General features: G+C 40.9%; 2 protein-coding genes and 2 pseudogenes across 5 annotated transcripts; 3 read left to right on the top strand and 1 right to left on the bottom strand.

Annotated features, from left to right (window-relative positions):
• Positions 1-16,016: 16,016 nt before the first annotated feature.
• On the top strand, positions 16,017-38,765 carry LOC145815366 (alanine--tRNA ligase, chloroplastic/mitochondrial-like). Of its 2 annotated transcripts, none has more exons than XM_082911983.1 (13): positions 16,017-16,314; positions 17,464-17,544; positions 17,651-17,859; positions 32,360-32,538; positions 33,252-33,330; positions 33,701-33,832; positions 33,970-34,119; positions 34,353-34,463; positions 34,568-35,473; positions 35,634-35,906; positions 36,066-36,275; positions 36,362-36,519; positions 38,117-38,765. In XM_082911983.1, exons 1-13 carry the CDS (start codon positions 16,191-16,193, stop codon positions 38,451-38,453), a joined length of 2,949 nt encoding a protein of 982 aa, XP_082768109.1. In that variant the 5' UTR covers positions 16,017-16,190; the 3' UTR covers positions 38,454-38,765. The 2 variants fall into 2 exon arrangements, with proteins under 2 accessions (XP_082768109.1, XP_082768108.1); XM_082911982.1 differs by having other exon boundaries at positions 33,701-33,835.
• Positions 24,765-26,277, top strand: LOC145815369 (vesicle-associated membrane protein 721 pseudogene; annotated as a pseudogene). The gene has a single exon (XR_014358306.1). The product of XR_014358306.1 is annotated as a vesicle-associated membrane protein 721 pseudogene (transcript).
• Positions 30,728-31,778, bottom strand: LOC145815368 (uncharacterized; annotated as a pseudogene).
• Positions 38,766-40,775: 2,010 nt separating the features above from the next.
• Positions 40,776-42,576, top strand: LOC145815367 (expansin-like A2). Of its 2 annotated transcripts, none has more exons than XM_082911984.1 (5): positions 40,776-41,012; positions 41,177-41,286; positions 41,380-41,558; positions 41,908-42,040; positions 42,131-42,576. In XM_082911984.1, the coding sequence occupies exons 1-5, from the start codon at positions 40,790-40,792 to the stop codon at positions 42,380-42,382; spliced, it is 897 nt and encodes a 298-aa protein (XP_082768110.1). In that variant the 5' UTR covers positions 40,776-40,789; the 3' UTR covers positions 42,383-42,576. The 2 variants fall into 2 exon arrangements, with proteins under 2 accessions (XP_082768110.1, XP_082768111.1); XM_082911985.1 differs by having other exon boundaries at positions 40,870-41,012; positions 41,210-41,286.
• Positions 42,577-72,089: the final 29,513 nt, after the last annotated feature.

Here is a 72,089-nt window from a genome sequence, read left to right as displayed (position 1 = left end):
GATCAATGACAAACTCACCCTCAAGCTCAAAGCATGTGAAAGCGAGAATGTCAAGCTAAAAAGAGAACTTGTAACAGCAAAGTAGAAACTGAATCCAGTGAAAATGGGGATAGTGTTTTCATGGTATTCTGGTCCACTTTCACTCAACCTCTTCCGAAGACAGTGGAATTTGCTCGTGGTTAGAATCTACACCGTGCTCCCACTTTTGATGGGAGTAATTACTTGTATTGGAAGATCAGAATAGGGGCGTTTCTGAGAGCTTTCAACCCGGAAGGCTGGCAAGCCATTGAAGAGTATGTTGAAAGTGCTAACAATCCAAGCAATTAGAGAGTTCTGATTACTATTCGTGAATCAATTTTTGATGAAGAACAACAACGGATTGCTCACTACACAAAGGGCAAAGATGCATGACACATTCTGAGCCAATTTCATGAAAAATGAGAGTCATCTTCACCACCATCGATCACCTTCTCTACCTTAGTTGCTCGACTGGATGAGGTTAAAGAGGAAGATGAGCAAAAAGAAGATGATGAACCATCAGAAGACGATGATGAGATTGATGGTGATGATCTACAATAAGCTTACGAAAAGGTTTACGATGAATCTCTGAATTTGTCCAAGATCAATGAAAAACTCACCCTCAAGCTCAAAGCATGTGAAAACGAGAATGTCAAGCTAAAAGGAGAACTTATAACAGCAAAGCAGAATGTCATCAAGATCTCTAATGACAGGCAAGACCTATGTAGGAAACTTCTATCTTGTGAAACTGAAAGGAATGAACTCCTAAAAGTATATTCCACATATGAAGAGAAGAGTGAAAGCCTTGAGATGTCATAAGCTACATTGGAAGAGATGGTTTGTCATAAAGATAAAGAACTTAGAATTGCTAAAGCCACAATTTCCATGTGGAACAAAGGTTTCAAATCATTAGAAGACATCCTCGGGTCTCAACAAATGGGTTGTGACAAAAGTGGGCTAGGCTATGGTATTGCGACAGCTCACAAGGGACATGCCTCTACATCTCATGACCTAAAGACTCAAGCAAAGGGAAAACTGAAGGTGCACCAGGGTGATCCCTCTCTTCATCTCCCTAACGGGGGTAAGATCAACAAAAGAGAGGTAAAACCTGTTTTTATTTGTTATCATTGTGGTAGGTATGGCTACATTCGTCCTTATTGTTTTGAATTATTTGGTAAGGTGTCTCAAAAGGATAGAAATTCTAATACTTTTTGGATTAGGAGACAACCTTACATGTCTAGGCAGAACACCAAGATTCATGAGGGTGTTCTCAACGCTAAGACATTTACCAAGACCGTCAGTCCTGATTTTGTTAAGACCAAAAAGATATGGATGAGAAAAGATGACTTGACTTTTTTAGTTGTTCACATTACTCTAAAAGCATATGACTCACACATGTGGTATCTTGATAGTGGGTGCTCTCGTCACATGTCAGGTGACAAATCCTACTTCACCTCCCTTGAAAAATATGAAGGTGAAATTGTTACCTTTGGAGATGGTGGCATTTCTAGAGTCATTGGTAAGGGCTCTATAAGTGTGGCTGGTCTTCCCAAGCTTGAAAATGCTTTACTTGTTGATGGCCTTAAAGCAAATCTTTTGAGTATCAGTCAAATGTGTGATTCCCACCATGAAGTGTTATTTTCAAAAAATAAATGTGAAATTTTGGATAAAAAGGGAAATACTGTCATGTATGGGGTTCGCACATCTGATAACTGCTACGGATTGTTACTACTAATAATATCACTTACCACTCAGCCATCATAAGTAACATTAATATGTGGCATCAAAGGTTAGGTCCCATGAATTTCAAAGACCTAACTAAGATAGCCAACAAAGAGCTTGTAAGAGGCGTACCTAAGCTGGGTAAGAATTTGAACCATGTGTGTGGACCATGTCAACTTGGAAAGCAAACCCGTGCCCCTCATAAAAAGGTGAACATCTTTACAACCAAACGTCCTCTTGAATTGGTTCACATGGATTTAATGGGACCCACTCACACTGAAAGCATTGGAGGTAAAAGATATATTTTTTTAACTGTTGATGATTTTACTTATTTTTCATAGGTAAATTTTTTAAGAAAAAAATCTGATACGTTTGATACTTTCCAGGTTTTAGTCCTTAAAATCCAAAATAAACAAGGTGTTTCCATTGAGCGTATCATAAGAATCCGAACTGATCATGGTCGTGAGTTTGAAAATAGTTCGTTTTCGAATTTTTGTGATATGCATGGAATTAAGCATGAATTTTCTGCACCTATTACTCCATAACAAAATGGAGTTGTTGAGAGGAAGAACAAGGTTGTTTAAGAGATGGCTAGGGTTATGCTTCTTAGCAAGAAAGTTCCTCCAAAGTTTTGGGCTGAAGCCCTAAATACTGTTGTTTATGTCATAAATCGTGTGTATTTAAGGCCCGGCACTTTACAAACTCCATATGAATTGTGGAACGGATTGAAACCTAATGTAAAATACTTCAAAACTTTTGGGAGCAAGTGTTACATTTTCAAAGATAGGGAGCCTTTGGGCAAGTTTGACTCCCGAAGTGATGAAGGTATTTTTCTAGGGTATTCAACCGCTGGTAGGGCTTTTCGAGTCTATAACCTGCAAACTTCATTTTTAATGGAATTGATCAATGTGGTTATAAATGACACAGGTTCTCTTACTTCAGCGAAAAATGAGGAAGAAAATGGTGAGTCTCCAATCTTGGATACAGAACCACAAAGTCAAAGTGAAATTGAGGTCCAAGCACAAGAAGTTGAGACAGCACCAACTTCTTAGGTAAGTCAGAGTCCAAAGAGTGCACAGAGAGACACCACTTCTGATGCTTCTGTCACCACAAGTCCTAAGTTCAAACCATCAGCAAGAGTGAAACTGAATCATCCAACTCAACAGGTGATTGGGAGTGTCTCAGATCGAATGAAAACCCGAAGACAAATTCGGGATGAGGTATCTCATATGTGTTATGTTTCGTTAATTGAACCTAAGAATATAAAAGAGGCCTTACTAGATGATAGTTGGGTCAATACTATGCATGAAGAATTAGGTCAATTTAAACATAACAATGTTTGGACTCTAGTTCCCAAACCTAGAGACATGAATGTGATAAGTACCAAGTGGATCTTTAAGAATAAATCTGAGGAGAATGGTACTGTGGTTAGAAATAAAGCTAGGTTGGTTGCTCAAGGCTACACAAAAGTAGAGGGTGTCGACTATGATGAGACGTTTGCCCTAGTTGCACGTCTCAAATATATTCGTATTTTACTTGGTGTTGCATGTTTTCTTGGTTTCAAATTGTATCAAATGGATGTGAAAAGTGCCTTTTTGAATGGGTACTTGAAAGAAGAGGCTTATGTTGATCAATCAAAAGGGTTTGAGGACCCTAAATGTCTAAACCATGTCTAAAAGTTAGACAAGGCTTTGTATGGGTTGAAACAAGTCCTTCGGGCTTGGTATGATAGACTTATTACCTTTCTTCTTGATAATGACTTTCAAAGGGGTAGCGTGGATAAGGCTTTATTTGTGAAACATACTGAGTCTCATGTTCTTGTTGCTCAGATTTATGTTGATGATATTGTGTTTGGATCCATTGCTGATCATCTTGTAAAATATTTTTCAGATTGCATGACACATGAGTTTGAGATGAGCATGATGGGAGAGTTGTCTTGTTTCTTGGGTCTTCAAATTAAACAGTCTCCTTCAGGTATGTTTGTTTCTCAGACTAAGTATGCCAAAAATCTTGTGTCAAAGTTTGGTCTTGAGTCTGCCAAATATGCACGCACACCCATGAGCACCAGTCTTCACATTTCTAAATATTCCTCTGGTACTGATGTTGATCCTACCCTTTATAGGAGTATGATAGGGAGTCTTCTTTACCTCATAGCCAGTCGTCCTGACATTGCATTTAGTGTAGGTGTCTATGCTCGTTACAACGCCAGTCCTAAAGAGTCTCATCTTCTTGCGGTCAAACGTATCATTAATTCTAATGCCGACTGGGCAGGGTGTACTGATGATAGGAAGAGTACATCCGAGGGTTGTTTTTACCTTGGAAATAATTTGGTTGCTTGGCATAGCAAAAAGCAAAATGCCGTCTCTCTTTCGACTACTGAGGCTGAGTATATTACCGTAGGAAGTTATTGTGCACAAATGCTGTAGATGAAGCAAATGCTTCATGATTATGGGATAGATCAGAACACTCTCACTATTTTCTGTGATAACACAAGTGCCATAAACATTTCAAAAAATCCTGTCCAACACTCTCACACCAAACACATTGATATTCGTCATCATTTTATTCGAGAGTTAGTGGAAGAGGGCCTTATTGTTCTTGAACATATACCCACTAAGCATCAAAAAATTGATATTTTTACAAAACCCCTTGATCTTTCTTCAATTTGAGTTCCTTAGAAAGACCTTGGGTGTAGTGCTCAGTCACTAGGGTGTTACCTGTTCCTTGAGTAGGTGTGAGTGTTTTGCTTTTTGTGTGCTTGGATGCTATAATCTCATTGTCATTGATTCCTGTCATCTTTGCATCTAAATTTATATGAACACTGCTCATGCTGCTTACAAGATCTCATTCTTCTTTGTTCATAGCTCATTCTGAATGCCCATACTCATTGACTTCATGGTCTCATTTCGTACACATCCTTGAGATAAACTATTGCAGGGGTTTCCGCACAAGTGATCAAAGTTCTCTATGGACCACTAACAGTGTTTCTTGTACTTTTTTAGAGGAATTGACCTATACTTGTATATCATGGGTGATGTTGAGTCTCTTAACCATCCACCATCGTTTTTTACTTCCGCGATTTCTCCCTCAGTTCATTGAAGTCCGGGCATTAGGAAAAGGCTACCTTAGAGGCACCAACCAGGCCATCCTTTTTTATTTCATACTTCTCTGGTTTGGTCTCTATACTCTTGAGCGTGCATCCCACCAGTGAGTGCCCACAAGAAAGAAAAGTTGAAAAAAAAAGACTCATTAATTGAGGGGGAGCCTCCGCGTTTACTCAACAAAAACCCTGTGATTCTTAGTGGTTTAACTTTTCTCTGTGATGTTTAGTTACTCTTGCTAGAGGTCCAGCCATTCGATCACTATGAGGATTAAATCTAGCACTGTGGCCTCTCAAGGTTTGTACACACACGCGCATTCATTTTGTGAGCTCTCATGTTAGTTTTTGAGTTGTGTAATCTCATGTAGCTTATGATCATTGATTAAATTTTATCTAATTTGCTCATGATTATATCCTTCATATTGTTATAATTGCAAGTTTGCAGGCATCATGGTTTGTAGATTATTTCATCTTAGTATCACCTTTTTGCTATTGTGCTCACCTACTTGTGTTTCACGTTCCACTTCATAGTGTGAGTATTGTGTTTCTGCTCAAAAAGCATTTTTTAGTTTTTTCTTCTTTGCTCAAGCGAGGGAGTGTACGCTCGAGCGTGCTTCTGCAGATGGCTTAGATTCTGAGAGCGTGCTTTGTAGGCTCGAGTGACAAGATCTTGGCTCGAGTGACAAGATCTTGGCTCGAGCGACCCCGTGCGCATAAGTGTCTTCGCTCGAACGAGAAAGTGTTCGCTCGAGCGACTTGTCATGGTTTAAATTCTAATGCTACGACCCTTCATTTCATTTTTTCCCTCTTACTTCGAGTTCTCTCTCTCACCTAGGGTTTTTTACGCTCCCATTGCCTTTCATCATCTGGTGGGCTTCACTCGATTTTTGGGGGCATCACTCCTTCATTCATCTTACATTGTCATTACTTGGTAAGTTTTCTTTTCTTTTCTCTATTTTTTTTCATGCTCGGTTTGTCTTTGTGTCTGCTCTGTTTCGACTATGGTGTCTAGAGTTCTTCATTATTGGTTTTGGTCTTTTCATTATGGTTTATTGTCTTTCGATTGCATGTTGGTTTGGTGATTTGGCACATTGTTACTAAGGTTCATTATGATGGTTTTTGTTCTTAGGGCTTGATTTTTTTTTCCTACCTTAGTTTTTGTCCTTTGTTTCTAATTCTACTTTATGGTGGCCTTAGTACGTTGTATGACTGTTGGTTTTTCATGCTCTACTGTCTCCATATCTATCACATTACTGCAATTGGTTTATGTTGGAACTTTACCCTAGCTTTGCTTTTATTATATTTTATCTCATGCTATGGTTTTGTGCCTGTTATTATGGTTTAATTCTGTTGGACTAATTGTTGTTTGCCGTACTCTTGTGTTTTCCTTTGGGGGTTCTTATCGGCTTTGGTTGTTTTCTGGTTCTGCCTTGATGGGTTGTGGTCTTGTGGGTGTCTTCTCTTTTTAATTGGTCAGTCATTGGTAAGCCTTCAAAACGTCGTAAATCCACTGTGTCCCGCTCAAATTACAACACTGAAAAATTTGAATCCAAGGAAAAATCCAAACTGTTTAGGGAGTTCTATGCCTCTAGGAAAGTTCACCTTGAACGGAATGTCCTTCCTAGTGCGTTTGAGTTGCTCCACATCCGTTCGTTGTTTGATTCTTTAGGGGGTGATCAAGTTTTGCTTTTCTCAGGGCCTCAAAATCTCAGTTTGGTTCGTGAATTTTATTGTAATATGCATTCTCTCCGCAAGGAAATTGCACCCTCTTTTAGCACCTGAGTTAGGAAGAAATCTTTGGTCATCACTGACGATGTTTTTCTGTTGTTTCTTGGTCTTTTGGAAGTTCAGAATTTTCATTTTCCTTTCCTTACTCGCAGTGGTGTTGATTTTGATCGTGTTGCCACTGAACTTTGTGGTACTCCCCGGTCTTGGATTGCTAGGGCGCTCATTCAGCAGAATGAGCTTCTTCCTCGTTTTTGACTTCTTAACATAATTATTTGTGCCAACATTCATTTGACTACTCATTCATCTCACATTACCCAAGATCAGAGGTATGTGTTATATTGTATTGACCATCGCCTTCTCATTGATCTGCCGATGATGATTTTCTTCAAAATGATTGTGGTTTTTGAGGGGCGCAAATCTTTGGGTCTTTCGTATAGGTGTTTTCTCACTCGTTTTCTTACTTTCCTTGGTTTTCCTACTTTTGATGATGATGAGTTTGCTTTTCCTATTAAACCCATCACCAAGTTGACGGTCTCTCAGAGTCAAGCACATGTCCGGGGGAGTGTGTCGGGAGTTGGGATGCATGGGGTGTCTGATACAAATGATGATCCACTTGCCAAGGACGCGGAGTTTGATGCAGCCACTGGTGCACCTGAGATGTATCCTCGTTTGTTTCGTGGCCAGCTACAGCAGTTTGAGCAATCGGTCTCGCATCGTCTTGATCAGTTGGATGCTCAACTGGATACACTTGATGGCCGTCTTGATTAGTAGGGCACGATACTTGTTCAGATCCTTTCCTTGCTCTAGATGCAGCAGCCACCTCCACCAGATTCATAGTTTTTTGTCAGTTTATGGACAATGTTTTTTTGGATAGTTTTTTATTTTCTTTTATTATGGTCTGTATATATTGTTTCTTTTGTTTCTCTCGGACCAAAAGAGGGAGTATTGGTTAATTTTTGAGGAGTATATATAGGATATATGTTGTTAAGTTTGCATACTCATTGTGGATTTTGCAGGCAGCCTAGACATACTACTGGACTAGTTTTTGCTTACATTATGATCTAGCTTCTGATGTGTTATGTCTTAATATGTTTTTTTTTTCTCAGAACCAGTATTCTCTATATTCTCTCATTCTTTTTCTTGGTGATGATTTTCTATTTTTGCAGATATTTGGTTCAGGTTGTTTTGTTAAGCTAGAATGGTTGTTTTCTTTAGCTCTTGTGTTGTCTAGGAAATTGTTAGAATGTTTTGTCCGGGAATTGAAAAAGGGGGAGATTGTTAGGTCCCCTAGTCTTGTCAATCCCGTGAAAAAACATGTTTTTATCGAGTTGTAATTTTTCTAAGTTTTTTTGTCTTGCTCGCTCAAGCGAAGAAGTTCTCGCTCGAGCGAAAGCTGCTTCTGTAAAAAACCTAAGAATGGTGATTGTACGCTCGAGCGCAGGTAGCGTGGCTCGAGCGAGGCCACTTAAGAAAAACACGTGTTTTTGGTTCCTCGCTCGAGCGAGAGAGTCTTCGTTCGAGAGAGCTTCGCTGCCCCAGTTTTCTATAAGTACTTGTTTTAGTCCAAAACTAGGATTACGTTTTAGAGATCTACTTTAAGGTTTTTGGGGTTTTCTTTGGATTTTTTTGTGAGTTTTCCTTGATGATTTGATTGAGTATTAAACTCATGTTTCGAGAAGCACACATCAAGGACGTTGATTGTTCATATTCAAGAGTGTTCTTCTTCAGTGGAATCCGGAGATTCGAGCGTGGAGTATCAAAGGAGTTTGATACTGTACGTGGTCGTTGATTCGACGATAGAAGTTCAACTTCAATCTAATCAATTCCGAGACGAAGGTTACAGTGAGAGATATACAGAAGATTTGAAGACAAATTGGAAGCATTTGGGTAATTTGTTTGTTATCTTTGTAATCTTTCTTTCTTCAGTAGTGGATTGATTAGTGGTGTTTCCCCCGTGGTTTTTTTTATCACAATTGAAGGTGCTTCAATTGTGATTTTTCCACGTAAAAATCGTTTGTGTTGATTTATTGTTTTTCAAAAACAACAATCTAAATCACTCTCATAAGTGCTTGATGATTTAGATTGTGAGTTTTATTTGATTGGGAATTGGAATAATTAAATCTTGATCTAATCACGAATCGCTTAGGTTTTTCATATTGTTTTAGCATGGAGATATTTGAACATAATAATGGTATTTTTTTTTTTTGTCATTGAACATAATAATGGTGTCATTACAAAGAATTGTAAACATGCTTCAGATTGACAAGAAGAAATGTAAGTGTCCTTGTTATGTACTTTTTTCTTTATTTCCCTCTGCGTTGGCTATGGCGGGGAGTTAGTTAATATTACATATTGTAAAAGATTTATTGTAATTTGCTATTAATGGGTTCTGTTCTTTGTATCATTTAGATCAAATGGTTGTTTTTGTTAATAACTTAAACTCATCAACTGTGACTCATGGTTTATCATTGGTAATATATTCAATGAAACACATTAGATGCTTTTTGCTACTAAATCTTTTAGCTTTCTTTTTTGGGTCACCTTCTTCAAGATTATTTCTTTTTGTACCTTTCTTAAAAAGTATTTTGTTCTATGTTTCCCTAGTTTTTTAGATAGCAGATTGTGGATCTGTATACAAGATTCTTAATCTTGATAGGCTCTCTTATACATATCACTGTCACTTCATGCTCATGCTAAAGCATGATTCATGGAAGTCATTTTGTTTTTGTTTGCCAACAAATACAAGTGTTGCCAGTTCACTTGGAACATATTTCTTATCTCACATTTCACTTATCTTTTTGGACATGGTTAATGTATACAGGTATTATTTCGGATTACAATTTAGTCAATACTAATGATTAATTTTATTTTTTCAAATGGTTTTTGAAGTAGAAATGTGGATATGACTTTTTTTGACAAGTATGAAAGGGCATTGTTTTTATACCTCTGTCCTTATATATAATGGTTCGTGCAAATTACTTTTTTGGTGTGGTAAATATCTAAAATTTGGCTTCGTACAAATTAGTATTGGACGTGGTACAAATTAGTTTTAGGGTCAGTACAGATTAAATTCTTGGTGTGATACAAATTTCCTTTTGGATATTAAATTTGATTAACCCTCTATTATGTATGGAATTACATTATTGAGGTTTGATTGTACTTGGTTCGTATGGAATTTGTATTACATTTAGAATTGGGCGTTCAATATTAATTTTTGGTATGGTTGAAAGTGAAATGTGTGCACGTTGTCAAATAGTTGATAATAGATTGAGTATTGATGGATTATAATGTTTATACAGGGCACAGGTTGCACTAATAATGGATACAAGTGGTTCAGAAATTAAAAAAAAAATTAATATAGTATTTGGTGACTAAATATGTCGGTAGCTAAAAATGCAAGCAAATGTTTTGGTGGTAAAAACTATTGCCGACTAAATATAAATTTAATATAGTATTTGGTGACTAAATATGTTGGTAGCTAAAAATGTAAGCAAACTATTGCTGACTAAATATTTTAGTCACGAAAAACCTAGAATCCTTTGGCGACTAAAATGTTTGGTGGTAAAAACTAATGAAATGAAAATTAAGAGACTTTTGGCGACTAAAGTTCTTAGTCGGTAAAAGTAATGACCAAAAAATTTGGTCGCTAAATGTATGTATTATATTACCTGACTAAAATGTTTTGTCACAAATTGTATTATGGTAGGTTTTTGAGAACTTTTGGCGACTAATATTGTAGTCGCCAAAAGATAACCTTTGCTGACAACTAAAGTTTAGTAGCCAAACGTTCACTTTCGGCGACTAATGTTTTAGTCGGCCAAAATATAACCTTTGCCGACTAACCAAAGTTTAGTAGCCAAACGTTTACTTTTGGCGACCAAAAATAATTTAGTCGTCAATACTATTGCTGACAGGGTTTAAGTGACGACCTTGGCGACAAAAAAATTTAGTCGCTAATGCGTTTCAGCGACCAAAAATTGAGCTTTTGGCGACTAATTTTTTAGTCGCCAAAAGTGACATTTCTTGTAGTGAGGGAATAAAATATATATATATATATATATATATATTTTTTTTTGTCCCTTTTTATGTTTGGCTACTTTTTTGACTAATTTTATTTTTTTTCACTTTGACCCTTTGTGTTTTAAGTTTTTTTTTTTTTTTTTTTTTTTTTTTTTTTTTTTTTTTTTTTTTTTTTTTTCAGCTTCACTCCTAAAGCTAATTTATGTTGAAAATTAGACAAAAAAAGGTCACAATAACTATTACATAATATAAAAAATATATTATTATATTGGAGCTTGAATTTATGTTATAAGTGTGAATTATATATAATAAAATATTAGGGAGATTTGGTCAAAACCCCCTCATAATAAAATTTTAATGCATTAAGGATAAGTACAAAAAAATTTCCTCGAAAAGTCTGACAAATATTACTATTATCAAAATATTAAAATTTAAAATAATATAACTTTTGATGTAGATGTCAGTTTTTAATAAAATTAATACTTTTAGAGTTCTCTCATCAAGATCTATCTAATAAGATCTAGGGCTAAGCAAGTAATTCATGAAATCTGTAATCCGATCCAGTCTAGTCTAATCCGATAGGTTTGGATCGATTTTTTAAATCTGCGGTTTGGTTCCGGATTGAAGAATTAAAAATCCATAATCTACGGATTGGTTTCGGATTGAACCCCACGGTTCCAGATTGGAACCGATCCGGACCGTATATAAATAGTCTATATTTTTATTATACATCTTCCCCCATAGTATCCTCTCTTAATTCTATATAAAATCTAAACTCAAATCTAAAACCGTATAATATCTTCTTTTATTACTTTTGTTTGTTGGTTTTTAGTTTTAATTTGTAATGGTTTAAATACTTATAGTGAAACTAGTTTTCTTATGGTTGTTTAAATTTTAGAACAGTATGTCGCTATTATAGAAAAATATGTTGCTATTGTGGAACTAATATAGTGCTATGTTTATATTTTTATAAAATGAAAGTGTTATATATATATATATATATATATTTTTGTTATTTAATTATGTGAATCTGTAGTCCTAAACCGATCCAATCCGTATTTAAATGGATTGGTTCAGATTGGTTCCATGATTTAAACGGATTGGATTGGTTCCAATTTTTTAGGAACCGTAGATAACGGATTGGTCCTAATTTTATCTCAATCCGGTCCAATCCGGACCATGCTCACCCCTAATAAGATCCATGTTGACTATGAAATTTTTTTTAAAAAAAAATTTATTACCGTTGAAATTGATGTAAACAATAAAAGTAACATGTTAATCTGTTTGATAATTGCTCCACATGTTACTCTATTGGACAATTACTCTATTTGACAGTAACATGTTACTCTGGCAATATTTTCCAAGAAAAAAAAATAAAAAAAATATTTTACTTTGTCCTTACTCAATTATATATTTTCTTCTTAGGGGGTTTATGAAGAAAAATAAATTGGATTGTCGTTTTTAACAAATTAGGGTCCAGTGGATGGGGCTTTGACTCAATTTTCCAAAATAATTATTATGTCACGCGACTATCAATATATCATTTTATATTTAATTTTTTACAAACATTAGCTTTAGGAGTTAATTGAGAAACACTTAAAACATGAAAGGTCAAAATAGAGAGAGAGAAAAAAAAAAAAAAAAAAAACCTTTAAGGCCTCGTTTGTTTGGCGGATTAGGTTAGATGTGATTAAGAGTCCAGTGGAATTGAGTACGGAGATTATTAGTGTGGTGATATTAGGTTGGAGGTGTAAGATAAAATGTGTTTGTTTGTGCACTAGTGTGATGGTATTAGTTAGTTAGAATTAAATGTGCAAATTACGTAAAAACCCTTTTCACATAGAAGTTATTTTTGTTGATTTTGTAGAATGAGGGGCAAAATAGCCTTTTTGCTCCAATCCATGGGAGTGGAATTCTAATCCCACCCTTTCTATGGGAATGCTAATTCCACCGTGGGAGGGGATTGATAGTCCCATGGCCCCGTTTGTTTTCAGAGGTAGAATGGAGGGATTGATAGTGAGGGGATTTTTAATGAAAGGATTGATAATGAGGAGATTAGTAAAATTATGTTTATTTGATGGTAATTGTTAGTGTGGAGATTGTTAAATTATTTTTATATAAAATAATAAAACAAATAAAATTTTGATTTTTACTTAACCAAAAATACAAAAACATTAAACATTAGTGTTTTAAAAAAATGCCCAACAAGTGAAAAAAAAAAAATTACAGTTGATCGATTGACCAGCTGAACGTCCGGTAACACCCAATTCAAATGGGCTATTTTGCTAATACCCTCTCTCAGCCCAAATTGCTAATACCCCTCGCCAAGGCCAAGGCCTATCGTAATCCGAAGAGACTACGAATTTGGAACTCCAAAACCAAAATAAACATAAGTCATCTTCACTGTTCATCTATCACAGTTCGGAGTGGACTGTGATAGCAGAAAACAAATGGGGCCCATAGGATTAGCATTCCATGTCACTTCTTCACAAATAAACATACTATAGGTGGACCGCATAGATTACTAATCCAATCTTGTAACGCCCTCAAAATAATACATAAATCATTCATTTATAAGGTCCAAAATCATAAAAGAAACATTATATTTTCATTCATTAGAGTCCTTTTTACAAAAGATATTACATGTTAACAAACTAAATAAATGCCCTATGGGCTTACACTTTCCAAGTAGACACTTGGTTACAACAAAAGAGGGTCAAAAGCCCTTTACAATTTAAAGCCCTCGGCTTGAAAATAAAAGCATATAAACATAAAGTGAAACAATAAAACGGAGTCTTCAACTCCTAAACCTCCCAAGCTAAGATCTTGAAGGCGGCATATCACTGGCATCTGAAAAATGATGTCCCAAATAGGATGAACCAAAGCCCAATGGAGATATGCTAAACAGTATATGAGAGTTAACTAAAACATAGCATTTGATAAATGTTTAACACATACAACATAAGTACATCCTTTCCATAACCAATCAATATTTACACCATGATTAGTCCACTTTCCATTATTTATCCAAACCGTGTAAAATGAGACTACAACTCATATAATAGCACTTCATTAACAAACATCATTTAACATTTCCAATATCACGCCATTTTACGGAACTACGTCCGAGGGAACCAGCACTCATAAATAAATAAGCTTTTAGGACTTTCACCCAGGACACTCCGGCCAACTTAGTTATCAATGGAGTCCATCCCCTATCTCCTCTCAAACAAGTGGAGTACATCCCCTATCTCCTCTCACACAATATACATATACAATGTATTTAAACGTATTGTCATATACAATGACCTAACAATTCACATATTCAATGCGTTAATTCCATCGTCACATTCAATGATATAATCCGATTGATTAGTTTCAATTTCCCTAATCTTCATGCAATGTCTACAATAATCAAGACTATCCTCCATCGATAACTCAAAACAATTATTTCTAAACAGATATATAAATCTATCAAACAGATAAATTATTATAGTTTCCATCGGTGAGTGATTTATCAATCCAACTACACCGTTCAATCACAATTTCCTCCAATTTCAAGATTTTCAACCCAATTTCATATTTCCATAATTTACCAAATTAATTATTTAAATCCAATTAGGGCATTTCCCCCTATTCTCAAATATTGCCCCCAAGGCCAAATTTCTCCCACTACACCCAAACAATGCCATTTTCAAGACCTTATGGACACATGGAGCCTCAAAACATAAAACCCCTCATCAATAATTTCAATCTCAAAACCTTAACTTCAACAAATTTGCCAAACATCGCCATTTATACAAAGTGACTAAAATTAATGTTAACATTCATAATAAATAGTAGATTATCCCTACCTCAAATGAAGAAGCTTAAAAGAGAAGGAGGAGGAAACTCAAGATGCTCCAAAGTTCAACTTTTTCGAATCAAAACGTAGCCCATGCGAAGCTCAAGCTTTAATACAAAGGGACTTAGGTAGAAAACCTCTAGAACAAGGTGTATTTGTAGAGAGAGAGAGAACTTAGAGAGAGAGGCAGCCAAAACTAGGGTTTGGATGAAGAAGATAATGAAAAAGTGATGAATATCACGTTGTTGCCAACTGATATACTCAAGGCTCGCTCGAGCGAGCAGACACAAAAGAATCTCTCTCGAGTGCAAAAAGCGTCGCTCGAGCGAACAATGCGAAGCTTCAGGTCTGCAACCCAGAAGTACGCTCGAGCGCAAAAGTGCTCGCTCAAGCGAAGGAACTCAAAACATAAGGCTTGCTCGCTCGAGCGCAAGAAGCATTGCTCGAATGAAGAATACCAACCTTTAGGTCTAACAAGGATGCAGACGCACGCTCGAGCGAAAGTTGCGTCTGAAAAGAAACCTGAGGACTTCCAATCCTCGCTTGAGCGCAAGAACCTTCGCTCGAGCGAAGAAGCAAATACCCAGGCCTCGCTCGAGCGCAAAAAGCCTCGCTCGAGCGAAGAAGTCAAAACCTGGACAGCAACCATTTGCAACAACTCGCAACCAACCTGTTCCAAACTCACCCAACACATCCCAAAACTCAAATACAAAGAATAAAGGATGAAAATGAAGTATAAACAACAACATACAACCATGGGACCCGAATTCGGAATACAATAAATGAAGGGAAAAAACCGAGATCACTATAAATCTCTTCTCCCAAACTTTCAATCAAACATGACTTAAGAGTCAAAGTGATTAAGGTCTCGTTTGGCATGTGAATATTTTAGTTTAAAAGTCAAAATTTTATTAAAAAAACTAAAAAACTTATAACCTATACTAAAAAGTCAAAAATTTATTTTTCTCTCCACTTGTTATACATTTTTTTTGTAAAAAATCAAAAAATATTCTAAACATTCTAATTTTTTTACCTCATATTTTAACTAAAAATTTATCAAAATAATTTGTTTCCAAACGATACCCAAATAAAATGGGGGGAATAGTGTAATTTAAAACACCCCCTTCTATTTCCAAACGATACCCAAATAAAATGGGGGAATAGTGTAATTTAAACAATCCCCAAAAAAAAAAATTAAGAACAGAAAATCTCGTATTCCAATCTTTCTGGGGCTTTTTTTTTTTTGTGTGCGTCTAATCACGGACTAGAAATTCATTTGGGTGCAATGCAGCCAAGCAATCGCTTGAGTTGGGTACTCTGGATATGGACCTGGGTCAATCAGCCCCTTCATTTGTGGCCTGGACTTGGAAGTCCACTGGCCTCTCAGTTTTTATTTAGGAAGTGGGTTCACTTTTTTATTTTTTAATTATTCAAAAAATTTAATTTGAGAAGATTTTTTTGACTCCTTTTATAAAAGAAATATATATATATAATAATTATAAATTAAATATAATATTTTATTTATTATAATTTATTTTATATTTTATGATTATTTTAGTCACAAAATAACTTGTAATACACCTCACAACTGACCTTACAATTTTCAACTGCAAATTATGTGGATATCACATCGAAGCTTATCCCTCTATCTCCCTGTCTCTCTCCCGCCCTCCCTCACTCACTCTCTTTCTCTCTCTAAAAAATAACACCAATTCGAAATATAGAGAGAACCACAGAGAGAGAGAGAGATAAGCGGCCATGAAAGGCTTGAAGATGGAACTCTCTCTGCGCTGCATACATGGAGCGAAACCTCTGCTCCCATTTCTTACTTCAAGACCTTTTTCAAGATTTCAGCCAAGATGCCAACTTGCCCTCTCCATTGGTAATTTCTTTGCCTTGAATACATTTATTAAATCTTAAAATTTGTTTGAGTTCCTTGGGTTTAATTTACCTTTGCTTCTAGTGATGTTATGTTAGTTTAGCAAATTGGGTCTTTAATTTGTCTTTTAGGAAATTAAAAAATTGCTGTTACAGGAAGTGTATGTGAAAGGTTATGATCAAACTTTTTTAAGATGGTAGAATTAAGTTGTGTTTCTTTTAGGGCTAAAACATTCTTGAAGTGATTTTTCCTTATTACCCATATTGCAAATCTCTCTCTTTTCATCCGTGTTCTTATCTTAATTTTGATTAATAGATAAGTTAGATTTTGTTCTTTTATTGTATAGTTTAGTTTTTGTAGGCCTTTTTCTTATTTTTGGAAGCACTCATGGACTTAATAGTTGAAATGAGTTTTGCAGGGATAGTAATTTGTATACAAAGCTAGGGTGAGTTTTAAAAGATTTAAGAGCATGTGGTGGGGATTATTGATTTGTACTTCGTAATATTGGAGTTCTTATAAGTGGTGTAGTGTTTTTATGTGAATTCAAGAGTCCTCTTGCTCAATTGTGGTATACATATATATTGGTTGAAGATGACTTTTATTTCACTTGAAGCTACATGAATGTATGAATTGATTGAACAAATTCTAGTCTTTAAGCTTTAGTCTATTGCTTAAATTTGGAATAATTAGTTTAACTTCTTGTGCTTATTTTTTGAACTTTGGTTTTCTATTTGAAGGTCTCAATTCGTCCTTGTAATTTTAGAGTTTTCTTGATTATCAGATTCAAATCAAGAAAAACCAAATTTATTAACTTAGGGCAGGAGATATAATTATTTTTCTCGACTCTGGTAAATCCTTCAATTTCTTAAGTTCAATCGTGGTTTTGGATAGAAAAATAATCGAAACAAACTAACTGGACTCTTTTTCAAGTGTTTGATTGTATTGCCATGTATAAATTTCCAGACTCTTCAGGGCACAAAAATTACAGGTTTGGGGATTTGTGAGTGCAGTGTAGTGTATTCTTTTGGTTTTTCTCTGTGAACTTTGCTTTATCTAGATTTACCACGACATGAGTAGTCTTCTTTTTTTTTTGGGGGGGTGGGTTGCATTAAGTTCCCTTCTTGAGGCTGACACATTAGAACCTGCATACAGGTTGCAGGGATCATTTTCCCTCTAAACATTCCAAAATGAAGGGAGCGCGGAAAGTAAACTTCACCACAAGAATTACGTCAGGTAGAGAACTCTTGTTTGTTCACATTTTTTGTCATAGGAGCTTACAAATTCTTCAGCATCTGTCTTCCGAATGATATAAAAACCTTTTCTGGATATCTTCTTTCAGCCTCAATACAACCTATGACTGAGGAATTGGTTGAGGATAAATCCAAGGATGTCCCCACAAGTGGGGATTCCATTCGCCGGCGATTTCTTGATTTTTATGCTTCACGAGGTCACAAGGTCCTTCCAAGTGCTTCTCTTGTACCAGATGATCCAACAGTTCTGCTGACAATTGCTGGAATGCTTCAGTTCAAGCCCATATTCTTGGGAAAGGTATTTACATGTAGTTCAGAATTTTCTTACAAAGCCTGACTTGGGATCACTCTATTGAAAATAAAGACTAAACTTAGCATTCAGTTGATTATATTGGACATAGCATATAGAAATATATTACATTGAGATCATTGTGCACTGTGAATTATTTATTTTAGTATGCTACATTGAGATCATTGTGCACAGTGAATTATTTATTATATTAAAACTTGTAGGTATTTATGCCTCATTAGACACACCATGCTCTACTGTTGTTGGAATATCTCAATATTTAAGTTGTCATCCATACAATTGTAATGATTAAGGATAAAATTGCATCACATGAGGTAATGGATTTTTCTATACTACCATATTGAAATACTTCTCCATTCTCTCATCACATAATATTAGGGTCTTGTAAGTTGTATCTGAATATATACTATTTTTTTTTTTTTTGGATAAATAACCAAACTTTATAGATAAAGCATCAAGAAGATACAAAGAATACAAAAACGGCTTCAAAAGCCCAACGAAACTAACAAATCAAATTCTCCACAAAATCTGTAAAAGCCAACACATCTGAATCTACTAAACCTGTCACCCAACTATACAAAACAGTAAGAAGCCGCCTCTCTAACCAAGTGATGGAATGAGCCACCCTGTGAAACACCCACCTGTTACGCTCCAGTCAAATCAACCACAGTAAACAATGCAAGGCAAGAATCCAAGCCTTTCGACGCCTTTTCCCCACCCTCCCCCCTACCCAACTCTACAAAACTGCGAACAAAGAACCTGATTGAACCCAAACCATCCCAAAAATTATCACCACAAGCATCCAAAGACGAGAAGAGACCGAACAATGAATAAGCAAATGATCAACTGATTCCACTGCCTGACCGCACAAGCAACACCAATTCACCAAAATATGCCCACGACGAATCAAATTATCAATGGTCAAAATACGATCCAAACTCTCCGTCCACACAAAGAAGGCAACCTTGGGTGGCATGCCGGGCACCCAAACACTTTTCCATGGATAAACCAAGGTGCCATCAAAAACACACTTATCTTGAACAAGCGCCCCATGGAACGAGGACACTGTAAAAATACCTTTGGCCCTAGGACAATCCCAAACCAAGGCATCATTATCCGCCTGTCCAAGATGTAAACCATATAAAAAGCCAAGAAGGTCCACTAATTGATCTAGCTCCCAATCTTGGACATCACGACGCAACTGCATGTTCTACACCCTCAACTGCCCCTCCCTAACCCTCACAGCACCCACCAACACCTCAGAATTAGCAACAATAGCGAAGATCAAAGGAAATCGAAGCTCTAAAGACAAGTCTCCACACCACCTATCTCGCCAAAATTGAACTCTATCCCCCACACCAATTTTCAACCTCACTCGTTGCCAAAACACCTCCCGACCCAGCCAAATCCCTTTCCATAACCTATAACCATGAGAATGACCCACCCGTCCCGAGCACCACTCCCCCTCTACCCACACCAAACTTAGCAACCACCACTCGCCTCCAAAGCGGCTCCCTCTCCTCCACAAAACGCCACAGCCACTTCCCTAACAAGGCCAAATTAAACAAAACCAACCTCCGAACCCCCAATCCCCCTTGCTCCTTAGACATACAAATCCGATCCCAAGACACCAAGTGATAATGACCACCCTCACCCCCATCACCCCACAAAAAGTCCCTCTGCAGTTTCTCAATCTGCCTCACTATAGAGACCGGGATGACATGAACAGACATAAAATAAGTCGGAATACTTGACATAACACTTTTAATCAATGTAAGCCGTCCTCCCTTCGACAAATACTGTCGTTGCCACCTTGCCAACCGTCGTCGCACCCGATCCACCACCCATTCCCAAATCCCTGTAGCTTTGAAGGACGCCCCCAAAGGCAACCCCAAATATATGACAGGTAAAGAGACCACTTTGCACCCCAAAATGGCTGCCAGAACCGAAGACCTCACCACCTCCCCCACTGGAATCAATTCTGATTTTGCTAAATTCACCCGAAGGCCGGACACTGCCTCAAAACACAACAACACACATCTCAAATGCCCAATCTGGGCCTCCTCCGCATCACAAAAAATAAGCGTGTCATCTGCATAAAACAAATGACACACAAGGTTCTGAAAAGCGGTTGCGGTCGCCGTAACAGTGGTGGTGGCGCGGTTGCGGTTGCGGGGTGTAAAGGTCATAGCTTAACGGTTGCGGTAACCGGAACCGTGAATTTTTTTATTTTTTGCACAATTTGAAAAAAACTTACCGATACACACATTTTTTTTCCATGATCAATATTTGCTTCAATTTTTATAAATTTTTAAGTTTGATCCAATATATTTCATATTTTTAAATTACTATAAACTTAATTTTTTACATTTTATTTTAATAATTAATGATTTTATATTATACAAAAAAATCAATCACTAACTATTATATATAAGATAAACAATGACAAAAGTAAGAGAATAAATAAAAGCATAAATATATATATATATATATTAATCAAGCCAAATAGATAATGACCACACTTATTATTATTATTATTATTATTATTTTCAAACAATATATAGATAGACACACACAAACAAAATGGTTGAGTGCTAACAGCTGAATAGAATAGCATAGGTCTTACAATTTCAACAAATCAATAACATGTTCTTCATCTTCCCTCTTCTCTCTCTCTATCTCTTGTTCCTCCATCTTCCCTCTTCTCTCTATTTCTCTTCCCCTATTTTCAATTTTTTTTTTTTTTTTTTGTGTTTTTTCGAAAGAAGCAATTCGGAACCGTTACGTAACGGTGCGTAACAGGCCGTTGCGGCACCGTTACGACCGCTATAGCAACCGCTACGGCCGATACACCTGTGAATGTCAATCACACTGCAAAAGCGGCCGTAACGGGTGACGGTAACTACCACAACCGTTACGTAACGGTTGCGGTCGCTTTTTAAAACCTTGCTGACACACCATCGCATTCCTCGGAGCCACTCCTACCTCAAAACCATTCAACAAACCTGCTTGCACCACCTTAGCCAACAAATGCCTCAAAGCCTCTATAACCAGAATAAACAACAAAGGAGATAGAGGATCACCCTGCCGCATCCTGCGATGAGTCAGGAAAAACCCTGTCGGGGAACCATTAACCAAAACCGACATTCGCACAGCAGAAATGCAAAACAGAATCCAACGCCGCCACTTCTCCCCAAATCGCATCCTCTCCAGAAAACTCCCAATTCACATTATTGTAGGCCTTCTCAATATCTAATTTACAAATAATCCCCTCCTTCCCTTGACACAACCGCGAGTCCACACATTCATTCGCCACAAGCACCGCATCCAAGATTTGCCTACCCCACCACAAAAGCATTCTGGGATTCCAATACCACCCCTACCAACACACTGTGCAAACGATTCACCAAAACTTTAGCCAACACCTTATACACACTCCCTAGAAGTCTAATAGGCCGGAAATCTCTAATATCCTCCGCCCCCCCTTCTTCAGAATCAAGGCAATAAATGTAGCATTAGGGCTTTTCTCAAATTCACCTGACTAATGAAACTGCTCAAACATAGCCAACACCTCCGATTTTACCACCCCCAAACACTGTTGAAAAAATGAAATAGTAAACCCATCCGGACCAGGCTCCTTATCCCCAGGCATACTTTGCAATGCCTTAAACACCTCCTCTTCTGTAAATGGCCTTTGTAGTAAAATTCAATCTTCTTCAGAAATAACATCAAAACTTACCCCATCCAAACCCAGTCGCCACCCCTCCCCTACGAACCAAAACAAATGCTCATAAAAACCCACAATACTTGCCTTGACCTCTTCCGAGGACGAAAATTCCACCCCATTTACTCAAATACGACCAATCTGATTAACCTGCCGGTGAGCATTTGCCATACGATGGAAAAACTTTGTGTTACGATCACCATCCTTCAACCACAGACATCTAGACTTCTGGCGGAAACTAATCTCCTCCATGTGAGCAATGTGACCAAATTCCTACCGAACTTCCTCTCGGCGAGCCATATCAACCTCAGACAACACCGCGCCACCTTGTTTCTCCTCCAATGCCTGCAAAGCTACTAAGGTTCTTGCCTTCTGCCCCTCCAATTGCCCAAAAACCTCTCTATTCCATCTCTTCAAGTCTAACTTGAGGAGTTTCAATTCTGCGCTAACTGTGAACTAGGCAACCCTGCCACGTTGTAAGACACCCACCAGCCTTTAACGATCTCCACAAAGCCCTCAGATTGTAACCACATGTTCTCAAACCGAAAAGGCGTTAGCCCACTCCTGATACCCCCACTATCCAGCAAGATTGGCCAATGATCTGAAGTTGGACGTTGTAATCGCCGTTGAGTTGCCCAAAAGAAATGCTCCTCCAAATCCCCTGTGACCAGAAATCTATCAATTCGAGACATTGCTCCACCCTCGGACCAAATGAAACCACCACCCTGAAGCGGGAAATCAACTAATTCCATCTCATCAATGAATAAAGAAAAACGCCGCATTGGACCCCTCCCTGAGGAAGCCCCTAGTTTCTCCTCCAGACACCGAACCACATTGAAATCTCCACCCACACACCACGGAACCCCCCACCAATAAGCAATACTCTGTAGCTCCTCCCAAAAACTTGGCCTCTCTACTCCACAAATTGGGCCATAAACCCCTTGAAGGCCCATCTGAAATCATCCTCTACACACCGAAAGAGGCAAGACAATGAAAAACCTCTCAATTCTACATCCTCCTTTACCACCACTCATTGATCCCAACACAGAAGAACACCCCCAGCCACCCCTAGTGTAGGAAGGAAGTCCCAGTCCACAAATCAGCCACCCCAAAGATCCCGAACTATTGCCTCCTCAATACAGTCCATCTTTGTTTCCTAAAGGCATACCACATCTGCCTTTGCACTTCTAAGGACGAATTTCTCCAAAACCCTCTTCCCCTTGTCATTTAGTCCTCGCACATTCCAAGACAAAAATTTTAATCTCATGATAATAATGGCTGATCACGTCCTTTTCTGGTACCCCGCACTCCACCTCCCTTAGTCCGATCATAATTAATAGTACATTCCAACCTACGTAATTCCCTGGCACTCTTGACATTATGGCTAGCAGACTCCATCCCTTGCTGAAGAGGAACATCACCTCTCCATGATTCCTCTATTGCCGAAAATAGTCTCAATGCTTCCTCTTCATGGCCCTCAAAGGAGACCTCCAATAATTGGCTTACCTCATTAATTCGAGACAAAACCCAAGCAGAAACCTCCTCTGGCAGTGGTATATCATCATCTGACCCAACAGTATCTCTCTCAAGATCAACCTCCTCGTTTGCACCATTCTCCACAGCCACCTCATCGGAACCTGCCTCAGGCCTGACCACCATGCTCAACCCATCTGTCATATCAGTCCATCGACTTGCTTCACCTTCAAATTGCTACGGTCGTGATTCCAATAGGCCGGCTGTACTAGGCGGCTGCTCCGTCACCTCATCAATATGCTGCTCCACCCCTTCTAAATCTGAAGAAGCATCAACGACGACACCTGACGACGGCAGTGGACCAGTCGGCTACTTCTCGGCATTGCCCATCAAGTCGCACAACACCGGCGAAGACCGATCATTTGGTCTAGGGCCAAACCCAGCTTTTAGCGTGGAGAATATTCGACTGATAACTGGGTTTGCTTGGGCTTCCACTGATTAAACCCCCCCATCCCTCCTTGGGCTCAAAATGACAGCTTGAGATGGCCCACTTCGATGAACCCCTTGTTGTTTGGCCCACTTCTATTTGGGCACTACCACATTTCTCTTAGCTTGGACCTTAGCAAAGCCCAAATGACCCCCCTGTTTTCCCCAATTAAAATCCTAACCCAGGCCCATATGGGGTTGGCCCAAAAAAATTACCCCGTCTACCCATCCCCATTTGCTGCCCCAAATCTTTGCAGATAATCGTTGACCCCCAATTTCCGCCATTTCCTTCGATCTGATTGCAGCAAATCTCGCCCATCGTTATCCGTTCCACCTCCTCCACCGCCCACCATCTCCGGCACTGCTAGTTCCACCGAAGGTCCCTCCTCCACCCATACAGGTAAAGAAAACTGCCACAAACCCCATCAGACAACCACATGCGTCGGTGTGCTATGAGAACTTCTGATTCGTAGCCAAACATAGCCCAAATCCACTGATGACTCATCTGTTTCCACATAACCACCACACTAATCACCAATGGCACGGTAAACATCTTCCCCGCGAAGGTGGATGGGCACTCCCATCACCTGAATCCAAACACTCTTCGCTGTCAAGGTTGTAGCTTTCGAGGTATAGAGTGCTAAAGGTGACCACCATTCCAACACTAGATCCCTTCCATTAACAATCCACTGCCGTCGCAGCAACACCTCTGCCTCACGGCGATTTGGCAAAACAAAGAGGAACGCCTGGCCTCCTAACGGACGCACCTCCACCTTCCCCGTTGTTTTCCACCATTGATTTACCCAACCAGACATAGCGGCAAAACTCATCCCCTTGCCACCCATCTCCCCCACTCTACCAACAAGCGACCTGTCCAACAAACGGAACCATTCCACCTCTATTGCACTCCGTACTTCCTTAACCCCGTCAGTCACTCCCCCCATGGCTGATTGCGATGGACCAGGTTTGGACCCTTCCTTACCCTACATTGAACCACCATTATGCATCCCAAAACATTCAAGGACCAGGGCCACTCCTTCCCACCCATCCCCAAAATCCGACATAGGAATGAAGATTTGCTCTCGCCTCTTCCCTGCCGTCACCACTATTTGAAAGGACGAACCACCACTTTCCTCGCCACGAACCCATACTGCCACAATCCTACTACCCCTAGTGAGACGACCCAAAAACTGCAAGTTACCTGGGTCCTGCGAGGCCAACCGCATTCGCGCCACCATCCAACGCACATCATGACCATACACCACCACAGCCTGACGAAGCCCAAGCCCCCTCTCCACAATTGACACATCGCAGTGTCCAGGCGCTTCCAACGAAACCTCCTCAAACTCAAAAGATCGACCGCCAAGGAACAAAATCTGCTGTCAAGGACCGCGTTTGTTCAATGCCGGAAACATCAAGAAATGGCAAATCTAGTAATTAGCATGTGTGTTTTTCCATTATCAAGTTTTCAAAAACCAGCCACCTTGTTAAAATCCACCTACTCTCCACCTACTTCACCCACTTAAACCTACTCCACTAAACCTAACCCACTACACCACTACCACCTCCACTTCACCTACTCCTTACCTACTACACACTCACCCTCTTCTATATATAGGAATCATGAATCGTTGTAATTGATATCAATATACATCAATCAATAATACATCAATCAATACATATAATTTATTTTCTCTGTAATTTTCTCTCTATCAATTTATTTTTTACATGGTATCAGAGCAAGGTTAAAAATCTTAGTGTTCTTCGCCTTCCGGCGGGCGGCAACCTTGCCTTGACCGCTCGCCGGAGCTCAACCAATTCAAACCTCCCTCTCCCTCTCGGCACATCACTTTCTCTCTCTACAAATTTCTCCGTCCGTTTATCTCTCTACCCCTTTGTCTCTCTAAGTTTTAGGGTTTTGAGTGTGAGAGAGATGGGGCAACAGTCTTTGATCTACAGCTTCGTGGCTAGAGGAACAGTGGTTCTCGCCGAATTCACTGGAAATTTCACGAGCATCGCTTCTCAGTGCCTCCAGAAACTCCCTTCCTCCGACAACAAGTTCACCTACAACTGCGATGGCCACACCTTCAACTATCTCGTCGAAGACGGCTTCACTTATTGTGTCGTCGCTGTGGAATCTGCTGGCAGACAGATTCCAATGGCATTTCTTGAACGAGTTAAGGAGGATTTCACCAAGAGATATGGTGGTGGAAAAGCTGCAACTGCTGCTGCTAATAGCCTGAATAGGGAGTTTGGACCCAAACTTAAGGAGCAGATACAGTGCTGTGTGGATCATCCAGAGGAGATCAGCAAGCTTTCCAAAGTAAAGGCTCAGGTTTCAGAAGTCAAAGGAGTGATGATGGAAAATATTGAGAAGGTTTTGGATCGTGGAGAGAAGATTGAGCTTCTAGTGGATAAAACAGAGAACCTTCGCTCTCAGGCACAAGACTTCAGGACCCAGGGTACCCAAATGAGGAGGAAAATGTGGTTACAGAATATGAAGATAAAGCTTATAGTTCTTGGTATCCTCATTGCCTTAATTTTGATCATAGTTTAATTGTGCGTGGGCCAACCTTCTCCATTCATTTATTTTATTATTATTTTGTACAAATCCATACCCACTCTAATTCATACTTCCTCACTTTTTAAAACGCATGCTGATTCACGCTACCCCTACTTTACCCCACTTTACCTTTATTTATTTTATTTTATCTAAAAAAAAAAAAAAATACCAAACCCATTGCAGGTTTTCACCAAAACCGTGGGCCAAGAAACTCACATGAACCAATTTTTTTTTTCCCTCACTCTCTCGTTTTGATTTCACATATCTTCTTATCATTTCTTTCTTTTTTTCTTTTTCTTTCACTTTATTTTTTTCATCTTTTTTTTCCCCTTATTATTTTTTTTTTGCACAAAAAAAAAAGGGAAGAAGACGAACTGCACACCAAACTCATTTTATTCATGTCGGTGCTCACCCCGATCACCATTTTACACCCAAAAAAAAAAAAAAAAAAAAAAAAAAACACAAAACAAAACAAAACCAACACAAATCGGAACAGTGGCATTTTTCTTCTCTACTCTGCCGCCGGTCTCTTCTTCTTGCCTCCGTCTTGAGCGGCCCTTGATGGTGTTGCCTCCGTGTTTCCCACTCCACTGGGCACGATCACTACTCCCTGCTCCTCCACTGCAGCATATGGCGGCCCTCCAAATCGGAACATCACGGTGGCTTTCCGCTTCAGCTCCTTATTTTCCGCCTTTAGCACACTTAACTCTGCTCGCGCATCCTTATACATGCGTTGGAGCAGAGCCAGTTGGGCGTTTAACTGTTGCACCTCATTTGTCCCTACTCTGCAGCCGGTTCAACAAATTTGTAACCGCAGTCATGGTTTCCACACATGACTTCAATGTATACTGATTGGCCTCCACATCCGACTGCACTGCCATTCTTTGCTCCACAGACCGCATAGGAAAGTTCAACGGAGCAAACTCCGGGGTGCTTGGTTGAGGTTCCAGTGCCACCGCACCAGTTATCTCTCTTGTTGACTCGTTGAGGTCGGGAAAGAGAGTGAGCAGACCGCGGGAAGACGAAGCCATTTTTCTGGGCAACAGAGTGTTACAGAGTATCTTTCTCAGCAAAACGAAGAATTTTTCAGAGGTTTCTCTCAGTTTTTCTGTCTCAGCTTCTGCCTCAGCCTCAGCCTCCGTCTTGGTTAAATAGCCGAGGCAGCCACGCGTATCGCGCGCCACTTGACGCCAGACGACAAACGGGCGCGCCAGCCAAGGCACTCACGTGCCTCGCCATCATATCTGGCACGCCTTTTTATGGATTGGGCACGCCTTTTTATGGATTGGGCACGCCTTTTGATAGATTGGGCACGCCTTTTGAGGGTGCGACTTTTTAGGGGTCCGACAAGACTCTGTAAACTGTCCCGACATTGATTCCGGTTAGCTCCTTCATGGGTCCGACAAGACTCAGTAAACTGTCCCGACATTGATTCCGGTTAGCTCCTTCATGGGTCCGACAAGACTCTGTAAACTGTCCCGACATTGATTCCGGTTAGCTCCTTCATGGGTCCGACAAGACTCTGTAAACTGTCCCGACATTGATTCCGGTTAGTTTCTACAAGGGTCCGACAAGACTCTGTAAACTATCCCGACATTGATTCCGGTTAGTTTCTACAAGGGTCCAGCAAGACTCCGTAAACTGTCACAACAACTGTCACAACATTGTCTGTTACAACGGTCCGACATGACCCCATAAACTGTCTTCTACATCGGTCTGACACCGCCATCCAGTGTCCTCTACACCGTTATGACATCACCATACAGTGTCCTCTACAACGTTATGACACCACCATCCAGTGTCTTCACCAATGGTCTGACACGACCATACAGTGTCTCCTATCCTCTTTTATTTTTATGTATTTTCTTGTTTTGTTACTCTCTCCAAACTCAAGTTGGTTAGTTCCTATCCCCCTTGAGTTTGCGGGGGCCTGTTAAAATCCACCTACTCTCCACCTACTTCACCCACTTAAACCTACTCCACTAAACCTAACCCACTACACCACTACCACCTCCACTTCACCTACTCCTTACCTACTACACACTCACCCTCTTCTATATATAGGAATCATGAATCGTTGTAATTGATATCAATATACATCAATCAATAATACATCAATCAATACATATAATTTATTTTCTCTGTAATTCTCTCTCTATCAATTTATTTTTTACACACCTATATACTATTTTAAGCAAATGTAGATATGGAGTTATAAACACTTAGGCCTCGTTTGGGAACCCTCCTTTTTAGCCAAAAAGTCAAAAAGTTACTAAATTAGCCAAAAAGCCAACAATCTATATCAAAAAGTCAAAGATTCTCTTTTCTCTCTACTTTTTGCACATCTTTTCGTAAAAAGCCAAAAAGTCATCCCAAACATACTAGTTTTTTTTAGTTCATATTTTAGCCAAATGGCCAAAAAGTTACTAAATTAGCCTGTTCCCAAACGAGGCCTTACCTTGGATAAAAAATTTATTTTCAAAAGGCACTGGTGCACATCTCGTAATTGGGCTGGTTAACATATTGGCATGATGTCTGATGATTACCAAATGTATGATTCATTAATCTAGTAATTGACTGGTTTTTCATTAATGTGTGTCGTAGTTTCCTTCTTTTTTGCCCCCTTTGTTCGCCTTTTGATGGGTATGTGTCTCTTGGTTTTGGTCTACAAGCTCTGCTAATGGAATGCAATGATGCTGTCTTATTCATTTTGTTATTAATTGTAGAAATTTAATGTATAAAGAGAAATGATTGTATTATTAATTGATGTATGTTTATTGATATATATTACAATGATTCATGATTCCTATATATAGAAGAGGGTGAGTGTGTAGTAGGTAAGGAGTAGGTGAAGTGGAGGTGGTAGTGGTGTAGTGGGTTAAGTTTAGTGGAGTAGGTTTAAGTGGGTGAAGTAGGTGATAGGTTTTAACAGCCCCCCGCAAACTCAAGGGGGATAGGAACTAGCCAACTTGAGTTTGGAGAGAGTAACAAAACAAGAAAATAGACGAATACATAAAAGAAAAGAGGATAGGAGACACTGTATGGTCGTGTCAGACCGATGGTGAAGACACTGTATGGTGGTGTCATAACGTTGTAGAGGACACTGGATGGTTGTGTCAGACCGATGTAGAAGACAGTTTATGGGGTCATGTCGGACCGTTGTAGCAGACAATGTTGTGATAGTTATTGTGACAGTTTACGGAGTCTTGCTGGACCCTTGTAGAAACTAACCGAAATCAATGTCGGGACAGTTTACAGAGTCTTGTCGGACCCATGAAGGAGCTAACCGGAATCAATGTCGAGACAGTTTACAGAGTCTTGTCGGACCCATGAAGGAGCTAACCGGAATCAATGTCGGGACAGTTTACAGAGTCTTGTCGGACCCTTAAAAAGTCGCACCCTCAAAAGGTGTGCCCAATCTTTCAAAAGGCGTGCCATCAAAAGGCGTGCCCAATCCATAAAAAGGCGTGCCATCAAAAAGCGCGCCCAATCCATAAAAATGTGTGCCGGACATTATGGCGAGGCGCGTGACTACCTTGGCTGGCGCGCCCGTTTTGTCGTCTGGCGTCAAGTGGCGCGCGAGGCGCGTATCTGCCCTGGCTATTTAAACCAAGGTTGAGGCGGAGGCTGTGCAAACCAGGCTGAAACCGCTGAATATTGGCATTCTGAAACACTCTGTAAACACTCTGTAACCAACCCGTCTCTAAAACACTCAGCAACCCATAACATGGCCTCTTCTTCCCGTCCAGCTACCCAGAACATGGCCTCTTCTTCCCGTGGTCTGCTTACTCTCTTTCCCGACCTCAACGAGTCCACAAGAGAGATAACCGGTGCGGTTGCCCTTGAACCTCAACCAAACGCCCCTGAGTTTGCTCCGTTGACCTTTCCTATGCGGTCTGTGGAGCAAAGAATGGCAGCGCAATCAGATATTGAGGCGAATCAGTATACATTGGAGTCGTGTGGAAACCATGACTGCGGTCACAAACTTGTCGCACCGGCTGCAGAGTAGGACAAATGAGGTGCAGCAGTTAAACGCCCAACTGGCTCTGCTCCAGCGCATGTATAAGGATGCGCGAGCAGAGATAAGTGTGCTAAAGGCGGAAAATAAGGAGCTGAAGCGGAAGGCCACCGTTATGTTCCGATTTGGAGGTCCGCCATATGCTGCAGTGGAGGAGAGCAGGGTGGAGTGATCGTGCCCAGTGGAGTGGGAAACACGGAGGCAACACCGTCAAGGGCCACCCAGGACGGAGGCAAGAAGAAAAGACCAGCGGAATAGGCGAAGAAGTGAGGTCGGTGGGTGGCCGTCTGCAGAAAAGAAAACAAACCTTTTGGTGTTGTGTTTTTTTTTTTTTTTTTTTTTTTTTTTTTTTTTTTTGTGTGTGTGTGTGTGTAAAATTGTGATCGGGGTTAATCCCTGAGATGAATAAATTATGGTTTGGTGTGCAAAGCTATATGGTATGAATGGAATTTGAAAAAGATAAAAAATAATGTGAAAGCAAAATAAAGAAAGAAATAATAAAAATATATTTGAAATCAAAATGAAAGATGGGGAAATAAGGAAAGTGGTTTGGAGAAAATAAATAAAAATAATGGATTTTGAAATCAAACGGAGGAGAGAGAGGGGACAAGCCCATGTGAGGGAAAGAGGGGTTTAAAGAAAGTGAGGGAGTGGGTTGATTAAAAAAAAGGATTGTGGGTTTGAAAGTGGAAAGATGAGAGAGAGAGAGAGAGTGAATTTGTTTGCTTTAACAAGATGACAAACTTGGGCACAAGTCTTCCACTGTGAGAATAAACCCATAAGTTCTCTTAAACATCTCCCGAAGACCACCATATTGTTTAACAGAAATGCCACATAGAACTAACACGTAGAATGCCCACATGGATGCCCACAAGAAGAAACACACAACTGGTTTCCAAGAGAAACAAATTAGTTGCACTGGTTGATTTTTCAGTTCCTTCTGTTGACCTGTCAGTTCACAGGAATTCCTTTGCAGTAACAATTTCCTTAGGGGAGCATCTGGACCATAACCTAATAAAAGAATCACCGGTACAATCAGAATAGCAGGATAAAGAGACAAATGTGTTGCTATGACCCATCCAAAAGCTGCCAATGGAATTTGTCGTGTACAAGCTCCATAAAGTGACAGTATGATGACCAAATTTTCAATTGGAGAAGTAGACAAACCCACACAGCTGACTATGGTAAAAGGATTCCATAAGTACACCAGAGCAGCCATATCCCCAGATGAAAGAATCTCTTAATTTTCCAACAATCCAACAAGGCCTAGTGATTTCAATCTTTGAGAATATGCTTTTTGAAGATTCAGGCCAGTTGAACGAATAAGCATTGCAGTGACAAAATCTGCATAGGGAGACATCGAGGACTGTTTTAACCAGTAACCTTCAGCCAGGCGGCGGAGGGAGGTGAGAGGAGTGGAGACTTTGGGACGAGAGGACATGTCTTGTGTTCTTACATCTGAACACATACACGGCACCGAGACAGTTAGAACAGGTCGGCGGCAGCACATGTAGCTCGCATGAGCAGTGAATGAGAAGGATGATGGACGGACCAACGACGTATTGGGTAGGCGTCGTGGTCAGCAGTCACGGCTGACAGACGCAGCAATATTGCAGGTGCTGGACACGAAGCATGCAAACCATGCGAGTTGGGATGGTCGGCGACGGTGCCCGGAGTTGCAGCAAGGCAATCTGTATCTGCAGTAGGCCGAAATGAAACACTGGTTGCGAGAAGAGTTGGCGTCAATTCGAGCTAGCAGTGGTTTGAGTTGCTGCAGTGGTTGGAGGTTTTGGTAGGTTTTAATTGGTTGAGGTCTGGCGGGCGGTTAAGGCAAAGTTGCCGCCCGCCAGAAGGCGAAGAGCACCAAGAGCTTAACCTTGCTCTGATACCATGTAGAAATTTAATGTATAAAGAGAAATGATTGTATTATTAATTGATGTATGTTTATTGATATATATTACAATGATTCATGATTCCTATATATAGAAGAGGGTGAGTGTGTAGTAGGTAAGGAGTAGGTGAAGTGGAGGTGGTAGTGGTGTAGTGGGTTAGGTTTAGTGGAGTAGGTGAGGTGGTAGTGGTGTAGTGGGTTAGGTTTAGTGGAGTAGGTTTAAGTGGGTGAAGTAGGTGATAGGTTTTAACATTAATGAACATGTGTATATTACATACGTTCTTTCGAATACAATTTTGAGCCACTTTAACATCATCATCATATTTTGTTCAGGTACATAGACAGGTACCCTGTGCCACAACTTCCCAAAGATGCATACGCACAAATGATGTTGAGAATGTAGGTCGAACATCTAGACATCATACATTCTTTGAGATGCTTGGAAACTTTAGTTTTGGAGATTACTTCAAGAAGGAAGCAATTAAATGGGCATGGGAGCTTACTACCTTGGAGTATGTATGAGTAATTTTATTGTGACACTAAAGTCTAGACTGATAATTCTCTTGTCTTCACACTCCTTTTGTTGATTGAATATGTCTATTTTTAATTTGTTTTTTTTCCCTTATTGACTTGCCATAAATCTCAACATCCTTATTTCAAGTTGGCACCTCTTATGAAGTTTTATGTTTCTCAATAGGTGCCAGGCCTATAAAATTTCTGATAAAAACTGGTTTTTAAGTCATACAAGCAGTATTTTTTGAATAATATTTCCACAATTTTATGTCTACAATCAACGCCTGGAATTATTTATGAGCTTAAAATGTTATGAGCATCAATTCACTATATAAGATGTAACCATTCTAGTGGCTGCAAGTAGTTGTAGTTTCAAAGGCACATCCTTGGACAGTGTTTGTTGTGGGATGACACTGTTGTTAGCAATGGGAAAAAAGCAGCAGTCAAAACTGTAAATATTTTGGGATCCATACTAGTAGTGAAGAGTGTAAAGTCCATGTGCACATCTGCCAAACAGACCCTAAAATCAAGCATAAATGCCTTTTTTGGGGGGCGTAGGTTCCAATATGTTAGTACCAGATGTTGGTCAATACAGTACTAAAAGGATGGGTTTTTCAAATTTTTTTTTGAATAAATTTTTCCTCGTCGTAGCTATGAATTTGTGATTGTTTCTCTTAGCAAGAAGAATGAAAGTATTTGTTTAATTGCTCAGGTTTGGATTGCCAGCTGAAAGAGTATGGGTAAGTGTTTATGAAGATGATGATGAAGCATTTGAAATGTGGCATGACGAGGTAAGCAGACAAGAACTTTAATCATATTGTTGTACTTATAGTCTAATATATCTTTTGTAATTTTCTCCGCTTGCGTATCTGATCATTAAAATTGTTTTCCATGTAAAGAGATGTCTAGCTATCCAAATTCATGCCAAAGAGGCTTTTCATGAACGTTTCCAAAATTTTCATACCCTCGTTAAAATCACTCTTCATGGTCATTCAAGTTACAAATATGCACCTGCCTGGTATGTCCGAGGTGTCCATTTGAGACTTTTTTGTTCTTCACTTCTTGGGGACTGTATACTTCCACGTGAGAGTTCTTTTACTGATAGCTTCCAGATATAAATGATATGTGAAATTAACTTCATAAATCTGGTTCTTGCTTCAGGTTGGTGTTCCTGTGGAGCGTATAAAGAGGATGGGTGAAGAAGACAACTTTTGGACTAGTGGAGTGACTGGTCCCTGCGGTCCATGCTCCGAGCTTTATTATGATTTCCATCCTGAGAGAGGACACTCAGATGTTGTACATATTTTGTTAAAACCATTTCCTTTCTTTTTTATATTGGTTTGGGTGAAGCTGGACTATTTTGTATTTGAATTATTTATTAGCATTATCACTATGATTTTGATTATTGAGTTGATGTTTTTCATTTGCAGGACTTAGGAGATGATACTAGGTTCGTAGAGTTCTACAACCTGGTTTTCATGCAATACAATAGAACGGATGATGGTTCACTTGAACCATTAAAACAAAAGAATATTGATACTGGTTTAGGTTTGGAGCGTATGGCTCGCATCCTTCAGAAGGTACTTCTAGCTCTGCCACATCTGAGTTATGAACGGTTTAAGTACTTCTCATATCAAAGCAAATGGGATGCCTCCATCTGATACGAATCTTGGTAATGGAGTTTGTACTGCCCACAGCAAACTTCCCCTGCAATAATCTCATTTTGGTTTCAGAAGAATCATTTCTTGAAGATTCTTTTGGTTATTTTTTAGTTCAACTTCACACTTCGTTTTATATTCTACCATGTCTGCAGGTTCCCAACAATTATGAGACTGACTTGATCTTTCCCATTATAGAGAAAGCCTCAAAATTGGCAAATGTCTCATATGCTCTTGCGGATGATTCTACGAAAACAAACCTTAAAGTATGCTATCACCAAGAGTTTGTGATATCTTCAATAGTTTTCTCTAGCATATATTAATTATTCTTATATTTGCACTGGTACTATAAAACTTTCCATTGTTTTAGATAATTGGTGATCACCTGCGTGCAATCGTTTATCTCCTGTCAGACGGCGTTGTCCCATCAAATATTGGGAGAGGTTATGTAGTTCGGCGACTCATCAGAAGGGCTGTTCGTACTGGCAGGTTAGTTGGTATAAAGGGGGATATTGAAGAAGCATTTTTGCCTACGATTGCAGAAAAAGTAATTGACATGAGCACCCACATAAATTCAGACGTAAAAACAAGAGCATCCCGCATTTTGAAGGAGTTGAAGAGGGAAGAACTACGTTTTGTACAAACATTGGAGAGAGGGGAAAAGCTGCTTGATCAAATGTTAGCAGACGCATTGTCAAGTGCTCAGGAAAATAGCACTGCACCTTGCTTGTCAGGCAAGGATGCATTTCTCTTGTATGACACGTACGGTTTTCCCGTGGAGATAACTAGGGAAGTGGCTGATGAATGCGGTGTCAGTATAGATATGAACAGTTTTGATATTGAAATGGAGAACCAAAGACGTCAGTCTCAGGCTGCACATAATGCTGTCAAACTTGAAGTTGAAGATGGCGGAGATCTAGCTGAAAATATTCGTGACACAGAATTTCTAGGTTATGACACACTTTCCACCAGAGCAGTAGTTGAGGCTCTCTTCGTGAATGGGAAACCGGTACTACAGGTTTCCGAAGGCAGCGAAGTGGAAGTTTTTCTCAATAGGACACCATTTTATGCTGAATCAGGTGGTCAAATTGGAGACAATGGTTTTCTATTTATTCCCGAAGCTGGAAACCAACAGACTGCTGTTATAGAGATAAAAGACGTCAAAAAATCGGTGGGTAATATATTTGTTCATAAGGGTACTATCAAGGAGGGAAGTATAGAGGTTGGCGGTGAAGTGGAAGCTGCGGTAGATGCAAAGCTGAGGCAACGAGCTAAGGTACTGGCTTAAATAATACAGTTTACCACATTTACAGTATAATTAACTTGTCAGCACTCGTCTGCATATTTAATGATGCAAACTTCTACAGTAGTGTTTGTTAGTTTATTTTTCTATCTCAAAACTTTACTTTTTGTGAACCTTGTTTGCTCTTTGGCAGGTTCATCACACTGCTACTCATTTGCTACAAGCTGCACTTAAAAAAGTAATAGGCCAGGAAACATCACAAGCTGGTTCATTGGTGGCTTTTGATCGTCTTAGATTTGATTTCAACTTCCACCGGCCACTTTTGGACAATGAGCTCATGGAGATTGAAGGACTGATCAATAGCTGGATTGAGGACTCAACACTTCTGCAAACTAAAGTGATGCCTCTAACTGATGCTAAAAAAGCTGGGGCTATTGCAATGTTTGGAGAAAAATATGGAGAACAGGTTCAAGTTTCTATAAAATCTTTTCTTTTGTACTTCTGAGTTCTGACAGAAAATGGTGTTAAAATATATGCTCATTTCACAACACATAAATGCTGTAACTTATGGAACATACTTTTACATAGGATTTGATTTTTCCTTCAAATACTGTGATTATTTTAGGTACGTGTTGTAGAGGTTCCAGGTGTATCCATGGAACTATGTGGTGGCACTCATGTCAGCAGTACTTCTGAAATACGTGGCTTCAAAATAATCTCAGAACAGGGCATTGCGTCTGGAATCAGACGTATAGAAGCCGTTGCTGGTGAAGCTTTTATCGAATACATCAATGCTAGAGATAACTACATGAAACAGCTCTGCTCCACTCTCAAAGTATGTTTTCTTCTGTATTCTTTTTGCTAAATAGAGAACACCTGATTGTTTCCAATGTTTTCATTATTAAAATTCATTCTGCAAAGGTGAAAGCTGAAGATGTACCAGCCAGGGTAGAAACACTATTGGAGGAATTGCGAATGGCAAGAAATGAAATTTCTGCTATTCGTGCTAAAGCAGCAGTTCACAGAGCCTCAATCATCGCAAACAATGTATTGCTTGTGGGAAATTCTAAAAATATCAGGTATTAAATTAACTTCTGTAGTTCCATCATTGTTAAAGAGTAGAAACTTTGGATCAACTATACATCTATGATAAAGAGCACACGAAATCATTCAAACTTGTAAAGAATAGCTTGTTACACAGTCTTGGAAAAAACACACCCTAAAGTTAGCTCAGCACGAGGTGCCCTCAGATTTATATACTGCACATTACTTTTGTACCCAGTCGATGTGGAATTTCGCTTCACACCTTCCCTCACACCAGTGTGCTCGCTTGGCAGCACCCACCATGTACAAGCCAAGGATATGCACCCTACCCATCCCTAGTTCTCTGGCTCTGATACCATATGTTATATCACCATTAGTCCCCAAAGCTTAAGCTATTAGAAAATGAGCCCAACAATCTATATTAAGCTCTTCAACATAGCTAACTCGCACCGCCATCATTCAGACAACTCAACCTAAACCCAAGCGCAGAAAAGAACAAAAACAAAAACAAAAAAAATTGACATTAACAAGTCTTGATATTATTTCTGTTAGAATTTACCACTCACCTACTATCTCCACTATCTTTCTCCACACCTACCACCTCCACTATACCACTCACCTACTACCTCCACTATCTTTCTCCACACCTACCACCTCCACTATCACACACTCCACTACCATCTTCTCCTCTATATATAGGAGTTGTAATATACAGAATATATCAATCTTGTAATCTATCAATCAATATATCAATCAATAATACATCTTTTTTTCGCGCGCCTCTTGCCGCCCGACAAACTGGCACGCCTTTTCATGGCACATCTTTTGATAAAGTGGACACGCCTTTTTGATGGCACGCCTTTTGATGAATTGGGCACGCCTTTTGATGGCACGCCTTTTGACAAAATTGGGCACACCTTTTGAGGGTGAGACTTTTTAAGGGTCCGACAAGACTCTGTAAACTGTCCCGACATTGATTCCGGTTAGTTTCTACAAGGGTCCAGCAAGACTCCGTAAACTGTCACAACATTGTCTTCTACAACGGTCCGACATGACCCCATAAACTGTCTTCTACAACGGTCCGACACGACCCATAAACTGTCTTCTACATCGGTCTGACACCGCCATCCAGTGTCCTCTACAACGTTATGACACCACCATACAGTGTCCTCTACAACGTTATGACACCACCATCCAGTGTCTTCACCAACGGTCTGACACGACCATACAGTGTCTCCTATCTTTTTTTTATTTTTATGTATTTTCTTGTTTTGCTCCTCTCTCCAAACTCAAGTTGGTTAGTTTCTATCCTCCTTGAGTTTGCGGGGGGCTGTTAGAATTTACCACTCACCTACTATCTCCACTATCTTTCTCCACACCTACCACCTCCACTATACCACTCACCTACTACCTCCACTATCTTTCTCCACACCTACCACCTCCACTATCACACACTCCACTACCATCTTCTCCTCTATATATAGGAGTTGTAATATACAGAATATATCAATCTTGTAATCTATCAATCAATATATCAATCAATAATACATCTTTTTTTACAATTTCCCCTTTGGAGATCTAAAAGAGCATTCTATGAATAATACAGTTGCTTTCTGGAAAATTACTTTACAGGGTGCTGGTTGAGTGCATGGATGATACAGATGCTGATTCACTGAAGAGTGCAGCTGACTACCTAGTGGATACATTAGAAGATCCGGCAGCTGTGATTTTGGGCTCATGTCCTGGTGAAGGCAAGGTAAGTTTAATCGCTGCATTCTCACCGGGGGTGGTTGGCATGGGAGTTCGAGCAGGGAAATTTATTGGGCCTATAGCGAAGCTATGCGGTGGAGGAGGGGGTGGCAGGCCTAATTTTGCTCAGGCAGGTGGTAGAAAACCTGAGAATTTGTCAAGTGCCCTCGAAAAAGCTCGATCCGAGCTTGTTTCTATTTTATCAGAAAAAGCTAGCTGAAATTCATTAGGCTGTCCCAAAAGCTATGAGAATCTGTGAAGCTTTTATAGATTCCAGTTATGCAACTGCTTAGGCAATTATTACATCCCAACATAGCAATAGCATAGAACCCTTTTCTCTTTCTATTTTTTTTTTTATTTTTTTATTTCTGTTTCTTTTGGTTGGGGGAAGAGGGTAAGTAGAAAATTTGCAAAGTTCATCACATAGCATTGGTATTATTTGGTCAAACAATGTAATTTTGCTATGTTCATTTCTTTGTGTGAGCCAATTGTACATAATAATCAAAAGTTTTCGGCTTTAGTACTTCAAAAATGACTGTTAGCCTGATTGGAAGAGGAAAAATATTTGCTAGTTTGGAAACAGTATATTAATTCTTCTGCTTAGATTAATTTTTTGTATGAAATATGACAGTAAAAAGCGTGTCCAAGATGATAGTATATGACAAGAACATGGTTGAAGATAACGAGATTGTACTTCTCTTTCTCAATATAGAGATAATCGCCCTTGTCAACCACATATACATAGCATTAGGGTAAGAGGTCACAGTATCCCAACACACCACACAGTGTGTTGACCTTTGTTTCCATTTTTACCTCTACTTTTGGCTAGTGTATGTGGCTTATGCATACCTTTGTGGGCACTTTCGTGTGCTTTGGAGCAGATGGTGTTTTCACAAATTTTTAAATGTTCCATGCCCTCTGAACTTCCCAGTTTTATATCTGCTCTTCACTCCATGCATATCATGGCCATTTGAAGCTGGAAAAGCAATTATTTATGAAGTTGTTTATATAATTCCAATCTCTCTCTGTGAATCATCCAGATCTGTTGGGATAAGTATCAGATTTCTGATACCTAACCTGATCCATGTATGACGAGGAATGAACCGTTATTAATAGTAACATATATAGTTCAATTGTTTACTGCCATTTTGTTTTTAAATTAATGCTTTAAGTTTGAATCCCTGACATGGAGGTATGGCTGATTAGACAACCAAAAAAAACTCTATGGTCTGAAGGTTAAGCACAAATATTAATACTCTCTCAACATTTTGTGTTTCGCGTGTATTTCTACTTGTAGTTTGTACTCAGTTATGGTCAAATTTGAATAGCTAATGTTTTCCAGCACATTAAGATAAGGATAATTAATAATTTTGCTAGAACTAAAGAAAGACAAAAAGAATCACATGCTTTATTCCACAGCCCACCTTAATTGTTCTTGCTTGATAAGATCAATTTTTTAACTTTGTTCCCTTCTCTCCCCTCATTAACAAGATAAGCAATCATTTCACATCTCATGCTTTGCTTTGACATCTCATTTTTTGTTTTCATATTGTTCTTAACTTCACAAGGTGCATTATTGAACCAAAACTATTGTCATCCCCCCCCCCCCCCCCCTCCTAAAATCTCCACTTAACAATTCACATTGAGTCCAATAAAACATGATAAAAATACCATCTCCTAGTTGGTAATTGCATTTAAAAGAAAAAAATGATGATAGAGAATTTGCAAATCATGAGGATCATGCATATTTTCAAGGTTATAATGTTCATTTTGACTCAAAAGTACCAGTTACCGAATAAAGGTTAGATGTAATGGTGATCAAGCGATTTTTACCAGTGTTTAGTTAAAAATGTGTCATCAATACTCTTTGAATTACAAACGTGGTACTCACAAATCAAAAAATACTAACAATTGAACGACTAAAGCCGATCTTAACTATCTCAATTGATTGGGTGGGAGGCAAGATCGGTTCCATCCATCCTTTTGTGTGTGGTGTTATTGGTTGGGATTATTAAGTGCGCATGCGACAGTATTACTCCAAGAATATTGAATATTTTTCTTGTATCCAATGTCTAAGGAAAATTATGAAGTAATCACGAAATAATCATGTAATATTATTTACATGACATTTTTGATAAATGTAGAACCCCAAAACACATGAAATGGGCCACCTTGTCTTTTCTAGTTACCTAACAAATGTAAGTGAATATTGTTCCATTCCTAAATTCTTTTTTGTTAGGTCATTGATTAAAAACACCACATAAAAAATGTCTCAAAATTACTGAACATCTAATCCTTAGACATAGAGAACAAGAGAAGAAACTTGTTAAAAATTGAACAAACCCAAACCCAAACCCATAGAAACATAAATGCCAATGCACAGCTGTTAGTGCATTGGCAAATAGTCGGTGAGGGACAAACAGCCCACCCCCATTATATCTCTTTTTTTTTATATTTTCTTTTTAGTCCCTCCGCGTATGCGCAAACGCCTGTCTCTTTCCTTTGCCCATCTATCATGCATAAAACCAAATGTAAACACACTCAAGCTGTTTTCAAATGCTTACCCTGCTGGACGCCACCTCTTACTTCTCTTTCTCTCTATATATATATCTCTTCCCTCTTATCTTTCTTGTACTCTCTCAATCTCATCATTCCATTCTCCACGAAATGGCTTTGTTTCTTTGCCTCTTCTTCTTTCTCATCTCTTCATCAAGTGCTTGTGATCGTTGCGTGCACCAAACCAAGGTTGCCTACTTCTCCAAAGCATCCGCTTTATCATGTAAGATTTTGACACAAGTCTCTTCTACTTTGGTTCATGTTTGATTGTTAGGTGATAAAGACCCGTATTTTTTGCGATTGAAAAAACACAAAATTGGCATAGACCCAGATGATATTTTTCCGAAATATTAAGTGGGTAATCTTTACTTTTTCAATTTGACGCAGCTGGGGCTTGTGGGTATGGTTCCTTGGCCGTAGGCTTCACTGGCGGCTACCTTGCTGCTGCTGTTCCTAGTCTTTACAACAATGGAGCTGGTTGTGGAGCATGCTTTCAGGTTTGTTCATTTGTGTTGATAGACCTTTTTAGTTTTCTTGTATTTGATTTTACTTTTTTCTTATCTGATTGGGTGTGTATGGTTTTGCTGCAGATGAGATGCAAGAACACAACTCTCTGTGCTGAACAGGGGACTAAAGTGATAGTTACTGATCTTAACCAGAATAACCATACAGATTTTGTTCTAAGTAGCAGAGCTTTTAGGGCCATGGCTAACAAGGGTATGGAGCAAGACATTTTGAAACTTGGGCTTGTCAATGTCGAATACAAGAGGTTAGCAGATACTCTGAAACTATCTAATAATTTTCCATTAAACAAAGAACAAGCACATTGATTTATAATATTAATGTCCACCATATACTGTATATTAAAATGGTCCCCAGAAAACAAATAAAATAAAGATAGAAGAATAGGCAGCTGTATTTCCAGAGCAATTATGGCCGATGCCAAGGCAGAGTACAATCACTCACTGCATTAAACTGCTGTAAATTGTCCTGGCAATAGGGACCGCCCTTAAAATCTAATTTCAATATCCTTCTCCCCTAGCCTAGTCAGTTGTTCATAAATCCTCTAGCAAGCAAGTAATGATTCAGTTTTCAATAATCCCTTTGGCATGTAACAGAATACCGTGCGAGTACAAAAACCAGAATTTGGCAGTCCGCGTGGAAGAAACGAGCAAAAAGCCAAATTATCTAGCAGTAAAGTTCTTGTACCAGGGTGGTCAGACAGAAATTGTAGCAGTAGATGTGGCTCAGGTGAATTAAAAAGCTAGATGGTTGATAATTTTTTTGTGAAATTATTGAATTGCTCGCTCTAACATTAATGTCTTTGCACTATACATATAGGTTGGTTCATCAGATTGGAGTTTCATGAGTCGAAACTATGGCGCTGTGTGGGATACAGATAGAGTACCGGCCGGGGCATTGCAGTTCCGAATGGTTGTGACATCAGGGTATGATGGGAAGTGGATTTGGGCACAAAATGTGCTTCCAGTGGATTGGAAGGTTGGGGTTGTCTATGATTCTGGAGTTCAGATCAATGACATTGCGAAGGAGGGATGTTCACCTTGTGACGATGGAAGCTGGAATTCAAGATAGCCGCCTTGTTTTACTTTTGTGAATACCAAATTGGATTTCATTTTGATATCATAAATACGTAAATGTACTCTTTTGAGTTGTTAGGATTTGAAAATGTAACCGGAAAAGTTAGGAGGAACAAATTAAATGGTGTTGATGATAGTACGAGACAGTCTATTTCCTCACTTCAATAGCATTTACCATATTTAATGCTCTCTCTCTCTCTCTCTCGTTTCCGTGTGGGTAATGTTGGCGGGTAATGTTGTCACGGAAAATATATGATTTCTCATAAATAAATTAATTAATGTTGTATCAGCCGCCACACACTGTTGTAAAAAAATAAAACAATCCCAAATATATATGTTTAGAATTCTTGGGTTTTTTACTCGTTGTACCAAATTGATTATAAAACTTCATTGAATTTCTAAAAGTTAGATATAATATATTAAAATATATTATAACTAATATCAAATTAAACCAAATATTTTAATAAATTAATTGGGTCTCATACTCCAATAAGGAGATATACCTAACAATTCTCTCCCTACCGACTTAGGTGGAGACATCATCCATACCCTCCAAAATTTGACAATTTAAATGTTTGTCCCTTGATAAAGTCTAAGGGGTTGTTTGGGGTGTCATAAATAATTGTACTTTTTGTCTTTTTGAACTAAAAAGTTAAGAACAAAAATATTAATGTTTGGGTTAACTTTTTATCTTTTTACAAAAAAATGTGTAATAAAAAATTATATAAATAAAGTGTATAGTGGAAGAAAGTTAACAAAGCTATACGGCTGCCCTGCTGCCCCAGCATGTCTTACACAGAAAATAATTACCTTTTTCGGGGCAAAGTGTTTGGACAGTGATGGTCGATCCGTGGGGGCCACCATGGGTCCCATTTTAATAATCTGAACCGTTCAATATGTACAACTCGTCGAGTATTATATGCCTGTAAAAAATCACGTTGATCGGATATCGATAGCTATATGATCGGATCGGATATCTTTCAACAGTTAACTATCACACCATCCATTTTATTTATACAAAACTGATTTGATCATATAGTTAACGATATTCGATCAACGTAATTTTTTACAGACATATATTATTCGACGAGTTCTACATATTGAACGGTTCGGATTATCAAAACGGAACCCTTAGTGGGCCCCCAAGGGCCCAACATTACTGAGAGGGTGATTTATGATCAGGAGTTGGGCCGAAGTAACGGCCGAGCAAATTGAGAGCCCAACGGTGCATGGGGCCGAGATGATTGGCCATCCGCCAAAAAGTGGGCTGCCAGAACTTGAGCCGAGAAGAACTTGGGCCAAGTGTGAGTCACCCCGGCCCAAGACGGAGCTCGGCTAAATAGCGCCTGGTTGGACCGAGCTGCCTGATTAGGGGATGGCTGAAGCCAGACAAGCTGAGTGACCGGTGCCCGGAAAGGCGTGGTCAACCGAGGAGACTATTTGACCGGCAGAAAGGCCGACCAAAGGAGGTACCCGGGCTAGGCACTGCCGGGATGCCGCCTAGCCCGGTCCTCCATGTGTTTATCCGGTTAGGCGCTTGGGTATGAAGCATGGCATGGCCGTGGTAGAGTAGCTCGGCTACCGAGCTCCAGCTGTGAAGTCAGGCAGTTGAGATTAGGTGATGATCGGCAAGGTTTACGCTGACAGATGGGATAGCAGAGCCTCGTGTCAAGAGATGACTGGGAGTGGATATGGGGCTCAGAAGGTATATAAGCATGTCTGCGCCCCCCATACGCGACACACGAACATCTCTGTAAGGAATTCTTACACTAAAACACTCTCTCCCTTCTCTCTATCCATCCTAAGGTGTGTGCTAACTTGATCGTCGGAGGGTTTTTCCGGCCACACACCGCCGGGTAGCTCACCGTTACTTGCTCGCAGGTGATCGGACATCGACGGAGCTCGGAAGAAAGGAGTACGGGATTGCCGGAATATTTGCTCCCCGTACAATTGGCGCCGTCTGTGGGAAGCTTGACAGACAAAACCTTGTCTTCCAGGTTCATCTGATCGCCGTCCATGGCGAACAACGACGAGTTTCCGTTGTCCGCCATCGACGGAGCCACCCCGGAGTATACCCGAAAGAGAGATGGACCTCCTGCTGTCCATCCAATGGCTGACTTGGGAACGCCCACTGGCGGACAGTCAGGAGACGCGCGGGACAAGCGCGGACGAAGTCATGGACATTCACGGAGTCCAGACGGTCACCGGCGGAGGAGAGACTCGCACGCCAGGCGACTGGAAAGCAAGTTGAGGGATCAAGATGCTGTCATCCGACGAATGGCGGCGAAGATGGAAGATCTCAAGCGGCATGTCAAAGGGAAGGGTGTAGTTAGAGTGGGAGACCACAGTGAGCGCACCCCATCCCGCCGTTCAGGCGGTCAGAGTCAGCGACGTACTCAGTCAATATCTATTACCCGAAGTTACCAGGTTGGTGATTCCGACGTGGGTGCAGGGAAGTCTAGCGCGCAAGACAGCACCTACAAACCCTCACGTCCGGAGACGACGTCGAGGTACTCTTACTCCGCTCAGTCAGAGGATTTACGGGCGGTCTTAAAGGAGCGGGCCCGCCGGCGTGAAGCCCAGAGAATACCAGCTTTCCAGCGACTATCTTACGGGGTTCACGCCAGCGAGGAGGTCGGAATGCCTCCGCCCCGCCAAGCAGTGCCACTCCTTGAAGATATGGACTTGGCCAGGCTGAGTGCCACTCCTTTTTCCCTGGAAATTGAAACAACACCACTTCTGGCAGGCTTCCACCAGCCTAAGTTCACACTTTATGACGGAAAAACCGATCCATACATGCATGTGAGCCACTTCCGACAGGTTATGGCCGGACATAGACGCAATGACGGACTTATGTGCCTAATCTTCCCGTCAAGTTTGGGCGAGCTGGGCTTAAAGTGGTTCGAGCGGTTGCCTGAAGGGAGCATACAAAGGTGGCATCAGTTGACCGAGGCGTTTGTTACACGCTTCAAAACCAACACAAAAACACCAAAGGAAGTCGATCACTTGCTAAGTGTCAAGATGGAACCGTGCGACACACTGAAGGTATACAACTCAAGGTACTGGGAAACCTTCAACGAGATCTTGGACTGCCCGGTCAACCTTGCAATTACACAATACAAGCGTGGTCTCCCGGTCGGACATAGACTGCGGGACTCGCTTACCATGCACCAGCCGACCTCCATGGGCCAGCTCATGCAGCACATTAATGAGCACATCCGAGTAGAGGATGACGCGTCAGCCTCTACCGTGAAGGCCACTCCGGTAGCAGCAGACAAGAAGACAGCAGGCAAAGTGCATGCAGTTGGGCAAGAGTCCAATCGCTCAGGTGACCGAGCAGAGGAATCGGACCGTGGTTCGAATCGTAAGAACCGGGGTAGAGGACGTCGTAATGACCGGGATGACTACCCCCAAGATGAAGTAGCGGACGCGAACAGAAGGATGAAGGCAAGGACTGGCATAACCACGATCTTCAAGATTCCAATCTATCGCATACTTAGTGAAATCTGAGACGAGGAGTATGTCCGGTTTCCTGCTAAGTTGGGTGATGGACAAAAGGGCTATAATCCGCGGTATCATTGCACGTTCCACCGGGAGAGAGGCCACCGGACTGAGGATTGTTTGCCTTTGAGGCAACACTTAGAAGAGCTGGTTGCGGCCGGGCATCTAGACCTTTACATTGATGGCGGCGTGAAGCCGAATCAGGCTCCGGTCGATCCCAGGGGACAGGATGACCGAGACGCACCACCACAAGGAGTTATTAATGTCATCCACGGCATTGTGGAATCGGAGCGTGTTTGCGAACTCCGGGGCATGATCAAGAAGGCAGAACATATGAGGGAAGTTTTGTCGGTACAACCTGCCATAAAAAGGGGGAAGACTGAAGAAAAGGATGTGATCAGTTTCACCTCAAGGGATTTAGAGCGTATCCAGACGCCGCACAACGATGCTCTTGTAGTAACACTACGCGTCAACGAATTTGATGTTAGACAGATCTTGATCGATCAGGGAAGCTCGGTCGAGATCATGTATTTTGATGTGTTCAAGCAGCTCAAACTCCGTGAGACAGACTTGGCTCCGGCTACTTCGCCACTGGTTGGATTTAACTTGCAACCGGAGTGGCCTTTGGGAAAGATAATCCTGCCGGTCAAAGCGGGATCCGTGGTCAAGCAAGTTGAGTTTTGGGTGCTGCAAGTGCCTTCGACGTACAACCTTATCCTTGGAAGGGGATGGCTACACGCCATGCAAGCCGTGGCATCAACTTTTCACCAAGTAATGAGATTCCCCTCGGCTATGGAGGCAATCGAGGAGATTTGGGGCGATCAGGTCATGTCCAAGCAGTGCTTCGTGGCGGTCAACGGAAGCTGGGCTGCCAAAGGATTCGTTCAAATGATTGAGGGACCGGAGGACCAGGGTGTCTTGGATGATGTGGGCACCAAGGCCGAAGATAAGGCTGTTGAGGAATTGGTTGAGGTGCGGATTGATACCAAGCAGCCGGACAAATTCTTCTTGCTCGGTTCAAGTCTCACGGCCATAGAGAGGACCGAGATGATTGAGTTTTTGATGGCGAATATCGAAGTCTTTGCATGGTCGCCTTACGACATGCCTGGCCTCGACCCAAGTTTTATCTGCCATCACCTCAATGTCTTCCCTGGAGCCAAGCCAGTCATCCAGCGAACAAGGAGATCGGCGTTGCATCACACCGAGGTAGTTGCTGAGGAGGTAAAGAACCTGCTTGAGGCACGAGCAATTCAGGAAGTGCATTATCCTCGGTGGATTTCCAACACAGTAGTGGTGCCTAAGAAGAATGGGAAGTGGCGAGTTTGTGTCGACTACAAGACAATCAACCGAGCTTGTCCCAAGGACAGCTTCCCTTTGCCGCGCATTGACCAGCTAGTGGACTTGACGGCTGGACACAATAGGCTCAGTTTCTTGGATGCGTACCGCAGCTATCACCAGATCGCCATGCATGGGCCTGACCGAGAGATCACCTCTTTCACGACTCCAAGGGGACTCTTCTGCTACCGAGTCATGCCATTTGGTTTGAAAAACGCCGGGGCGACCTTTCAGAGGATGGTGACCAAAATGTTTGTTCCTTTGCTTGGTCGGACAATGGAAGCTTATATCGATGATATGGTGGTAAAAAGCCGACATGAGGCAAACCACTTGTCCGACTTAGCCGAGATGTTTGTCATTCTAAAGAAGCACAAGCTGCGCTTGAACGCCTCAAAGTGTGCCTTTGGCGTGGGATCCGGAAAATTTTTGGGATTCCTAGTCACGAACCGAGACATCGAAGCAGACCCTACTCAGATCAGAGCCGTGCAAGCGTTGAAGCAGCCCAGCTCGGCTAAGGACGTGCAGCATCTGGCCGGTATGGCCGCCGCGCTTAATCGATTTATAAGTCGGTCATCAGATCGCTGCCGCCCTTTCTTTCAAGCATTGAAGTCAAAGTTCTCATGGGACGACGAATGTGACCAAGCTTTGGCCGAGCTCAAGGAATATCTGTCTTCTCCGCCACTGTTGGTTACACCAGAGCCGGGTGAGGAACTCTACCTTTACCTTACCGTCTCCCAGCACGCAGTCAGTGCGGTGCTGGCCCGGGCTGAAGGAATCAAGCACCTCCCAATTTTTTATGTCAACAAAACTTTGTTACCGGCAGAGTCGAGATACTTGCCGTTGGAGAAGCTTGCTTTAGCCTTGATGATGGCTTCAAGAAAATTGGCGCACTATTTCCACGCCCATACCATTGTCGTACTGACTGAGTTTCCCCTCAAGGCCTTGTTTGAACGGGCAGACTTTTCAGGCCGAATTCTTAAGTGGGCGGTCGAGTTGGGACAGTTTGATGTCAAGTTCCAGCCGCGCACTGCTATAAAAGCCCAGACCTTGGCAGATTTTGTCGCCGAGTTCTCACCTGGCATTCATCCGGTATGCCCGGTCGACATTACCGAGGCAGATGATGAGATGCACGCAATGCCAACCGAGGTACAACCAGTTGAAGGAGGTAGCGCCGCGGAGTTAGCGCGCACCATCGAAGTTCCCTCAGTTTGCACGGTCATACCACCCGGTGATGCGATGACGGAGTTGTGTATCACCAACCCATCCACTCTGTCCGGTCCCGCATCACCAAGGGGGGAAGAAATTGAACCACACCGTACAGAACCTGATGATTCGCCTACGGACTTGGGCATTCCGAACCAACTTGCTGAGTCCGGTGCCGAATCATCAAGGGGAGAAGGAATGGTTCCACTCAGCTCAGAACCTGCGGCCGGCTTCACACCGCAACCTGATGATTCGCCCACGGACTTGAGCATTACAAAACAACTTGCTGAGTCCGGTGTCGAATCACCAAGGGGCACTGAATTTGAACCGGTCAACACCGAACTTGACGCCGCACAGCCGAGCAATTGTGATCCCATTGCCCTTCGCAATTCTCAGGACCCATCCGACTGTTGGAAGCTTTTTGTGGGGGACATGTGGAAGCTTTTTGTTGATGGAGCGTCCAACCGCCATGGTGCCGGCCTAGGTATCGTTCTTATCTCCCCGGATGGCCTAACCATTGAACATTCTATCACGCTTGGCTTCCCGGCATCTAACAACGAGGCTGAGTACGAGGCACTTCTCGCCGGGCTCAAGAGCGCAATTCAAATGAAGGCTGCCGAGCTCCTGGTGTACAGTGATTCCCAGCTTGTGGTTAACCAAGTTTCTGGGATTTATGAAGCAAAGGACGAAAGGATGGCGAAGTACCAGGCTTTGGTCAGGGCACATATCAAGCAGTTTGAGGCAATTAGAGTCCAACAGATTGGCCGGGAAGAAAACAGCCGAGCTGATGAACTGGCCGGTCTCACGTCTATGGTGGATAATACTTTTCCAAACCCTCTTTTGATTGACTTTCTTCCGCGGCCCAGCATTGAACACGCCGGGCAGACAGATGTACTCTGCGCCGCGCTCGGTCCCTCTTGGATGGACCCCTTGATCTCGTTCCTCAGAGACCGGACTCTTCCAACTGACAAGAAAGAAGCACACAAAATCCGGGTGAAGTCAGAGCAGTTTTGGCTCTCTTCATCTGGCGCGTTATATAAGAAGTCCTTCAATGGTCCTTATTTAAAGTGCGTGCACCCGAATAGTGTGGAGGCCCTCTTGTACGAAATTCATGAGGGCATTTGTGGCAGCCACATAGGAGGCAGGTCCTTGGCCTACCGTGCTATTTCGCAGGGTTACTGGTGGCCGTGCATGCAGGCCGACGCACAAAAATATGTCCGCAAGTGCGAAAAATGCCAGAAATTCGCCCATCAGATCCACCAGCCTGCCAGGGAACTTCTTCCCCTCACCAGTCCTTGGCCCTTCGCCATGTGGGGGCTAGATATAGTGGGACCACTGCCAACAGCACCGGGCAACCGGAAATTCTTCATCGCGGCCACAGATTACTTCACAAAGTGGGTTGAAGCTGAGCCCTTGGCAACCATTAAAGAGAAAGACGTGAAGCGGTTTGTCTGGCAGAACGTGGTCACGCGGTTTGGCGTCCCCAAGATTTTGATCTCTGACAATGGCACCCAGTTTGACGGTCGCCTATTCAGAGGATTTTGTGAAGATTTGAAGATAGAATTCTACAACTCCACCTCGGCTTACCCGCAGTCCAATGGTCAAGCCGAAGCATCGAACAAGACTATACTGGATGGGTTGAAGAAACGGCTGGAAAAGGCCAAGGGCAAATGAGCTGAGGAATTACCTAGCGTCCTTTGGGCATACAGAACAACCCCGCGACGTTCCACCGGGGAAACTCCATTTGCTTTGGCTTACGGCATGGAGGCGGTCATACCCTTGGAAGTTGAAATGCCCACCCTCAGAAGCGAGAGTTTTGAGCCCGAGCTGAACACCGAGGCTATTGCCTTGGAGCTGGACCTAGTGGACGAGCGTCGGGAGAAGGCCCTCATCCATGTGGCCGCCTACCAACAGGAGCTCTCAAAGAAGTATAACAAGACGGTGCACCCCAGACCGTTCAAAGTTTGTGATTGGGTTTTGAGGAAGATTATGGGCAACACCCTGGTGCCAGAAGAAGGCAAACTAGGGGCAAATTGGGAAGGACCCTACAAGATCACCGGTCTGGCGGGCAAGGGGGCTTACCACTTGGAGGATTTAGAGGGAAGAGCAATACCCCGGCCATGGAATGCGGCCAACTTGAAACTGTATTATTTTTAAGCTTCTGCTTTCTTTTCTTGTGCAAAGAAATTTTTTGGCTTGCACCACAGCATGTAATTCTTTTTGTCAATTTATAGAAGTAATTTTGCTGTAGCACTTGGACTGTTGTTTTAATGTTACGAACCGAGATGATGTACTCCGGTTGGAAGAGTTGGTGTCTTGTCCAACTTCGCATTCCCAACCGAGATGATGTACTCCGGTTGGAAGAGTTGGTGTCTTGTCCAACTTCGCATTCCCAACCGAGATGATGTACTCCGGTTGGAAGAGTTGGTGTCTTGTCCAACTTAGGATTCCCAACCGAGATGATGTACTCCGGTTGGAAGAGTTGGTGTCTTGTCCAACTTCGCATTCCCAACCGAGACGATGTACTCCGGTTGGAAGAGTTGGTGTCTTGTCCAACTTAGGATTCCCAACCGAGATGATGTACTCCGGTTGGAAGAGTTGGGGTCTTGTCCAACTTAGGATTCCCAACTGAGATGATGTACTCTGGTTGGAAGTGTTGATTCGTTCAACTTTGTTACAACCGAGATGGGTATTTCGGTTCATGAATTTGTTTTGTTATGCTGAAGTGCTTCGATCGTGTTATGGATTCCGGTCGACAAAGTGTTGTTCAAACGGTGAGTTATACCGAGATATTTTGCTGAAGATGGAATTGATTACTACCGTGCAAACACTTAGAAAAATTTGAGTTTCTCATTGAAAAGAAAATCATTACAAAAGGTGGGGACAGAGCCCGGTTACATCAAAAGAGTTGGAAGCAAAAATACAAAAACAAGGAAAAAGAGAACTAAACTAGGGGGGAGAGATTGGTGAACTCGTCCTCGCCAGCATCAAGGTTGATGGTAGGACTGACGTCTTGGGCACCGGGCTCAGCATTGCCGGGCTGCTCTTGCACCTCGGCCTCCTCTGCCTCAGAATCTGTGTCATCCTCTCCATCTTCAAGTCCTTCCTCGGCCTCCGCTTGCAGAGCGCTGAATACGTCGTTTGCGTAAGGCACAAGGTAGACCGGTAGCGAAGCTGGAGGAGGGTTGGCAAATACGTCGGTGTCGGAGCCTTGGCCGAGGTGTTCGCAGGCAGACTTCCAGCCTGCTTTGAAGTAGATGTCTTGCGTTGCAAAGACTTGCTTCTTGTAGCTCTCCTCAGCCTCGTTAAAGCCGGCGGTGTTTGCAGCCCGGCAAGCTTTCTTCTTCGATTTCTTCAGGGTAGCCACCTCGGTCTCGAGCTCATTTTGTTTTTTCTCGGCCGCATCCAGCTGGCCGAGCAGTCTGTTATTGTCGGAGTTGGCCATCTCAAGAGAAGACTTAGCCCGGCCGAGCTCGGCTTGAAGGCTTTCAACCTGGCTGGCTGTGTCGTTGGCTTTCTACCTAAGTCTGTGGATACGCTCCAAGACCAGGTGTTGTTTTTGAATGGCCTGCAAAAACAAAAGCAACGTTGATTAGATAGGAGACCGAGCAAAAAAGGAACCGAGCAAACACTTGTGAAATTTTCAAAGGAACATCGACTTACCCTGGCCATAGACTTCACCGACAATTTGACCAACCGAGTGTCGGGGACGTGGTCGCTGCTGACCACGTCGCTCGGTAGTAGCAGGGCTTTGGACAGATCGAAGGCGAGCAGATGCTCTTTATCCGCCTTGATCGAAGCCGTCGCCGGGATATCTTGACCCCGGTGCTTCAAATTTGGGCGCCAGGCCGGCACTGGGGCGGGGGCGTCTGTTGGGTGCTCGGTGGTAAGCTCGGTGACTAGCTCGGCGGACGGGTCTGCCCGAGCTCTTTTTCCGGCACGACGTGTAGAGGGTTCTCGGCTGGATTGCCCGGCGGATTGAGTGGCAAGGGCGACCACGGCGCCACTGGATTGACCGGCGGCTGGCGACCGAGTTACTACGCTCGGCACCTCGGCGGATGTGGCGGTGAGCAGGTTCTTGATTCTGCTGCGCTTGGCCATTTCTTGTTCCTCGGTCAGGCGAATGAGGGGAACGTCAGGAAGGGAAGGATCTGGAGGCGGCGAAGGAGAGCGGAGGAAGTCAGTTACTCTACTCCGGCGCGGAGCAGAATACCTGTATGTCGGTGTGTAGCCAAGTAATTCGTTGCAATCTCGGCGAGGATACCTAAGCACGGTCCGAATTGCTTCGACGTTTGGGAATTGATAGTTGGCTTGCAAGGCTTGGATTGCTGCAAAAGAAACAGGAAAACCGGTTAGTTACAAAGTAAAGAGTTAAGCAAATCGAGCAAGTTTGAGTGGATTACATGAAGAACCGAAGTCCTTGTTTATGAACCACCCCGGCACCTCGGCTGTTTCGTAATTTCCCGACACCCAGAAAAAATCGTCGTCGTGCAGATCTTTATCCGGGGTGCCGGTTACAATTTTTTCCTTGCCCGGTCTAATCTTCAAGTAATATGCTAGGCCGTCGCCGGTGTGGCCCATTGTGTATTGCCTTAATATCTCGGCTAGACCTAAGTGGGTGCCTAGCCGATTGTTCAATTCGTGAACGCCGTTGATTATTCTATAGGTATTGGTTGACACTTGTGTGGGTGCCAGCCCGGTGCGGCGAAGGAACTCGGTTATAAGAGGGTTGAGCGGGAAACGGAGTCCCCCTTTGACAATTGAGAGCACGGTGAAGGGGCATTGGTCAAGTCTGCCCCAAGGTGTGGTCTCCTCTTCAGCCAGTTCAAGACGAACATCGGCCGGGATGCCGTAATCTTCTCTGAAAGCAGCTAGCGCGGCCGGAGTATCCACTAGGAAGCGGAATTTCCCCATTTGTAGCCGGCTTAGTTTATCCCGGCTGAGGGGTTTGGCACTGGTTATTGGATGCTGCTCGGTCCTGAGAGCCTCAGGAATGACAGTGGTCCCCTTGGACTCTGCAGGAAAAGGATGGCAAGTGTTAAGTGTGAGCGCGGTTGCGCAAAAGGAGCTGGATTTTAGCTCGGTCATTTAGAGTGCCAAACCACCTCGGTTGTCTAATTCTATCTAAGGAGCCCGGTCGCCCAAGCAGACCAGATGTTAGCCCGGTTGAACGACCAAGTCCTTTTGTTATCTCGGTTTTTGCTGGGGTCGAGACAAACTTGTTATTTGCTCGGTTGGACTGGTTTTTTGGATCAAAAGGGGACCAGGAGCCCGGTTCACCCCAGTTTTTCAGTGTTCTTTATGAAGATGAAGAACACCAAGAACAATGGGAGGTTAGGTGCGGATTCTACGACCTATGCCCTAATAGCTATGTTTTTGTGCCCTAATGTGTGTATTATGAAAGAAAACAGCAACTTAAGAAGGAATGAAGATCTTACCTGTGAAGGGCTCGAGCTGTCCTTCCAAGCACGAAGAATGGAAGTCGAGATAGAAGAGATGGCTTGAGCTTTGGATCGTCAGGTAGTAGAAAGGCAGTAGGAAGAAATGGCGTTAGGAGGGTCGTGTATATGTAAGAACGAAAGGCCGCCAAAATTCAAAACTCTGGCACGGACGGCGGGTTGGCTGCCCGATGACCAATGGCAGCCCGCCACGTGTCCCTATTTATGGCAATATCAGTACTGAAGCGACGGGTTAAAAAGTCGAAGAGCCAACCGAGCTACTTCCGAAGAAGAGGGCGTCATCCGTGGCGGATAACCGGGCAAGTTTGCGGCCAGTTTGTTAACCAGTCCGGTTGCCTTCTGGCCTCTTGGAGACCGGAGAAGTGTTATCTCGGTCGAAGAGAATAATCCCAGTCACGCTTTCGCGGACGGAATTAAGGGGCAATTGAGAGGGTGATTTATGATCAGGAGTTGGGCCGAAGTAACGGCCGAGCAGATTGAGAGCCCAACGGTGCATGGGGCCGAGATGATTGGCCATTGTAACAGCGCCCGCGTGGGCCTCGTGCTACAGTTCGGACTCGACTTGTGTCACGGTTCTTAATCTGAACCAAAGAGTCCAAATCTGGCAAATCGTTTTGAGAAATAGATTTTTGAAAAAGTAGTGCTAAACATGGACTGCTTTGCCAGATACAGAGTCGCCACCTAAATATTTTTTAAAATGGGGAAATTTAGGAAACCCTGACTCGGTGCCGAAGGCCACATGTCCGTCATCACCGGAGTTGTCTCGGCTCGGGAGCTTGGGTACGATCGGGAAAGGTCAGCTATGAGCACCCCCTTTCGCCCGGTCCGAAGACCGGCCTCTACTAACCGTGATATCCAATTTTGAAAACGTTATGTGTTCTTATTCCAATTATTAGCCTAGAATTACTATGTTATGCGCACAGCAAACAAGTATAGACTAGATTGCCTAATTTGGAAATAAACATTGCATATCCGTTTGGTTTGAAAATGCTTTGGAATTTGCTACTCGCAAGTAGGCTAAAATACGGATTTCAACGAGTTTTTCCAACTCAAACAATCCGGCCTTCACCCACAGGCATTCAAAACAGTTCAACACATAAGCATCTAGCCACATGTTAAGCATGCTATCATGGTAACATTCACACTCATGCGATATGCTAAAGCGGAAATACTTACATAGTACTCCGTGCCAAAACAAAGAACTTGTTAGCAAACATGCATGATCCAAGTCCATGTGAAGTGCCTAATGCATCGCATACAAAATGTTACTAGAATAGGCTCGGCTATCCTAAACATGATATGTGAGAAATGCACAACTATCACATATTCAATTCGGAATTGAAGTATTGATGCAATTAGCGTGATGTACCGAGCCTAATGCATGTAATACAAATGCATGGATGCACACATGCATAGCATAAGGTATGCTAATTTAAACGTGTCCTAATGCTAACCATTAAAGCGGGTAAGTAAAAGGGAAGAAAGAAGTGAGGTTGGAAGACATACACACCACCCACACACACTTATTACAGATTTGCCCTCGCTCGGAGGGACCAAAATAATATTACAAATTAATTAACTACGCAAGCTAATTAAATATTACAAATTAATTAATTAACAAATTAACTAATTTAGGAAAACAGTAAAACGTCTCGAGAAGCGCGCCGCCATGCGCAAGCTGCCTCTGTTTTCCTCCCTTTCCTCCTCTGGAGGTTGTCAAAACCTCAGGACTACATCCTTGGACAGAGGGGATCATCACCGGCTAGATGAAATTTCCACCGGCATTGTTGTATGGCCATCGGCACAAAGTTGAAGCTGTCGGCAGAGAAAATGGTGCCGGTCGGCACATTACACTGCCGGTCGGCAGAGTATTCCTGCAGAACCTGCAATTCACAGCAACAGAGGGCAAAACAAGGCATGGCAGCATATTTCAAGGCATGTATGCATCAACCATGTCTCTTATCATTGTAATGACTCAAAGGGACATGTGCCTCGGTTCTCGGACCACCAATCACGCATTTCCATGCATGATGGCCCAAGGAACCAAGCATGCAACTTTGGTTTCAAATGCAATGCAAACCAATCAAACAAAACTCCTAATCCCTATCACCCAAATCAAGGGACAAGGAATGCATGTTGATGCAATGCAACCTAAGCATATTGACTATCATGCAACATGAACAATGCAATGTAATCATGCAAAGCTTACAAGCAAACATGCAAATGGATGGCAAGATGGACTTATACATGAATTAGGCAACTCTAAAAAGGCCTAAAACAGTAGCCAAAAGTGCTAAAGAGTGAGAGCTAAATGGCATGCACACACACATGCACATAAGGACCAACACTTAAGCACAAATCAAACAACATTCAAGCACACTTGAAAGGAGGAAACATGGACAATTAGCATGCGACATGAGCCCTAAAATCATGTTATAAAATGATGCCAAATCAAGTTATAAATCAAGTCAAGCATGCACGAAATGGCCTAAGTGTTCAAAGCAAATCAATGAGGCAATGAACTACACTTAACATGACCAAACATGGCATGCAAAGAAGGACCAAAATCAGAGGTTTAGCATGTTAAAACAAAGCTAAAGGACTACTTAGATGGCATCTAAATGGCCCAAATACAAAGGCATACACCATAGCCAAAACATGGAGCATTGCAACACATGCTTTCAAAGCATTAAAGAGACATGCAAGGCAATCCAACAAGCATGGAAATGGGACTGAAATAGCATATAGGATGATTCCAAATCATCAAAACAATGCAAAGATGGCATGCTACACATGCACATACTCAAGGCCAACAAGCCCAAATACAAAGGAGCTATATAATGCATGCAAAGATCAACCCAAACGATTATGGACAGAGCTAAAACATGGCAAAATAAGCACATAATCTTCACAAATGCAAGCCTAAAACATGCTCCAACAAAGGCTAACAACCTAGAACATGTTAAGGCACAAATATGGCATTACATGGCAACTATGCTAAACATGCATGAAGTTCCAAAACCAACTTGAAATCATGTTATATCATGGATATATAAGCATGAAAAACAAACCAAATATGCTCAACACACACTCAAGCATAGGCTTCCTTAAGAGGCCAAAATAGGTCCTTTTCAAGGACAACAAGGAGAGGGGGTGGCCCTCTCCTTCTTGGGACTTCAAAGCATCATCTTCACCACTGAAATCCCTCAAGATTTCAGTGGTGAAGAGACCTCAACACCAAAATCCCGGAGCTAGCACAAAATGGCTCAAAATGAGGCCTTTTGAGGCCTAAGGGTGGTCAACAACCCTCAAACAATGAAACACTCTTAATAAACAATAAAGAGGGCTTAAAAACAGAACTTTTTTATGTTATACAATAATCACAAAAACAGCTCTAAGACTAGTAGAAAATCAATGCAAAAATGGGGAAAAAAGGGACTAGTTTCTCACCCTTGTAGTCCTCTTCAACAATGGTGCTCCAATGGCCTCCTTGAGCTTGAATCCAACACCAAAGCTTCAAAACACACTCTTTAGAACCTCAGCTTCAAGAGGAAGGTGAAACACTAGGTGTTTGTGTGCAATAGTGAGACACAAAACACCTAGTATGCAAAATGAGAGGGAAAGAGAGATAGGTTGTGTATCTAATCCTAACCCTAGGAAAAAACCAGAGCTCTCCTCTGTCTTCTCTCCTCAAAAATGTCTAAAGCCTCCTTCTTTGCCTTAGAGAGAGCTTCTCCCTATATGCCTCTTGTAAAGCTTACAAGACAAGCTTTGCAAGAGGGAGATCCCTCCATACACGTGTATGGAGGGGAGCAAAAGCAATACAGCTGTCTAAAAATATCTGCAAAAGCAGATGAACAGCAATCGGCCGGCAAAAAATGCCATCTTGGCCAAAAATAGTGCCGACCGGCACAAAAGAGTGCTGACCGGCAACAAAGAGTGCCGGCCGGCAAACTATATTGCCGGTGGCAGCAAAAACCAGCCAGTGGCATCTAGCCAATGCCGGTGGTGGGTGGGGATGGTCTACAAGCCTCACCCTGCCTTTCCAAGGCAAAACACAAGTGTTTGGTGCAAAACCAGACACTAAACGGTCGAGTTCGGAGATCCTGAGGCAAGGCACGCGAGCCGAGGCTTCCGGGAACTCCAAACGAACACAAACATGGATAATCACCGAGTGTTCAAACGGTGACGTCCAAGTCTTGAGGACGGTCAAAAATGGGGTGTCTACAGCCATCCGCCAAGAAGTGGGCTGCCAGAACTTGAGCCGAGAAGAACTTGGGCCAAGTGTGAGTCACCCCGGCCCAAGACGGAGCTCGGCTAGATAGCGCCTGGTTGGACCGAGCTGCCTGATTATGGGATGGCTGAAGCCAGACAAGCTGAGTGACCGGCGCCCGGAAAGGCGTGGTCAACCGAGGAGACTATTTGACCGGCAGAAAGGCCGACCAAAGGAGGTACCCGGGCTAGGCACTACCGGGATGCCGCCTAGCCCGGTCCTCCATGTGTTTATCCGGTTAGGCGCTTGGGTATGAAGCATGGCATGGCCGTGGTAGAGCAGCTCGGCTACCGAGCTCCAGCTGTGAAGTCAGGCAGTTGAGATTAGGTGATGATCGGCAAGGTTTACGCTGACAGATGGGATAGCAGAGCCTCGTGTCAAGAGATGACTGGGAGTGGATATGGGGCTCAGAAGGTATATAAGCATGTCTGCGCCCCCCATACGCGACACACGAACATCTCTGTAAGGAATTCTTACACTAAAACACTCTCTCCCTTCTCTCTATCCATCCTAAGGTGTGTGCTAACTTGATCGTCGGAGGGTTTTTTTGGCCACACACCGCCGGGTAGCTCACCGTTACTTGCTCGCAGGTGATCGGACATCGACGGAGCTCGGAAGAAAGGAGTACGGGATTGCCAGAATATTTGCTCCCCGTACAATTACCATCAAACTTTGTGGCTTTACATATGTAATTTTTTTTTTGTTCCAAAAGTGTATAATGGCCTGGTCTCTATCAGAAGTACAGCTGTCACGTTGCTCAGTCGATTTGTATTATAAAAATATATAAAATATTTTTTTAATATTTTTTATTTGTAAATAGTAATAGTCTTTTTTTGTTTTTTGTGTAACTTTTTGACTTTTTAGATTCTTTTTGACTTGCCAAACCAGCCCTTAGTCAACATATTCAAAATATTATCTTCTGTGTGAACCTTTTCGAGTTGTAACAATTTTGAATCTAACACATCACGAATCCAATAGTATCTTACATCAATGCGTTTAGATCTCGAATGAAAAATGAAATTTTTACTCAAATGAATAGCACTTTGACTATCACAATAAAGCACATATCTTTCTTGATTCAAACTCAATTCTTGCAAAAATTTCTTCAACTATAACTCTTCTTTGCAAGCTTCCATAATGGCTATAAATTCAGGTTCGGTAGTTGAGAGAGCAATACGTTTTTATAATTTAGATTGCCATGCCACAACTCCACCTACAAATGTCATCAAATACCCCGAAGTAGATTTCCTAGAATAAATATCACCGGCCATGTCAGAATCTATGAACCCATCAAGCATCGGCTTACCCCCAAAACATAAACACACCTTTGAAATCCCTTGAAGATATCTTAAAATCCACTTCACCGCTGCCCAATGTTCTTTACTCGGATTAAAGAGAAACCGACTCACCACACCAACAACGTGAACAATTTCTGGCCTTATACAAACTATGGCGTACATCAAAGAACCAACTGCTAAAGCATGAAGAATTTTCTGCATCTGTTTCTTGTATTTCTCACTTGTAGGACATTGATTCGAATTAAGCTTGAAGTGAGCCGCAAGTGGACAACCAACCGACTTTGCTTTATCTATGTTGAACCTTCCAAACACTTTTTCAATGTAGCTTTCCTGAGACAACCAAATTAGCCCCTTTTTGTGATCACAAACAATTTTCATATCAAGTATTTGCTTTGTCGATCCCAAATCTTTCTTAGCAAAAGACTTGCTCAACTCCAATTTTAACCTGTTAATCATAGTATAATCTTGACCCACAATTAACATGTCATCAACATAAAGCAAAAGAATAATAAACTTGTCATCCGGAAAATTTTCACAAACACACAATGATCCGAAGTGGTTTTAGAAAAATCATTATTCATCATGAAATAGTCAAATTTTTTGCACCATTACCGCAGGACTTGCTTGAGGCCATACAAACTTTTTTTCAATTTGTAAACAAATTTCTCTTTCTCTTTCTCCACAAAACCATCCAGTTGCTCCATGTAAATTTCTTCTTCAAGATCACCATAAAGAAATGTAATCTTCACATCAAGTTGTTCAACTTCAAGGTTCATACTTAAAGCCATGCCAAGTACAATTTGAAAAGAAGACATCTTCATAACCGGCGAGAAAATCTCATCAAAGTCAATACATTTCTTTTGCCTAAAGCCTTTCACAGCAAGACGTGCTTTGTACCTCAAATTCTTGTCATCATTCTTCAATTTGAAAACCCACTTATTTTTCAAAATTTTCCTCCCCTTAGGCAACTTCACTAAATCATAAGTTTGATTTTCAAGCAAGGAATTCATTTCCTCTTCCATGGCCTTTTTCCAATCACTTTTCTTTGCATGCTTAATTGTTTCTTCGTAGCTCTCAAGCTCCCCTTGATCGGAAATCAACACAAATTTATTGAGAGGATACTTTCTCGAAGGTTGCCGATCCTTTGTAGATTTCCTCAACCCAAGTTGTGCTGGCGGTTCTTGAGTTAGATGCTCTTTCTCAATTTCTGGCTCAAGTTCATTAGGATTAATATCATCATTTACATCTTTAATAGGTGGCTACACATCTTCTCCATTTTCATCATCCACCGAAGATGAAGGAGATGGATCCATGTCAATGAGATGACTACTTTTTTGCTCTGGTTGATCACCTTTGCTAAAGTCTTCAATTGTTTGATCTTCAAGAAACACAGCATCACGGTTTCGAATGACTTTCTTGTCGACCGGATCCCACAATCTATAACCAAATTCATCATGCCCATAGCCAAGAAAAATACATTGTCTTGACTTGCTATCAAGCTTGGACCTCTCATCTTTTGGAATGTGAACAAAAGCTCGACAACCAAACACTCTCAATTGCTCATAAGACACATCTTTACAAGTCCAAACTCTTTTTGGAATATCACCATGCAAAGGATAAGAAGGAGATAAATTGATCATGTCAACCGTTGTCCTCATTACCTCACCCCAAAAGGATTTTGGCAATTTTGTATGTGAAAGCAAACACCTTGTTCTTTTCACAATGGTGCAGTTCATCCTCTCGGCAACGCCATTTTGTTGAGGAGTCTTTTTAACTGTCTTTTGATACTGAATACCTTAGCTGCGACAATACTCATCAAATGGCCCAATGTATTCACCACCATTGTCTGTTCGGATGCACTTTAATTTCTGTCTTGTTTCTCTTTTAACCATGTCTTGAAAATGCTTAAATACATCTAGAACTTGATCTTTAGTTTTTAGTATAAAAGCCCAAACTTTCCTTGAATAATCATCAATGAAAGTAACAAAATAAAGTGCACCACTATGTGTTCTAATTTTTAAAGGACCGCACACATCCGAATGAATCAACTCCAAAATATTTTCTTTTCTAGAAGCAACATTTTTATGAAAAGAAACTCTATGTTGTTTACCCGCCAAACAATGAACACAAGTTTTAAGATGTGTACCTTTCAAACCGGGTAGAAACTCTTTCTTGAACAAAACTTATAGACTTTTTTCATTCTTGTGCCCAAGCCACTTATGCCATAATTCGGTAGAAGTATCATCTTCAAGTCCATTGACAACACCTTTACAAATTTTTCCTTGTATCGAATAAAGTGTATAAGTCTTCTTGCACTTAGCTGCCACCAAAGAACCCTTTGTGAGCTTCCATATTCCATCACCAAATTTTTTGTTGAAGCTTTCATCATCTAGCTTCCTGGTAGAGATCAAATTGAGGCAAATGTTGAGAACATGCCTCACATCTTTAAGCAACAACTTGCAGCCCAAATTTGTTTCCAAGCAAACATCACCCATGCCAATAATCTTGGACAAACCTTCATTATCCATTCGAACACACCCATAATCTCCTTTGGTATAAGTAATGAAGAAATCAACTCGAGAAGTCACATGAAAAGAAACACCGGAATCAATCACCCAATTGCTCTCTTGGCCCACAAAATTGATACAATCATCTTCACAAACGACCATGAGATCACCATTGGTAGTAACCGCTGTTGTATCTTCTTGCTTCTTATCCACACTTTTGTCATACATTTTCTCTTTGTTCTTGAGCTTTCAGTATTCCCGCTTCATGTGCCCTTTCTCATGGTAGTAATAGCACTCAATGTTTTTCTTTGAAAAAGAACCATTTCTTGATTTGTCACGACTTTAATCACAACTATGAGGAGCCTTACTCATCTCCATTGTTTTGCTTCGGTCTCTCACAACAAATGCCTCCAAATGAGAAGAGCCTGCTGATTTTCTTCTAGTTTCTTCATTCAACAAGCTACTAGTGACTTGGCTCATTATGACAACTCCATCGGGCGCCGAATTACTAACCATCAAAACCAAAGTCTCCCAACTTTTGGGCAAAGAACTAAGTAGCATCAAAGCCTGCAACTCATCATCAAAAAAAATTTTCATAGAAGCAAGTTGGTTAACAATACTCTTTATTTCATTCAAATGTTCCGGAATAGGGCTGCCCTCTTTATATCTTAAATTAACCAACTTACGAAATAGAAAAGTTTTATTTGTGGTTGATTTTCTATCATAAAAGCCTTCTAATTTTTTCCATAAATCATATGTTGAAGTTTCAGTAGCAACATGATGAAACACATTGTCATCAATCCATTGACAGATAGCACCGATAACTTTTCGATTAAGCCTATTTCATTCATCATCTTACATACCCTGGGGTTTGCCACTGTTACCCTCAATAGGCCCATACAAATCTTTACAAAATAATAGGTCCTCAATTTTAGTTTTACAAGTTACCCAATTGCTGCCATTGAAGCTAAACATGCGACCCATATTCCCCTCTATTGATTTACACAAATAAATAAACCCAAATAAACCATAAACTCTGATATATACCAGCTGTTAAGGAAAATATATGATTTTCCACAAGTAAGCCGATCAATGTTGTATCAGCCGCCGCACATTGATGTAGAAAAACAAAACAATCCCAAATATATATATTTGGAATTCTTGGATTTTTTTATCAAAACCCCAGTTATACCAAACTAATTATAAAAAATTCATTGAGCTTCCAAAAGTTAGATATAATATAGTAAAATATATTTTAACCAACACCAAACTAAACCAAATATTTTAATAAACCAATTGGGTCTCATACTCCAATAAGGAGGTTTACCCAACAAAGGGCAATGTCTCGATAGTCCGAGGAGTCGTATCAGTTAGCTAGCACCTTACATTAGGATATGGAAGTATGATTTCATTTGCCAAAGGTATGGCACAATGGTGGTAAGAGCACGATGCATAATGTTGGAAAATAATTCATGATTGATCTAGCCAATCTAACAGCACATTTAATGATGCATTGCTAAAATAGTTAGCTAAAGTTAAATTTCAACAATGTTGCTTTAATAGTACAAATGTTATTTCTTTATGAAAAATTAAATCAAAATATCATTTGTGGCCCATTATGAGAGAGAAAGGAGAAGACGTCTTGCAAAAATTTAGCTATTGCTAAATCTTATATTAACAATGCTAACATTTGGCAAGGCGGTTAGCTAGCCATTAAAGATTAATCTTGAGTTTCATGCTAAATTTTAAAATAGTAAGGGTTACAAATAAGGTTGTCCACTTACTGTCACCACCTGAACCCGCTCCTAGAGGTTTAGATCATGGCTTACCAGTAATCTTAGATTACCTATGGCTTTGAGATAGAACTTCAAAATATTTAATTGGATCGAGGCCTGAAGCGAAAGCAGATAAATAAGAGAATAATAATATTGTCTGTTAGTAATGGGCGCCCATGTGGCATGACCATTTGAATTTGAATTTGAATCTTATCCAAATAGGTTATTTAGGATAACCACTCAGGATACAGATATTATCTCCATTACTGATATGGATAGATAATAATAACATATTATATATCTGGTATATGGGTTATGGGTGATTAAGAGAGAAACAACGTATGATCTGAGTTTTACCCATATACTGACTCTCTCCCAAAAACAACGATCAAGTCATTTGCACTGTGATTTGTGTGGGTGATATTCAATCTGTAATATCACTTCACTGCTGGGTTGGTTTATCAGACTCTGGAAGCACGTGATTTATCCACGAGGTTCTATCATCTAAAGGTATGATCTAAACATTTTATCCGCTGCATGTTTTATACTTTGATTTACATTGGTATCAGAGCCATATATATGGGTATTTTCGTGCTTATTTTTATGCATTAAAATATGTGTATATTTTTATATAAATATATATACATGATATATGCATGAATATTAATAGAGGAGGAAGATGAAGTGCACGATTTTTTTGCATTTTAACTCCATTAGATTGAGAGAGTGATATACCTCAATTTTATGTTGTTTAAATGTTATTTTTAATGCCATAAATGTTTTTATTGTGAAAAATGGAGTCCGACAGTAAAAAAATCGGACCAGAAAACACCCGGGAAGACGGCGCGTGTGATTCACGCGCTGTATGACGCCGCCCAGCAGCGCCACGCGCCACCACACGCTTTCACGCGCTGAGAAGCGCTAGGCGCGCTTCCCACGCGCCCCCACGCGCGAGCTGTCCCCTCCCTTCCACGCGCGCGCGTTAGCCGTGCCGCTTCGAGCCGCGCCATGTGCGCAGCCACGCGCGCGCCATGCGCCGCGCCACGTTGAGCCGAGTTGCGCTGAGCGGCGGCGAGCTGAGCCGAGCCGTTTTTTCCGCGCTGGCTTGGCTCTAAGGCTCTGTTTGTTTTTTTTTTAATTCTGAATTACGTTTATTGGCCATAATTTATTCGTTATAGCTTTTTTTTAAGCATAGTTGGTACCGTTAGACTCAGAATTAAATTTTATATCTTCTGTAAAATTGTGAAAAGTTTATGAAAATAAAAAATATTTTTCTTGAAATAATAATGCATTATTTTTGCTTTAAAATGCATCTGATGTTGCATGATTAAGTTTCTGGGGCTGAATTTTTTATTGTAGACTATTGATGTAGTTTACTATTTACTGATATAATTATAGCATTTTATCAGATTCTGGAATATTTATTTCTGATTTCATGTGTGTTTATTAGTTATTTAAAATTCCAGAAAATACCAGAAAATTCCAGAAAATTTCAGTATGATATACTTTCTGTTATGGCATAATTTGAATATTAAATACAGCATATATTTGTTTTTTTTTGGTTTGTAATATGTTGTAATTAGAGGAGCATGATTATTTATTTATTTATTTATTAGAATTCCATTATTAAATGAATATAGCATGAGTTATTTGTAAATTTACATTAAGATGCTATTGTATGGAATTTATCATGCTTTGTATATGCCATAGTCAGTGGGAGGTTATTCGGTTGAGAGAAATCTTTATAGATTAACTCCCGAAAACTAATATTTTGCGCATAAATTAAATTAAATTTTGGATAATTGTCACCTGTGGTGCAAGAGATGATTACGAGCATAGCGGATTTTCGATCTTGCGACTTGTGTAATATTGTCACTATTTAATTTAGATTTTTGTGGCAAAATTATATTATGCTAATCAAATTAATCCCAATGCGAATTTCTCTCTAAATTGACTTAGCTTATGGAAGTTAATTGGTTGACCTAGACTTAGTAAAGATGTTCAAATGTGAACAATGTAATCCCATTCTTTAGATGAGCAAAAGTCTTGGAGACTTTAGGTCAAGTCTTAATTGAGCCAAAGTAAGGAAACATGACTCAAAGTAGCCGTGGTTTTGTTGCCTTGTTTGGCATAATAAAAACTAATGTGTGCGCTATGGTTAGCAGCACGCTACATAGTTTTGGTTGGCGAGTTTTGGAGTTATGAAATTAGTAAGCCCTCAATAGATCTATATATGATCTTGACTATTGAGCTGCACGGATTGACTTTGTATTTTGACTTGTAAATAATGTTACATCATTGGATGAAGTAACATTCAAGAGTCACGTCATCCAAGAAATGCGAGCTTAAATAAATTAGTCATTAAGTGTAAGACGAGTAGCCAGTATGAGCAGTGTTTTGCTCTCTACCCAATTATTGGGAGTGGATGGAACAAAATTTCATGCACTATAAGAGTGTGCGTTGAAATATCACGTGAAGTTAAAAGATTAGCGCTTAGAAGCTGCAAAATCTATTAACACTAAGTGAAAAGATTAGCGCTTAGTGGCAGCAAAATCTATTAGCATTGCCGACTTGTCTTAGTCTGGACACTTACTGTTTCCACACTTGAGTGTGAGACATGAGGAGGGGCTTCTTTGTATGATTCCTTAGCTAGGCTAACGTTTTTGAATAACGTTTACCACTAAGCGTAAACGTTGCAGCATAGTAATGAAAAGGTCAAGACTAACAAGGTTGTTATAACTCTAAGAATTTGACGTATCGCTTGTAAGAGCATTGTGTTGAATTAGACTCTTTGGCCTAATTCGCGCTTAAGTTACTTCAGGGGCTGTCATAGTTGATAGCTTATTCTCTCCTTCTTGTGGATAGTAGAATTAATTGCAAGTAACTATGAAGCGAGAAACAGAGATGGCAAAAGGAGTGTCGTCATCTTTCAACTAGATGCAGTAAAGTGTATGGAGAATAAAATTGACTTGAAGGTGCAGGGGATTAGCACTTACTAGTTAAATTTGCGACTTAGGCGCACTTGATATCTCCATGACATCCTTTTTATGATCTAGTGAATATGACTTAGTCGTGAGTCATTACCTAGTTGGGCCTAAACCTTTAAAACTTGTCTTCGAGAACTCACACATTAAGATGATTAGAATTAGTTTATGACATTGGTCATGAACCAGTGGCTTATTATACTTAATCACATTAATGAACTAATGACACGATGGCTTGAGTAGGCCTTCTCGGGCCCACTCGCTTATGACATCCTGCTCTCATATGAATGTGTAACTTTGTTCGCAATAGGTGCGCACAAGTAAGTAGGAAAGCCGTAGAAGGTCATTTGTATTGGCGCATTTAGTCCACTATGATATTTGTGACTAGATATGTGTGAGGGTATGATAGCTAAGCCTCAATCTCGACACATTTATAGATTACGATACGCATCTGAGTCAAGACTATTTGATCTCCCATAAGTCAAAAGTTTTGAGATGATTTTTGACATTGCACATATGAGGTCGAGATCAATTAGATAAGAGCTTTTGTGCTTTTAGTTTTTGACCAAGGTGGCGAGTATCTATTTGAGTTATTTTTATTTTATTTTTTTTAGAAAAACTCTGTGAAGAGAAATAGATGCTTAGAAAATTGATTATTCCTAGTACTCAACAACACACTGGTGTAGTAGAGATAAGGAATTAAATATTGTTAATGTTAGGTGGATAATGGCGCAAAAGTGTTTCCCAAATTAGGAATTGCACTAGTTTGTTGCCTATATCCCTAACTAAGTGCCCTCTATATCAGATTTTACACTCCATTTAAGTAATGAGTTAGCGGAAAGCCATCTATGGGCGATCTGTAACCGTTAAGCAGCTTATCTTTATTTTACTTCTCATAAGATTGCGAAGTTAAGACCTAGGATTCTATAGCGCATTATTGTATGCTATCTTGTAAACACAAAGGGTTATGTGGCGCATTATTGTATGCTGTCATGTAAACCCCTCCGGGTCATGTGCATATAGGTAAGCAGCTTTGTGGTAGTGTAACTAAGTCACATAAAGTTTTCTTAGTAAAGGTGACGTGAATAGAGTTTTGGAACTCTATAAGATAGAGAATTCTAAGCATAGCGCTTTTATGTAGCCTAGTTGAGAATGGAAAGAAATCTCCAATATCCTAGGGACAGTGGGAGCGATGTGCCTACTAATTACTCCATTAGAGAAGAATACTCTACATTCTTAATTGCGTTGTAGCAAATGTGAAAATTTTTCACGTCATCACTGGGTGATTAAGAAGGAAACATTCATGATTGCTCCGCAAGATGATAAAGAGCCTAGGATAATGCCAAAGGCTCTAGTCCCCTGTTTTTAGAAAGTGGATTAATGTTGCGCGGTTTAAGACAAAGTCTTTGAGGATTAACCATTTCTATAATTTGATTGACTTTCCATTATGACGCAAAACTATTCTAAAGTTATGCGTAATTTGGATAGTCATTGTTGAGGCATAAGGCTCGCTAGATACCGAAAAGTCGCACCATTGAGGAAAGTGTAGACCATGAGAAGACTTCCTTATGGGGAGTGAGATTATTTTGACTTCCTCCTTGACTTCCTCCTAGGGAGTGAGGTTATTTTGACTTAGGCTATGATTGACATAAGTTCGGAACATTGATTTGCGGACATTGTGACCTAACTTCTCGTTGGAGAATTGGATAAGTAGATCCGTAGGGATTTACCTTCTGTTTTTTTTTTGGTGAAAAGTTAGGAGCGCAAAAAGGTTGCTAGTTCTAATAAATCTTTTACAACCTAAAACAGTTATCCAAATAGTGGTTCTTAGATTTCGCCAAGCCATGATAGGCCAACGATGATCGATGAAGACCACTGAGGCATGATCAATGGTCCAAAAGAAGTTTTTCCTTACTTAGTCATTATGAGCCAGGAATTTATAAGGTTGTCGCCACCTAGGGTGGGCAGTCCTCTATTTTAGATATGATGGACATGGGTGATGTAATTTATATGCTCGGATGTACGATCCGTAGGGATTGTTTTAGAAAAATTCTCGGTTTGTCTTCGATGACTTACATAAGGAATATCCTAGAACGATTTTAGATGCAAAATTACAAACCCATTGACTTATCTATCGGTAAAAGCCAGAGCCTTAGCTATTGAGTGAATCCTCGGATTATCTTTTAAAAAAAGCAGATGACCTATATTCCTTGATCTTTTCTTTGTTGTGGGAGCCTAAAGTACGCTATGTGGGCGTATTCGGCATGATAAGTGTTATCTTTGGTAAATGGTCAACTGAGTTGTTTAGACATTGACCTTGCTCATTAGACTGTGGATAAAATGCTTTACTAGTAGTATATTAATTTGCTCTTTGTAAGATTCAATGCGCTAGTTGGGCGCATCTGTGCTAGTTGGGCGCATTAAGAATGAACGCAAATTGGTCACCAAAATATCTTTAGAGAGGTTATTACGCAGGAGGTAGTGATCTTAAATCATTTCATGTGAGGCGCACATGGTGGATTCCGTTGTATATACTTATCGCAAGAGGTGCTGATAAGGCTTATGTTTGGAATCTAGAATAGTGATCTTGAATCACTTCATGTGAGGTGCATATGGTGGATTCCGTTATATATACTTATCGCAAAAGGTGCTGATAAGGCTTATGTTTGGAATCTATAATTGCGCAAGCTGTGGTCATTTTTTTTAAATCGATCACTTATTTTGAGATGATGGGATGTTGACACTATTATGGTTTGTGTCATAATGATTAGCAAATGATGATGTCAGCAGGCAAGACTGGCTCACTCACACGAGCAATCGCCCTTAGCGCTTGGGAGCGAGCAAGGATGAGACTGGTGGTTTATTTTTATTTGGAGCCAAGATAGGCTTAAATTATCCACTATGTATGTCGCCTTGGTTATAACCAAGATGAGGTCATGTTAAGAACCAAACATGGATGTTAGTACCCACTTTCCATGTTGTGCCTGTTATGATTAGCCAGATGCGAGATCTCATTTGGCGCCTAGAAGGCGAGCAAATAGAGAATTTGGGTTAGGCGCTAGAAAGCGACTAGACTAATATATGTACGGTGTATCGAGTATGACGTCACTCTTTATGGAAGAGTTACTCCACCGTAGCATGTATTCATACTATATGTGCTTGGCGACCGAGTAATGAGGTGAGAGACTGGATCCCTGCTTCCTCACCGTGTGAGTCTTACGTGTCATTATTGATATGACTTTCATTTATGTACCCTTTTGTGACTTTTGACTATGTCATAAGGTAAGGGGTTGATATTCTGCTACTTTGGTATGTTGCCTGCGGTCATGCATGATTCGGCCTTAAGGGACATCACTGGGAAAGCGGTCAATCCTAAACTAAATGGCATGAGTGCAAAGGGAAGATCATCTAGTATTACACCACTGTTGTATATTCACTGCCGGCAACTCACATCGCTCTGTATGAGAGGCGAATTGAGTGTGAATATATTGCAAGAATTGAGAGGGTCAAACATGCTCTTTTTGAGGGGTTAGAGATGTTTTTTGGATCGGTGTAATTAGATGGGTCTGGGGTATATGAGACACTATTTCTGTTCTTTTTTGGGATGATGTCTCTATGCTGGCTCATTTTGAGTTTCTAGTATAGAGCTCCCACATGCAGGTGTTCTCAGCAGTCGCACGGTGCAGTGGCTAGTATGAGATTGTTTATTTTTTGGGAGATTGAGATAGAGATGTGGCAGTGTCATGCCAACTCATGTGCGAGTGGGAGATGTTAGTAATGGGCGCCCATGTGGCATGACCATTTGAATTTGAATTTGAATTTGAATCTTATCCAAATAGGTTATTTAGGATAACCACTCAGGATACAGATATTATCTCCATTACTGATATGGATAGATAATAATAACATATTATATATCTGGTATATGGGTTATAGGTGATTAAGAGAGAAACAACGTATGATCTGAGTTTTACCCATATACTGACTCTCTCCAAAAAACAACGATCAAGTCATTTGCACTGTGATTTGTGTGGGTGATATTCAATCTGTAATATCACTTCACTGCTGGGTTGGTTTATCAGACTCTGGAAGCACGTGATTTATCCACGAGGTTCTATCATCTAAAGGTATGATCTAAACATTTTATCCGCTGCATGTTTTATACTTTGATTTACATTGTCCATTAAGCTGTGTATAAATGGCATGGATAGAAAACCTAAACATATTATAACCCACTTACAATACATACACATAAAGTACAAACTTATAGTTATACAAAACTTAAGCTTAAGTACATATCATGGTCAAACTTGACCTAAACAAAAACAAAAGAAAAGCAAAAACTAAAGCCTTAACACGGGGGCTTTTCCGTGGTCAATTTCACAAAATAGCTTACTCTAAGGCAGACTCTAGGGCTAATTCTCCTAATGCTCACCTACATATATAGGGAAATGGGGTGAGTTAGAGCCCAATGAGTAACATCAAAGTAAAGGATTTAATGAATGAGTGCCAGAATTTATATAAAAATACATATACGGATTCAAAGCTATATACGGAACCATAACCAGAAACATATCATATAGAAAATCATTGAACCTTTTTAAAGGTAACAGATGTTGGGAAACATCCCGATAACATTAAACAGAACATACATAACAGAATCAAACTTAACAGAACGACTTTTGGTCCAAATCATTACAGCTATATCAGAATGGTAAAGTGACTCTTAGGTCCAAAACATTACAGACATGACAAACATAATAGATAAGATAGTCATAACAAATATAGCAGACATACGGAACAACCTTGGGTCCAACAATTGTACTTGTCATAACAATTTCATTAACAGATATCACATTGATCAAACAAATAACAACTTCATTAACAGATATCACATTGATCTGACAGATGGAAAACTCATTCATTATTAAGAAACCATAATTTCAAAAATCTTATCAAATCATTTAGACAATAGACTATTCCGAAAATATATCTTTACTAAGATATTACTCATAGCGATTCGATTAGGTAACACTCCTCTGAAGCCAACCTACACATTACACATAAACACACACACATTGAAACACAACGCTTAATCGAATAAATTCTCTTCTAATAAATTTGCTTAAGTCGGTTTCTAGTTTAGTAATTCTTAATGAGGCTTAAATCATGCTTACATATGCTCAGAAGTATAAGAGAATGAAAACACAGACTCAAGAGTGCTTTTCAAAACATTTTGAATATAGGGTGACCACTCAAGCGGTGAATACATGCTCTCAGTACTTTGGTCTGCAAAATCAGATTCTAAATGATCCAAATGTAGGCTTGAGCGAAAACTTGGTCACTCGAACGGGTCTGCAAAAATAC

This window comes from Camellia sinensis, unplaced genomic scaffold (assembly GCF_055761805.1).
Source record: "Camellia sinensis isolate YWXY unplaced genomic scaffold, ASM5576180v1 Unanchor2, whole genome shotgun sequence".
Lineage (NCBI taxonomy): Eukaryota > Viridiplantae > Streptophyta > Magnoliopsida > Ericales > Theaceae > Camellia > Camellia sinensis.
This window is presented reverse-complemented; position numbering and strand designations above follow the sequence as displayed.

Coding starts and splice junctions, on each gene's coding strand:
- LOC145815366 (XM_082911982.1), top strand. CDS start 16,191: ATGAAAGGCTTGAAGATGGAACTCTCTCTGCGCTGCATACATGGAGCG. Junction 35,907..36,065: donor GAGAAAAATATGGAGAACAG/GTTCAAGTTTCT, acceptor TGATTATTTTAG/GTACGTGTTGTAGAGGTTCC. Junction 36,276..36,361: donor AGCTCTGCTCCACTCTCAAA/GTATGTTTTCTT, acceptor CATTCTGCAAAG/GTGAAAGCTGAAGATGTACC.
- LOC145815367 (XM_082911984.1), top strand. CDS start 40,790: ATGCTTACCCTGCTGGACGCCACCTCTTACTTCTCTTTCTCTCTATAT. Junction 41,013..41,176: donor CAAAGCATCCGCTTTATCAT/GTAAGATTTTGA, acceptor AATTTGACGCAG/CTGGGGCTTGTGGGTATGGT. Junction 42,041..42,130: donor TAGCAGTAGATGTGGCTCAG/GTGAATTAAAAA, acceptor CTATACATATAG/GTTGGTTCATCAGATTGGAG.